At 31.8% G+C, this 62,354-nt stretch overlaps 8 protein-coding genes, 1 long non-coding RNA gene and 1 other non-coding gene across 14 annotated transcripts; 2 read left to right on the top strand and 8 right to left on the bottom strand.

Moving 5' to 3' along the window:
- Positions 1-4,423: 4,423 nt before the first annotated feature.
- Positions 4,424-11,055, bottom strand: LOC107427477 (proline iminopeptidase). The gene is made up of 11 exons (XM_016037849.4): positions 10,552-11,055; positions 10,049-10,251; positions 9,173-9,271; positions 8,972-9,082; positions 8,824-8,886; positions 8,558-8,651; positions 7,982-8,079; positions 7,310-7,411; positions 6,451-6,564; positions 5,783-5,857; positions 4,424-4,818 (listed from the first exon to the last, which is right to left on the bottom strand). The coding sequence occupies exons 1-11, from the start codon at positions 10,679-10,681 to the stop codon at positions 4,708-4,710; spliced, it is 1,200 nt and encodes a 399-aa protein (XP_015893335.3). The 5' UTR covers positions 10,682-11,055; the 3' UTR covers positions 4,424-4,707.
- Positions 11,056-11,924: 869 nt separating this feature from the next.
- On the bottom strand, positions 11,925-15,685 carry LOC107427476 (receptor-like protein kinase 7). The gene is made up of 2 exons (XM_016037846.4): positions 12,930-15,685; positions 11,925-12,561 (listed from the first exon to the last, which is right to left on the bottom strand). Exons 1-2 carry the CDS (start codon positions 15,598-15,600, stop codon positions 12,179-12,181), a joined length of 3,054 nt encoding a protein of 1,017 aa, XP_015893332.3. The 5' UTR covers positions 15,601-15,685; the 3' UTR covers positions 11,925-12,178.
- Positions 15,686-19,074: 3,389 nt separating this feature from the next.
- Positions 19,075-21,694, bottom strand: LOC112492779 (uncharacterized). 2 transcript variants are annotated; one of them, XR_009640804.1, is made up of 3 exons: positions 21,504-21,677; positions 21,077-21,412; positions 19,075-20,934 (listed from the first exon to the last, which is right to left on the bottom strand). It is a non-coding gene; the product is annotated as an uncharacterized LOC112492779 (long non-coding RNA). The 2 variants fall into 2 exon arrangements; XR_009640803.1 differs by having other exon boundaries at positions 19,075-21,412; positions 21,504-21,694.
- A 6,155-nt stretch (positions 21,695-27,849) lies between these two features.
- On the top strand, positions 27,850-31,824 carry LOC107427480 (malate dehydrogenase, glyoxysomal). Its single transcript, XM_016037852.4, has 9 exons — positions 27,850-28,293; positions 28,866-29,081; positions 29,336-29,650; positions 30,565-30,654; positions 30,768-30,851; positions 31,097-31,132; positions 31,222-31,311; positions 31,396-31,490; positions 31,571-31,824. The coding sequence occupies exons 1-9, from the start codon at positions 28,237-28,239 to the stop codon at positions 31,641-31,643; spliced, it is 1,056 nt and encodes a 351-aa protein (XP_015893338.1). The 5' UTR covers positions 27,850-28,236; the 3' UTR covers positions 31,644-31,824.
- A 216-nt stretch (positions 31,825-32,040) lies between these two features.
- LOC107427479 (protein TUNICAMYCIN INDUCED 1) lies at positions 32,041-34,514 on the bottom strand. Its single transcript, XM_016037851.4, has 3 exons — positions 34,187-34,514; positions 33,754-34,104; positions 32,041-33,195 (listed from the first exon to the last, which is right to left on the bottom strand). Exons 1-3 carry the CDS (start codon positions 34,310-34,312, stop codon positions 32,377-32,379), a joined length of 1,296 nt encoding a protein of 431 aa, XP_015893337.3. The 5' UTR covers positions 34,313-34,514; the 3' UTR covers positions 32,041-32,376.
- A 295-nt stretch (positions 34,515-34,809) lies between these two features.
- On the bottom strand, positions 34,810-34,883 carry TRNAV-AAC (transfer RNA valine (anticodon AAC)). Its single transcript has one exon. It is a non-coding gene; the product is annotated as a tRNA-Val (tRNA).
- A 2,109-nt stretch (positions 34,884-36,992) lies between these two features.
- LOC107427461 (uncharacterized) lies at positions 36,993-38,534 on the bottom strand. The gene has a single exon (XM_016037832.4). The coding sequence runs from the start codon at positions 38,412-38,414 to the stop codon at positions 37,158-37,160; it is 1,257 nt and encodes a 418-aa protein (XP_015893318.3). The 5' UTR covers positions 38,415-38,534; the 3' UTR covers positions 36,993-37,157.
- Positions 38,535-43,129: 4,595 nt separating this feature from the next.
- LOC107427420 (transcription factor bHLH25) lies at positions 43,130-46,436 on the bottom strand. 4 transcript variants are annotated; one of them, XM_048481416.2, is made up of 5 exons: positions 46,145-46,436; positions 45,644-45,709; positions 44,835-45,389; positions 44,073-44,447; positions 43,130-43,737 (listed from the first exon to the last, which is right to left on the bottom strand). In XM_048481416.2, exons 2-5 carry the CDS (start codon positions 45,668-45,670, stop codon positions 43,663-43,665), a joined length of 1,032 nt encoding a protein of 343 aa, XP_048337373.1. In that variant the 5' UTR covers positions 45,671-45,709; positions 46,145-46,436; the 3' UTR covers positions 43,130-43,662. The 4 variants fall into 4 exon arrangements, with proteins under 4 accessions (XP_048337373.1, XP_060676123.1, XP_048337372.1 ...); XM_060820140.1 differs by having other exon boundaries at positions 45,644-45,711; positions 46,148-46,436; XM_048481415.2 differs by having other exon boundaries at positions 45,644-45,784; positions 46,145-46,434.
- A 5,036-nt stretch (positions 46,437-51,472) lies between these two features.
- LOC107427462 (L-galactose dehydrogenase) lies at positions 51,473-55,638 on the top strand. The gene is made up of 5 exons (XM_016037833.4): positions 51,473-51,817; positions 52,837-53,065; positions 53,284-53,583; positions 54,085-54,213; positions 55,149-55,638. Exons 1-5 carry the CDS (start codon positions 51,636-51,638, stop codon positions 55,272-55,274), a joined length of 966 nt encoding a protein of 321 aa, XP_015893319.3. The 5' UTR covers positions 51,473-51,635; the 3' UTR covers positions 55,275-55,638.
- A 4,219-nt stretch (positions 55,639-59,857) lies between these two features.
- On the bottom strand, positions 59,858-60,830 carry LOC107427473 (auxin-responsive protein SAUR21-like). The gene has a single exon (XM_016037845.4). It carries the CDS (start codon positions 60,588-60,590, stop codon positions 60,336-60,338), a length of 255 nt encoding a protein of 84 aa, XP_015893331.1. The 5' UTR covers positions 60,591-60,830; the 3' UTR covers positions 59,858-60,335.
- Between the last annotated feature and the right edge of the window lie 1,524 nt (positions 60,831-62,354).

The raw sequence follows: 62,354 nt of genomic DNA, 5'->3' as shown, positions 1-62,354 counted from the left end.
ATGCTTAAAAATAAAAATTAATATTTAAATTGTTCAAGAATGAAAAAAACTTATTTCAGCGGGGAAAAAAAAAAAGAATAGAAAAGCTATAAAAACTAAATGATTTTAAAAGTTTAAGGTTCTTTTTGCATCTATATCTCCTAAACTATAGTTCTCTTTGTATTCGATTTAAATTTTAAATGAGTTTCTACAAATAAAATGATATTCAATTTAAATTTTAATAGATTTTATAAAAGTGAATTAAAATTTTATAGAATTGTTTTGAAATCATTAGATATTCAAAAAGTCATTGATTTTAAAAAAAAAAATTTTAAAAATAATAAATTTTAATGGATTTGAAAAGATTTTAACAGTGAAATTGTAAAGAAAATTACCAATATGAAATCCAGCCTTAATCTCAAGAATTTTGTTGGATTTTTATAAATTTTTTATGAAATCTATAGAATTCTATTACAATTTATCAAATCTTTTCAAATCTATAACTCATTTTAAGTCCATTAAATTTTAGATTGAATACGTCTCAAAGCAATTTACAATTCGTTCATTGAACTTTGTATTTGTCAACTATAACCCCCAAATTATTAAAAATTTTATGATATCGAGGCATAAGTGCAAATTCTGTAAAAGCTTGTGGGTATAGGTAATAAATGCAAAATTCATAAGGTAAAATGCAAATCGATATAAAAAGTTTAGGGGCATAGCTATAAATAAATCAAATTTAAATAAATATTAAAAAGATGGAAGGTAAATGACATGTTTAAGAAAAGTAATAAAACTATAAAGATACTGGTATTGAAAATCTTAATTTAGCCACATAGTTTAGCCCAGGAAAAAAAAAAAAGATGTTACCACATTATTTGCCTCGTTAATATAAAAAAAGTAAATTAAAATATTAACTAAAACTAAAGTTCGAGATTATTAATTGCAATTCTACACTTTTAACACAGATCTTGAATTCTCCTTAGTTGTATATTTGTGTTGTCAAATTACATATATAATTTAAAAAAAAAAATACTAGTCGTTTTAAATACAATATTATCAAACCTTATTAGCAAGAACAAAATCCAATTTTTTTTTTTTTTTGAAATAAACACTAATTAAGTTTTATAGGAAGTCAAAATAGAAGATACTTATTATCAAATAAGATTTATTTATATTTATTTTTAAAAACAACATATATTTACAAAATAATAATATAGTTTAAGTTTTTTTTTTGGGGGGGCAATATTGTATTATGTTTAATATTTCTTTTTCTTTTATATCTGCAATTTGATTTCCTTCCTTGCAGATGTTTTGTTTTTGTCTTTTTTTTTTTTTTTTTTTATGATCCTTGTAGTGGCAATTCGTATCCACGTGTCAGGTTCATGTCGATTCATTTAATAATTGTATAAAAAATGCTCAATGCTAATCCAATCGGTTAATTAATCGTGTTAGGTATTTAAAATACTAACCCAACCTGTTTATAAACAGGTCAACCCGACACGACCCATTTAATTTGATTACTTTAACAAGTCGTATTGACCTGTTAACCTATTAACCTAGATATTTACCTATTAATTTAAAAATTAATTTGTTTATTGAAAATTAATCTATTAATCCAAAATTAATCTATTTATTGAAAATTAACTTATTTATTAATATATCTATGCTACTAACTTGAAAATCAAACTCCCTATTTGAAAATAATTTAAAAATAATAATTAAAAAAATAACATAAAAATAATTTAAGCATTAGAAAATTAAGATACAATATTTAAATTTAATAGTAATATATCCTCAAATTATATTTGCAAATCCTAATCACAATACATAAATCTCAATACATGTGCTTTTATAAAAAAATTACTTTTATAAAGTTTTTAATTTATAATGTTTTTATTTATTAAATAATATATTATGGGTAAAATTATAATTTAAAATTAAATTTAAATTGGTTATAATAAGTATCTAATCGTATCGGATTGAAATTGACACTTTTAATAAATGGATCATAACGGGTTAATTTCGAATTAAACAGATCAATCTGAAAATGACACGATTAATAATCGTGTTAAACGGATCGATCCGATTATGATCCGAACCCATTTATGATAAACTCAAATCCATTTATTCCATGTTATTTTCGAGTTCGCCGTTTCATGATCCAAAGTACCATCCCTACTTGTAGAGGTTTCTTGTACTATTTCCTTATCACTCTCGTATTAGGAACTTTCTTGCTTTCTTTCTTTCTTTCTTTTTTTCTTTTTGGTAAAATTGTATTAGAGACCTTTGTTAATTCAACAAATATGTATACTAAATAATGAGATGTTATTATTATTGTTTTTATTTTTGACCAAAAAAATGTTATTATTTAATTAGTTTATGTTTAAATGTAATCTTTGAAAATTTGTTTATTCATAATTAGGTTAAAAGTAATTTTGGTACTAAAAAATCCACCAAATATGATATGACAAGGAGATTTATATGTTAAAAAATTAATATTAGTTAAGGGATGAATATAATTAAATAAAAGCCAACAATATAATGATTCATCATTAGTTCTTAAATATTTTAATATATTGTTTAGTATTCAAATATACTTAAACGTATATTTTTAATGTTTTTTTTTTAAAGAATAATTTTGTGGCTTGGTTTAAAATATTAATAAAGTTAGAGTTACCATTTAATCGATCAAATTATTTATCAAATACACACATATTATTATTTAATTATTTTTATATATAATTATATTTATACCATTAAGGGTTATAATAATATGTGTATACTTTTGAATAAAATAAATATGTGCATACTTATGAATAAAATAACGTTATCAATTAGCTTGATTTGGCATTTAAATTAAATTTTGGGTTTAACTTCTCCATTCCTTATAAATGGAAAGAAGAGAGATATTTTATTATTCATTTTGAGTGGATGAGAAATCAAAAATTATTTTGTCAGCCACATTTATAGGTTAGTGGTCTAAAAAATTGGAATGCCATCTTAATAAATCTCATATAATTTTTTTCTTTTCCTAACAAACACTTAAAACTATTAAAGAAAAATAAATACAACAAAAATAAATATTATTCATCTAATTGGAATTAGATTATGACAACTACCAAAGGTCTAGTCTAGTCACACTCTTTTATTGGAAAACAACCAACAAGAAATCAATGAGATGTACTAGTTTCACTAGACATTTTAGTGTCTAATAACCAGATAAAATATTTTTAAAGACATGTTTGCATTTTAATTTCATTTAAGTGAGTATAATAACATCATATCTATCTTTTTTTTTATAATTTAACAACAATTAGATATGATTTCAAGATGAATCTCTTCATTCCTTATAAAAGTGAACAATTTTTTAATTTATAACTAATTGATGTATTATCCTAAAAGAATATTCAAAAATATAAAAGTAAAAAATTAAATTAATATATATATATAGAAAAATTTTACGATACGAACGGTTCGCATGTGATTTTAAAAATCTATTTTTTGGATGTGGCAAAAAAAATCTACCAATACATAGAACTATTGGAAATGCTCTAAAAGTGACAATCCTCAACTAATTTGAATCACAACCTAATCTTTTATTTTGCTAAGAAGATTTGATAATTTAGCATTGCAAGAATTTATGATTTTTCTTTATGATAAGAGCACGTATGTTGTTGGGATATCTTTTTAAATGATAATGAGGGTTAAGTTTGCAAAGCACATAAACAAGAGTCTAAAAAAAATACTAAACATTGTTACGTGGTCATCAATCATTATGTAGCAATTTATTCAGAGATTGTTTTGTCAGAGAAATTGTTTCAGCCTCCCACCTTCAAACTAGAACATTTCTTGCTTATATGTGGATTAAGACAGGCAAACTAGCTCTAGTACAAGATCTTAGCAATACATATGCAGTGCCCTCTTAAAGCTACAGCTGCATTTTGTTTCTGGAAATGCGTTGTCAAAAAGTTATTAGTTAAATTTGAAATTTTAGGCTGTGTGCCCTCATCATTTACCATTCAAGGTTAGCAAGTACCACAGGCTCCTTTGTTTTCCGGAACTGCTGGTTGAGATCGGCATAAAAGCTTGTGCTTTCTACAAACATCTACCTGCAATTTATTTATCTATTTATTTATTATTTCTTTTTTTTATCAACAGAATGCATTTTAGTTCTCCGAAAGAAACTATACGATTTCTGAACAAAAGTAGAAAGAATTATGAGCTGCATTCATCTTCATTGCCAATTCCAGCATGCAAATATTGCCATATTGGAGCCAAGGGCAGGGATGTTGTCTAAGAGAGAGGTTGTGAAGAACTTGGACTACTAAAGAAGCATGCCACTACAATAAACCCAGAAACCAAAACAATAAGAATAATAATAAGAAGAAATAAATAAATAAATAAATAAAAGGTGGTAAACTAAAAGCGATAAGACCAGAAAGGTTCAAGAACAACAAAACAGTCATTCATTAAAAACATATCAGCAGTATTAAAGAAAAACAATACAGAGGTCTTGATACAGCAATCCAACATTTTGATATACATCGGCTTCAAAGCTGTTTGTTGCGACCTACAGCTTGTCAATGCCAAATTTGTTATGGAACATGGATTGCAGTTTTATTCTCTTATGAGGCTGCAGTAGGCGGACCCACTTGCATATTTTCTAGCAAGTTCTCGGTTATGAGGCTGCAGTAGGTGGACCCACTTGAATTCCTCCCGCTTTGATCACTTTAAGGTGCATTGTTCTCGGTTATGTATTTTTAGCTTTTCATTGGCAGCCACAAGTTCTGCAGCTACTCCAGGTTCATTTGCAGAGTGACCTGCATCTTGCACAACCTGTTAAGAGTGCGGAGATTCAGTAATTTGTCCAATAGAACATAACAACAAGTCATCAATAGTGAAGAGTGCAAAAAAAGTGAATGCTGAAATGAAACAAGTAACATTTTTTTCTCGATAATATAAGCAGGCTAGCAGTTCTTAACATGAAGTTCAAACCGCACTGATTATTGTGAAAATGCGTGAATCTGAATGGTTTTTCACTGGGTGGATACCATCAGCAAACTAATTTTCAATTCATGAGGACCAGTAAAATGATATAATTCCAAAGCAACCGAACATGAGTAGATCATTTAACAGCTATTTTATATTTCAGGATAATCTAGGACTCTTTTTAACAGTTTCATTACTTTAGGAACTTTGTTTATTTTCAGTTAGAAATATTAGTTGATTTAGTTTCCTTATTAGAATAATTTTATTCTATACATCAGGGTTAATAATAATGCTAGTCGTACATAACAGAATTCACCTAATGACTAACTGATAAATTATTCCCTCACTCTTTCTCTATGGTTTTATCTCCCTTTCTCCTCCCCTTTCCTCTTTCCTTATTTTTCTTTCCTAGGTCCCCCTTGCAAAGAGTATTATACGAAACCCAAATGCCATTTACCAATTACCGATTTCATTTCAACCTGGGCAGTTCAAACTGACATGGTCTAAAACAGTAAACATGGATCTGAAATTGCCATACATGGTTTTTGAGAAATTAGTCCAGCAAACAATAGATGAATTTCAAGTCTGATTATAGGATAATAATGGCAAAATTTAACTTCTCTATGGAAACAGAATTGTTACCACATAAATAGTACGGCATAGATTTCAACTTGCAAAACATTTTCTACCATGATAGAAATGAAATAACATATACACTAGGCATAAAATAATAAAAGTAAAACATTAGAAATTTATAACAAATAAAAATGAAACCAGCACAAAGATAAGTGACCTAGAATAATTCTCTCACCTTTAAGTCTGCCTCTGGCCACACTTTATGAAGATCCCAGGCTGACATCATAGGACAGCACACATCATATCTTCCCTGCAGGTATTACAACAATTCATTGAAATATAGAATATGAAGCAAAGATTCTTACCCAACTATCAAAGGCAAACAAAATATTTTCACAAGGAAAGAACCTTTGTTTTTGCCAGCACACAAGGGAAAACTTACTTTAGTAAATGCTGCTATCTTACATTTATCATATGAATGTAAATTATTTACATGAAAGACTCAATACTAACATAAAACTTCAAACATACTGCCAACACAAAATACAGTTTCTCCATCAAATGTTTCATTTTGTTAAGAAATTTATATTTTACTTTAACAAAATAGGGCTTCATCCTGTATCATAGGGGTATCTACACAACATGTACCAGCAGACATGCTCTTTAAAAGCCAGCAGGGAATAGATGCCTCCTCTCTGTTTTACATATTAAACAATGCCGAGGAAATTCTCTGCTAAATGAATTTTAATTGCTAACTTGGCCAAAAACATCAAGTGACAATATTAGTTGAAACAATCCTTCAGCCTATGAGACATCACTAAGTTATCATGATCTAGAAAGATTAATTTTTTCAATAAATAAGAAAAGCATGTTGACAACGAAAGGTGAAAGGAAAATATGAACCTGTACGATTATAGTGTTTATATGCCTGATCTTATCAACGTTATCCAACAGGAATGAATCTGAAGGAAAGAATCCCCTGTTAGAAAAGTAATGATTTTCAATCCTCGCAAATGCCTGCATACATACAAAAACAAATATTAGCAAATTTCACCTAAAGGTCAAATGATACATAAACATTGCACTAGGTGACAAACATGACAGATACTTTACTAAATTGTTTGTCACAGATATTTTACTAAATTATTCTTCACTTTTAAAATAATGAGAGACTACTACCTAGTCACATACTGACGTCTCACCCACGTTGCTCACATGCTTATTATCTTCTATTAAAATCCCAATATTTTTTATTTATTTATTTTTTTTATTTTCTTATGGGTAATCAGTGTCACCAAATGAAGAAAATAAAATGAGACAAATAAGGGAACAGGATCCCAAATATTAGAGCCTGCCTTAAGACCTCAAATTTGCTAGCAAACAAAAAACTAAATAAAAATCAAAGACTTCAAATATTTTAAAAAGTAAAATAATAACATACATATATCATCAACATTATACTTGCAGTATTTCCATGAAAATACATATGAAATACTTCAATCATTATTAGCCATATACTATGAAAGGATGCAGTTCAAAATTTTCAGAAGCAAGCTACCCAGTATCCAATTGTGTAAAATTAATCCCTATAAATGAAACTGGGATTAACGTGAACTTGGCCACCTATAAAATTCGGAGAGAAAAAAGAAAAAAAGAAAGTTTTCCTCATCCATAGTTTCCAACAAAATAAAAATCCCTTAAACAATTTTCAGTACTCAACTATTATATAAAAACCATGAGACTAATTATTATATCAACTTACCAATGAAAAAATATCATCATCCCCTTTCTTGATGTTTTCTTCATTTGGAATAAGATGAGCAGTCATCATTTCCCATTTGGTCCATGCTCTAGCAGCTGCATACTGAGAAATAGGGATAGATTGATTTAAGAATAATTTGTAGATATAACAGTCAATCCAAAACCACACATCAATGAGAATAAAATAATACATATTATTCCATTACAATAAATGCACTAAACTTTGGAAGAATAGTCTACAAGTAAACTCCATTATAACAAACAAAATCATAACAAGTAGATCTCAAGAAACTTATAAACACCATCCACATATTAAAGTTGAGAAATTGTGTGGTTTCCACATTTAAAGAGCATAAAATGTTATCACACCACATATACAAATATACACAAAAGCAAGAAACTGCAAGACTAGATCTCAGTAGACTTGACAATGCCACAGGCTAGGTTTCAAACAACCTATAAAGTAATTCTATGCCATTTTTTAATTGAAAGCCTGCTTTTCTCTACCAAATTGTCAGTACATAATTCTGAAAATTTAATTCCCAGAAAAGTTTGTACTTCTAAACAAATGAGGTCTGAGACATCAAATCACATTTTGCAGAAATATTAAAAGCATTAAAGACATAACATTTGAAAGAAAAAATGGCTAATGTAAAAACCAGGCAAGTCTTACTTGTGTTTCCAAGTCTTCGGAGTTTAATCGCTTGCTGTAAGCATCAACAAAACATCCCCTTTCATTTTCTGGAATCAGATCTCTAAATGGCTCCCAAGCTGTATATTAAGAAGATAGTAAACCATTTAGTCACTTCTAAAAGGTTTTAGCAATTTAATCATCTCAAGGGCACAGTCAACTAAAAAATAATCAAAGAAGCCACCCCTATCACAGAAAATTGGTTTTTGTATATCAAGTATATCCAAGAAAATCAGAATTATTGTGTATGTTTTGGAAACAATCTCAGCATTATGCATTCAGAAACACAATTCAACCATAACACATTGTCATATAAAATCCTAAAACCATTGAAAACAAATCTGTTAGAAACAATTGTAGTTATGGCTTATTAATGCATTTCATTATAAAAAAGAAACTTGAGTCTTATTTTTATGTTAATAAAGATATATGTTTGTCTCTTTTCTCTTCTCTCTCATTATCTAACCAAAAAAAAACTAAGTAAAAAATTATATAATGAGACAAGAAATCATCAATGAACTATTCACTAAAGCAGAAAAAGAATAATCTGAAACTCACCATCAGGGTATATAGCAGCAGCACCACCTTCATAAAACCAATCAATCTCTTTCTTTCTCAGGAGGAAAATTCCTCTAAGGACCATGCCAGTAACCTTACAACCACATCCACAAGGTTACAGTCAAAAACTATATCATATATGAAAAAATTTTCAAAGCCATGAGAAAGAAAGCAGCCAAAAATATAAAGAAAATAAAGAAAAAGAAAGTGGTTTGGTGCGAGAGAGAGATATGCTACTTTCAAGGGATTCAAACTAAGTTATGCACCTTATCTGGGTGTGTTTGGCTATATGCAAGAGCAAGTGTACTTCCCCAAGAACCGCCAAAGACCTGCATGAGCACACAGAAGAAAATTATTAGTAATTTAATCCATTAAAATTACTTTTTAAATCAATACTTCAACAAAAAATCTGACCTGCCACTCTGGAATTTCCAAGTGTTCCCTAAGCTTTTCAATGTCATCAATGAGATTCCAAGTAGTGTTTTCTACCAAGCAAGCATGGGGTGTACTTTTACCTGCACCTCGCTGGGGAATGGAACCTCTTTTTAGAAGAAACCATAGCGGTAAAATTCAACAAATGCTTAGCACAAAGATCCAAAGAGTTCATATAATAACCTGATCAAATAAAACGATTCGGTAATATTCAGGATCAAAGAATTTTCTATTACTCGGGGATGTTCCTCCTCCTGGACCCCCATGAAGAAAGACCACAGGCTGCAAGGTAAGGTTCACAAGATGATAAAATACAAAAGCACACAACAACCAAAAAACAAAATACAGACGGAGATATTCAGAAATACAACATAGACATTAAATCTATTCCAACCATCTTAAGGGCCGACCATATGTTTGCTTAATTTACTGTATACTCCATTTTGTGAATCATCTTCAAATTGTGTTACCAGCTGACACCAAATATTCCCAAAATCTTTTTTGACTTGCCTATTTAAAGGCAGAAATACTAAGATAGAATCATGGCATTTTTCCTTCGCTTTTTAACCCTAAATGGTATGTGGATCTAAGCCAGCTGGGGAAATACTGCAGAGGTAGACCAGTATTCAAGCTTAAAGAAAACTGAATGTAAACATCACCTACATGCCAGTTAGGATTTAACATACAAATCCATCACTACAATAAAAAGACAGTGCAACGCAATTCCCAGCACAAGAAAATGGTAGAGTGCATTTAAAACATAGAGAATATGACATTGCTAGAGACGGTAATCAATAAAACACATCACAAACACATGTGAAACAGCAATCGGATTTTCACAGCCAAAATTGCCCTTTAATGTTCATGCACAATTCGTAAACTGACAGACCTCCATTTCCACATAAATTATGATCAAATTCCCATGGTATATCTAAATTTCAAACTCACTCATTAAACACGAAACATGAAATAATCAAAAGAAGATAAAGAAACGCCAACAAACAATAATGTAATGAATTGGAGAAAGACCCAGATAGATATTGGTGAATGGTTACTCACATGCCCATTTGGATTCCCTGATTGCTCCCAATAGATTGTATGAATATCAGAAACCTTTAGAAACCCCGTACTGTAAGGCTCTATGTCAGAGTATAGATTTCTATTCAACTCCTGAATTTCCTTTCCTAAATCCATTGAATCGCTTAGTTCTGGCTCGCTCTTGTAACCAAGATTCTGGGCACACAAAGCTGAACTCTTCCTCCCTGCATTTGCAAACGAAAAGCAACACTTTTTCTCAGCAAAACCTATCTCGGATTACAAGTTATAAAACTAAAAACACAAACTTTGAAGAGCTTTCCAGGTTTACACCAAAACCCAACTCAGAAAAAGTTTCAATTTTTTTTTTTTCCCATATGAATCGCCATCATCATAATAGGAATGGATAATACAGTATCAAATTCAAAGAAACAAACATATAGAAATCACCAAACAGAGAATTGCATAAACCCAGAATCCAAAATTATGTAAATCCATAAAGAGAGAGAGAGAGAGAGAGCAATGACCTGAGGCAGTACGGTAGCTGGAGAACAAATGTCGAGTGAGTAACAAAGATGATGAAGAAGGATTCAGAATGGTAGAAATGAAGGGAAGATAAGGCCGAGGAGTGAAACTTATACTAAAACCCAACCTCATTCTTACGCATTATTATGCTTTAATCGTGGTAAAAATTCTTTGTATTAGTGGCCCAATTTCTTATTCACATCCAATTCCTTAAAAATTATATTCTCCGTCCTTCGCATCTTATCTCTTTTCCTTTATTTTTTTCTTTATTAGTCTCTGTAACAGTTTTAACATTTCACATTGATAGACAACACATTTTCTAATATTTAATAAACCATAAAAGATCAAATACCCAACAACATAACCTCAATAAAATGTCTTCCCTACATATTATTTTCAAAATGTAAAACTCGAAGCAAATGGCATTTTGATACAGGAGAACTGCAGATTATTCTCACTTCTTTCATTGGTGCGCGTGGGTGTGAGCGTGAATGGAATAGATACAAAGGCCAAAGCATGAAACAAAAAGGAACTCTTAAGGATAATAAATAAGAGTTTTATATGTCTCAACTTGCCGTCCAATTCTCATTGTTCGTTTCTTCTTTGATTTAATTTTTGGCCACCCCACATGAAAGCCACGAACTATTTACCAAAGTATGTTTTTTTATCATTGCTTTCTGACATCCAGTCCATCATCTCCCATATTTTCAAACCTTAATTACTTTTTCTTAACCAACATGTTTGTCAGCATTTTTACCCCTTTTTTTTTTTTTTTTTGTTTTTTTGTGGGTAATATTGTCAGCATCTTTGTTAATTGATGGCCTTTGTCCCCCTTTTTTTTTCTTTTTTTTTTTTTTTTTTTGGGGTGCCATCAGACCCTGAATTTGTCTGGATGCTTCAAGGATTGATTTTTATTTTTTTGGGGTAATAAGATGCTTCAAGATTTGATAATTTTGAATAAAATGTATATATATCCCATGAGTTCATGGTTATTTGTTTGGAATTCGATATAGAGTTTGAATAAAGTTCTCAATAGTGAGGTGAAGAAAGTGGTGACTGTGGTATTTGACTGTGGTATTTAGAAGCTAACCCAGTAGTAACCTGGAAGTTTGTGGATGAATTCAAATTTTGCCATGAAGTTCATTATGCTTAACCAAAGTGGTGGTCCTAGAGTGGGAATTTGTCCAATTGCTATAAACATTCTAGACTGATCAACTAGTTCTTCAACAATTATATTATAAATGGAGCTGAAAATATTGTATTCACATTGCCAATCATAAGAGATACCCCTATCTATTATAAAATAAGTGAAAATCTTGATATCTCACCCTTTCTAATATGAAGTAACTCACAAGTTTATGCTGACCAATAGGAATATAAAATCATCTTCTTGTCTTCTTTTATTCTCCAACCAAAAATAAACCCCTCTTCATTGAGGTCAAAAAAACCAACTCTCTTGCAAGCAGAGATATTAACATATGGTACATGTCCTTCCAAACCCGTTCCAGGGAAATTTCTTTCCATATTGTTTTGGAAGCCTAAAAGTACTTATGGTACTTAAAACTGGTGCTACAAAGAGTGTCTCTCCCAACCAGAACCAATTTTTTCTATCTATGAATAATACTAGTCTTAACATTTGAATCCCTCCTGGATAGCAATATTTTGACATTCTTTAGTGACGGTTATGGTGATGAGCTGGCAAGGCTCAGCCTCCTCCAGCATCTGGACTACCATTCTCATGGAAGGTCTTTGAACTGGATTATTTGAGGTGCAGTGAATTGCTATTCTCAAAACTTTTATAGCATCTTCTCTTGAAGCAGCTGAGATGCTTGAATCCACCAAATCAATCAAACTCTCTTTGTCTGTTATTTTGCTGCATACCCATTTCACAATGTCTTTGTTCTCTCCAAACTCTGCATCTACTGGCCTTTTCCCTGTAACCAACTCCATTAACACAACTCCAAAGCTGTACACGTCGCTTTTCTCATTTATTTTGTATGTATAGGCATATTCTGAACCCCACCAAAATCAAAGAAGACACAATCAGATTTTCATACCACCAGTTAAACCAAAATATAGCAATTACATAATTGAAAAAAAAAAATTTGTTAATTAAGACAATTCAAAATGGAAAAATGTTATCATATTTCCAACATATTAAATGATAGTTAGATGTTTATTAAAAAACAGTTTAAGTAATAAATATTGTCGTATCATGTATATGTTTTAAAAATTTATCAAAAAAGTGAAAATGTTTATCAAACTCAAAATCAAAATGACCAAAATTAAGGTTTATTATGAACAAATCAACTTAAAATTATTCAGAAATTTGAAAATCCACTTAATCATTTAAAAAAAAAAAAAAAAAAAAAAAAGTTACCAGGAGCAATGTAGCCTAGAGTGCCAGCAATGACATGGGTCCAATCTCCACCGGCCTGGACCATCTTGGCAAGCCCAAAATCAGCAATCCTAGGCTTCCAATTCTCATCCAACAGAATATTACTGGATTTCACATCTCTGTGTATCACAGCCTTACCACATCCATGGTGCAGATACTCCAAACCTTTTGCGGCCCCCACAGCGATCTCATATCTCATCTCCCAACCCATCTCGATCTTCTTACACGTGTGCAGTCGGTCCCACAAACTCCCATTCGGCAAGTACTCGTAAACCAGCAGATTACTATCCTCGCTCGTTATGCTACAGTAAAGCTTCACCACGTTGACGTGTCTCAATGAGCTCAACGTCGCCACCTCTGCATCGTACTCCGGCGACCGGGATTTCCCCCTCTTCAACATCGCTGCACTGCTCCTGCAACTATTCCTGTCCCCGGGATTCGACACCGCCGTCGCCGTCCATATGTGTTTCACGGCGAGTTGTTTGCCGTCGCTTAGCGAGACCTTGTAAACGTTCCCTGAACCTCCTTTTCCGATCAGGTTCTCCGACTTAATCGCGTCGATGATCTCCTCCTCCGTGAAGCTTAGTAGATGGTAGGGTTTCATGTTCCATGAGCTTCGCTTCAATGGGTTTTCGCTTTTGTCGTTCTTTTGTGACTTGAATAGCAAGAAATAGGCAAGCGAGGCTAGCAGAGCCACCATTCCGGCGATGAAACAGGAAATCAAGGTACGGACGTGCCCGGAATTTCCAGAGCTCGGGGACGAAGAGCAGTGACGGACGCTCTTCATGTCGTCGCTGCAGACACCTGGGTTTCCGGCGAAGCTCGAATTGAAAGCTTCGATGGAGAGCGATTCGGGGATCCGACCCGTTAACCGATTGTTTGACAGGTCGAGAAGGCTCAGTCTGAGCGACGAGAAGGAAGAGGGAACTTCACCGGACAATTTGTTGTCCGAGAGATTCAGAGAATTTAGACTACGCAAAGAGCCAAGACTTGAAGGAATTTTCCCGGAAAATGAGTTCTGGGCAAGGTTTATCTGAGAAATTGAAACACAGGAACCTAATGAGTCCGGTATGGAACCGGAAAATTGGTTGCTATCCAAATCAAGCATGCTTAGTTTCTTCAATTTTCCAATGTTTTCTGGGATTTTACCCGAAAATTGATTCGAGGTAAGCTGGATTGAATCCAACAAAGAAGCTTCAGTGATCTCATCGGGCAATTCGCCGGAAAATTTATTATTACCCAAAAGCAATTGAGCTAAAGACTTTGCGTTTCCAATATCGGAAGTCACAGAACCTTCAAACCGATTCGAAGAAAGATCAATATGAGCTATATTGGGCAAACCCCAAATTCCCGATGGTACAATTCCGGAAAGAGAATTATTGGTGACCCTCAATCGGTTCAGAGACTTACAGTCCTCATAACTCGCCGGAAGCTCGCCGGTGAACCTGTTATTAAGCATAAGAAGCTTCATCATCTTGTTGTTCTTGCACATCTCCGGCGGTATTGGACCCGTCAGAAAATTATCCGATACGTCGATATATAGCATCCCTGACCATGACCCAAGTTTCTGAGGAAGCGTTCCTGTGAGCTTGTTCGTGTAAAGAGAGAGATTACTGAGGTTTTTTAGCTCTCCGAATTCCTTTGGAACCTCACCCACAAACTGGTTTTCGAAGAGTTGCAGAGAAGCGAGGTTGGTTAAGAATCTGAGCTCCGAGAGATCACCTTCTAGCTGATTAGTCGAAGCGTCGAAGTTCACGAGGCTAGTCAGATTTCCAAATCCGTTTGGCAATTTTCCTGACAATTTGTTATTGTAAAGCTCGAGTTGATAGAGGTTTTTCAATCTTCCGATACTTTCCGGGATTTCACCGGACAATTTGTTGTCTGAGAGCTCGAGATTTTGAAGCAGAGTGAGATTTCCAATGTCTTTTGGTATTCTGCCATTGATGCTGCAATTTGTGAGATACAACCAATACAATTTCTCGAGCTTCAGTACCTCAGTAGGAAATGGACTTGGATCAAATGGGTTATCTCCGAGACTTATAAAGGCCAAATTGGTAAGATTTTCCACCGATTTCCATGGAAAAGCCCCGGAAATTCCACTGTGGTTCAAATTCAAGTATCTCAATTCACGCAAAGAGGACAAATCGGCCACTTTCCCGGTAAATGAATTCAAACCCAAATCCAAATGCTGCAGACGAACACAGTTTTTCAAATCCTCACCGATGCTGCCGCTCAACGAATTCGAACCGAGGGAAATCTTTTGCAGGGATTGGAGGGAACATATCGCATCGAAAGGAACAGTTCCCGCCAGATTTTGATTAGGAAGGTTGATTTCAGAGACGAGTCCGTTTGAATCGCATTTGATCCCCGCGAAGTTGCATACGGAATTGCCTTCGACCCATGAACTGAAAGTGGTTGGATTTGAATTTTCAAACGCAGCCTTGAATTTCATCAGTTGCTGAAACTCATCGGCGCTTGTGGACAGAGAAACAGAACAGAGAAAGAGAATAAGACAAAGAATCATAGGAGGAGACCATCGCCGGCGAGCATGCATGGCCGACATGCCGTGTGGGTTGGTGAAAGTGGAAGAAGAAGAAGGTGGGGATGGAAGACAATTTAAGCGGCGGTTTGAAATCTTGCGTCCAAACTCCATTATTGATCACGTGTTGAAAAGGTTTTTTTTCTTTCTTCTACCTCTGAGTCGTGACTTGTGGGAAAGAGAATTCAGTCACGGCAATATATTTCAAAATTGAAAACTAAATGTATGGTTTAGGTGTGGAAAAATTAGTCGTTATTTTGATTCAATTCAATGACGTCAGGGTTTTAGTATACATGGTTTTGTGTGGATTTCCAATCATTATTTTATTTTTCGTGGCCACATAATAATATTAATATAAAAGTTGGAAGTCAAGCTTATTCCTAATTTTCTATGGTAAATAGACTTTTTTAAATAATAGTACAAACAATTTATCGTTGAACTTCAAAGTCTATTAGAAAGTGATCACTAATGAAAAGTATATCAATTAATGATTAATTGAAAAATATGTAATGGTGTACTCTTTAGTCCAACAAATACCGCCCCAAGTATATAACATCAACTATATAGCAAAACAAAGACTAAATGACATTTAGTAAAAACAGGCGAGTTAAAATTTTGTTTTTGGATCTACTAAAAGACATAAAATTTATATGATTCAAACAGACTTAGCAAGTGACATAAACAATTAAATATTTTGATGGGTGAAAGGGTGATGTTCATAGTATCTTCTATTAAATTTTTTTTTTTTTTAAATGACTTTTATGATATTGGGAATGAAAATATTTACAAGATTAGAAGAGCTTTGAATGTATAAGAAGTGGGTGGTGTGAATGTGAGATCATTTATTAAAGTTTTCTTTGTTGTTTTTTCAAATGCAATAGGAAGAAGCAGAGCTGACGGTGAGATAAAAGCTTTTTGGTCATGGCAGTGGAATGTCGTGTAGTGAAAGAATCGCAAGCAGTGAAGCATGGAATTTATATGAAAAATACCAATTTGGCCGCCATGGTTGACTTTGCTCCTGATTGTTGCCACGTCTACACCTTGATTCCCACGTCAGCTAAGCATGTGATTTCCTGGAAACTCTGGTTTTGCACTAGTCCCCCAACCATATCAGCTCTCCTTTTAAGTTTTTGCAAACAAAGGTTTTTATTTTTATTTTTATCATTATTTTGGATGAAATGAAAAAGTTTATGTTATCCTTTCATAATTAAATAAAAATAATTTTCATGTGAAAAAACATATACTTAGTTAACACGTGAGACACATGAGTTTACCTTGGTAGGAACCCCCCTGTCGTAGCAACTCTCCAATGTAACACCACAATTAATAATTTTAAATTTAAAAATCCAATTAGATAAATGGTAACTTTTAATATTTATTAAGTTAAAAGGTGGAAAACTAATTCTCACTATATTAAAATTTTATATACATTATAGTGATCCATTGAAGTGATAAGTATTAGTTCGTACCACTTTTTTGAATTAGTATCTTTTAAAAATAAAATTTAATTTTTTACTATTAACTAAATAGTAATCTGAATATTTGTTAAATAATCATATTTCTATTATAATTTAGAAGATTGGTTTCAAAAGATCAAAATTGTATTTGTTATGATTCAATTCATATTAAATCAATCTACATTATCATTCTCTAAATTCTTTTAAAAACCGATTTAAAATTGCATTACTAGTCTCTGTGGATATGATAAACTATTAAAATTCTACATAGACAAAAATGAATTTTATGCATAACCATCCAACCACTAATGCAATTTGAAATCTAACTAATATATTATTCATAGAAGCAAGCAACCTTATTCATCTTAATTTTCTTTTTAAGACTCATATTCCATAATGTTAGCATATTAGGAGTCAACAAAGCACAACAAAACTATCATTAACTAAGCAATACGATTGATTTAAATAATGCCAGTAACAGCAAGAATTTGATTCGTTTTGAGCTTTCACCAACCAGCGTTTCAGCTCAAATGATCACTAATACACAAGTAACCAATTTAGAATCTGTTCAGGGTTAATTATTTTTCAAAAATCATCTAATTGGTAATTTTTCCTATAATCATTAAATAGGTAATTTTTTAATATAAAAGTAATTAACTAGTGTTATCAAGAAGAAAAAAGTGGAGACAAGTCGTAAACTTCTCGTAAGGGAGCTCTTTCTCTTTCTTTTTATTTGGAAGTGAAGACAAACTGATATGTAAAATACATCATTTTCAATCCTAAAAGGAAAAGGAGGGGAATAAATACTCAAATTTAAAGTGAATAAACAAAATTCCACATTCGATCTAATCTTTTAAGTGAGTATGCATGCATCGGACCGCCAATAAATAATAGGCACCCCCACCCAAGGCAAAGTTAGTGAGCCGTGTAATAGACAACCATTTTGCATGGTTCGAGGGGCACTTGAGTCAGCCAACGATGTCTGAAACACCAAACTCTAATGGATCGACAGATGAATTGGGGGCAAAGCTTGAATCGAAGACAATGGGACGAGGTACCACCTTGTCTCAATAAACAAACTCCTAACAAAGAACCTAGCCACATTCTTCGCCTTATCTAAGGTAGCGTTTGGTAGCAGAACAGATTTGGATGAGACAAGTATTGTGTGTTTACAAAAAAAAATATCTTATTTATATTTACGTGGAAAATTTATTTTTTGTTTTTACACCCATAAATTATATTAATATATAAGTTTAGAAATAAATTAAAATTAAATGATAACATAATATTTTATAAATTGCAATTAATTAAAAATAAAAATAATTTAATGATATTTATATGATATTTGTAATTATTTTTTATATCCATAAATTACGTTAATATATTGTTTTGAAAACATATTAAAAATTATATTTGAAAGCTTAAAGTAAAAAGTGGATTATAGATTTATTTATACTCTTCTAACTAAACATATATATATACAATCCGTCTATGGTGCGGACGGTCCTCATTCGGACGATAGTATTGATGACGGTTTTTTAAGTATTAGTGACGATTTTCTAAAAAACCGTCGTTAATACTATAAAAAACCGTTACTAATACTGTGGTCCTCATGCGGACCGTCCTCGCTATAGAATTTCCGTATATATACATATATATATATATATATGTATATATATATGTATATATATATATATATACATATATATATATATATATATATATGTATTTTAACACAAAAAAAAAACATAAGGCAGTTTTCAATTTAAAAAATATGGCACTTCAAACTTAAAAAACAGCCTAATATTATTTAAAAGTGTATATACTTTGACCAACGAAGAAAAAAGAAAATGAATTTATTATACTTGGAAAATCCACTTACACTAACTAGGAGGGAAACGAAACCAAGTTTTTTTACTTTTCTTCACTCCAAAATATTGTTCAATTACAACCTTTGACTTTTTATTTATTTTTATTCTTTTCCCAAACAATTGAGTAGAGGTTCCTCGTTTTTTATTTTGTATTTTGCTAGGAATTTCACTTTGACGATTTGTCTGATGGTTTGAAAAAGATATATTGGGTATGAAAGAGTAGAAGGCAAGTAGAGAATTAAATATTTAAAAGCATGGGATATGATAACTCTTTCTTTAAAGACAATGCAAAATAAATTATTGATTATCCAACAGGTAAGTAGGCAACTAAGATATAAAATTCAGCTTGGCAAATACAGCAATTCAATCCAGGACACTCAATAAAGATCAAAATGTCAATTTTGCATCTTCCTGCAAAATCATGCAACCAAGTCCAAATCCATATGCAAATCCAGCTTTCCCACATTCTTGACATTGCATACTTGATTATTTGCATCCGAGTTTGCCAAAGGACAATCTAGCACTAATCTGACCAACATAACAGTTCTTTTAAAGTGAAGAAAAGCATTTAGAAGCCAAACAAAGAAAGCAAAAGAGCATTAACTTTGCTTAATTAACTTCCCATTTGACTTTACATGCAACGAATAATAAGTTAAGAAATTAAAATATAAACAAATAGAATATGCTCACATACTCAATTACGCATTTTAAAAATTAAAATGTTTCTAATAGCTACAACAAACAGATATTGCAATTATGCATTGTAAAAATTCACATACACAACCTCATGTGACCCAAATATACAACAATTGGATTAGTCCTTCATTAGGAGGAGGGAACCTAAATCCAGGAGGAAGATTTTCTTACATTTTTTATATGATAAAAGAATTAAAAAAAGAAAACAGAGGAAGCAATTTGATTGGGTTTTCGAAGTCTTTCGATGCCAAATGGCTAAGCAAGAACAAAAACTACAAAGAATCACTTAAAAAACTAAGCTTAATATCATCACCGGCAATGAGGTATTAATGGGGTCTACTTTCTGTGAGATAGAGCAAAAAAAACTCAACCTTGACAAAGAAGCAGTCTTTGCTAATAAAAGTCTTCTTTTTATGTTAGTTTTTTTATGTTAGTAATGACAGCTAACACTTTGACAAAGATGTAATTGCATGGGCGAAAATATTGAAAAAAGAAAAAGAGTGTGTGTGTGTGTGTAATCACTAACATGTATCAATAAAATTCATGGTTGAAACAATATTGCTATTATTGGCAAAAAAATGTATTAAACTTACTGTCTAATTTTGATTGGATACGTTTTAATGGCAGCAAATATGTTAAAGAAGTGGAAATATTGCTACTTGTTACCAAAAAAGTTCGACATATGAGCAAACAGTTTGAGAGCACAACTAATTTGGCAGCCTCTGTAATTATTGATTTGCACAATACATTGAAAGATGCTGAAACTGGTTTTGAAAATGCTATTAAAGAAAGGCATATGAAACAAAATAGGATTTCTAAGTTGGATGCTGATGTAAAAGTGTTACAAAATTCGTGTGGTGAGCTGAGGCTTAAGCGAGAGATTTACCCAGCTAAAGATGATAAGCTAAAGGAAAGAGAGAAAGAAGTTTCATCATTTCTCAATTCCATAAGTAGGAAAGAACAAGGTCAGCCTTCATTTCTTATATGTTTTTTAATCTTCCACTTTGTTTATTTGTGTGTAGGGTTCCGATGAGTTTTTTTTTTTTTTTTTCTAAATTTTTGTTGCTTTAGAAGCGGAACATTCTCTCTTATCAGCATCCCAACTCAAAGCCCTCTTTCGCAAGATCAATGGGATTCAGATCTCTAAAGCCCTCTTTCACACCAACGCATGATTATCACCCGACTATCACCATCATCTAATTCTAATTCTTTGCACACAAACATTACCCAAATTAGTTCTAATTCTCCAACCAACATCACGAATAGAATTAATCTACCCAACGCATGATAAGCATCACATCAACGATAGGCAAAAATAGAACACTTACCTTCCACACCTGATGCTTTATCTCTAGTTTAAGCCTCCAAAATCAAGCCTTCTTCCTCTTGAATATCAAATCAAACCCTAACTTTATAGATCGAAGCTTATTTTACAGATCAACAAATGACATTTCCCAAAAAAATTTCATAATTTGTCAGCTAAAAAAATGACGTAAAAAGACAAAAAAGAAAAAGAAGATGATGATGATGGAAGATTGATGAAGCAAAAGAAGAAGAAGAACTCACCGGCTAGAGATGCTTCGAAGGGGATGGTCAGCTTGGAGATGCGAGATCAGAGATGCTTCAAAGGGGGCAACCAAAAATGCTTCGAAGAAAGCTCGTTCGGACAAAAGTGACCCAATCTCTAGATGGGTTAGATCTATCCCGTTCATTTGGGATAAAATGACCAACGGGACAAATCTGTCCCCCTCCTATTTTTGCTTTCCAAAAAACATATTGAAACTATGTCCTGTCTTGACCTGCCCAGTTCTGCGTAACAAACATGGCCTGTAATGTTCATGAGGAAAAATTCTATCTTTCATAAAATAGCACGAACTTGAATTGGTCTTCATTGCTCACTATCTGTTGATAAAATTATGTTAATATATGAATATATATGTGGAATGAAAATATAAATAAAAATACAGGAAATTGATAAAATAAAATTAAGAACCTGTATATTCTTAGCTTTAATCTGCTTGTTGAAAAATAGTCTGAAGTTTGTGTGGTACTACAATTTTCCTAAAACAATTTCCGTCCCATCAGTGCAGATGTTCTCCCGACAGCTGTCTCTTAGGATACAATAGAGTCTTGAAGCTTTCGGATGTAGAACCACCGAAGCTTTCTCTCGTACTTTCTGTACACCTTTGCTTTATTAAACTACTATTCAATATTCAAAATTCTATGATTTTCTCTAGTTTTTTAGTAAAACTCGTGAGGGAGAGAGAGGATAATTCAAAAACTCAAAATTACTATCATTTTCTTCTCTTTTCCTTACAAAAAATCAATCCAATCAAATTCCAAAAATGGAAAAACCAATTAAAGCCCATTAATTCAAAATCATTCAAACCAAATAAATACAAAACGTTACACTATCACCTATTTGGCTTTAAGTGAGTGTATAACCTCTTTTTGTTGAATCCTAATGAGTTACGGACAAAGCTTGCTGTCATTATCAAAAATAACCTTTTTGAGATGTGAGGTGCTGAAGTAATCTTTGTATAATACGCTTAACTGTAGCCAGCCCCCGAACTATGCAAAAGAAAGGAGGCCAGGGAGCGGTTCCCCCCTAATGTGATTGATCAAACAAATAGGCCTAGATCCATGCCTCTTAATGAATCAAATGGTCCTTTAATCTTTTTAAAAATCATCTAATTGGCATTTTTTTTAGAATTATTAAATAGGTGATTTTCTAATATCGAAATCATTAAATAGATAATTTTATAATTTTTAATCAAACATTATATGATACATTTTTGTCTATTTGAAAGTGATTTTAACCTTTTTAAAATCAATCCCGAACGAGCACTTGATACCCTACTTGGTTACAAGCATTCCTACAAGGTTTTGCAATAGAAAGGTTATTTGATTCTCAATCAATGTGGTAATTTTACCTTTATTGAAGAGATTTAAACTTTTCAATCAACTACAAAAAATAAAATATATATATATATATATTAATTTGATTAATATTAGTCTCCATATAGATTTGGTAGGTTGCTCTTTCTATATTTAAGTTTTTTATTTTAAAATATTTAAATGATATGCTAATGTGATAAGTGGGTCGATAAGAGCCTCAAAAATGATTATTCTTTTATTGCTAAATTTTTTTATCACATAAAAAATAAATAGCTACTAGAAAAAATATTTAGTAGATCGGTCTAAACACCCTGTTAAGCTGATATGACAAAAAAAATAGACACTATCAAAGTTATTCTCTATTTTTTGAAGGTCTATTAGACGTTTCGAAATTTCCTAAAAAAAATAATTTTTTTTAAAAGTTAATTCTTTCAAAAAGAGAAAAATACATTAGTAAATATTTAATTAATTAATAGTTATAAATAACTTTCATGTACATTACCACTAAAAAACAAATTACAATTGACTTTGAATTTATGTTACCTAGATTTAGATAGTGTTAATTTCTATATCGTTCTTTAAATAATATACATTTTCTATTAACAATATTCTAAATAAGAGGCATATAACAATCTCTCTCCATAAATCTCATTTTACAAAGTACAAATTATATCAAATCTTTGATCCTTATATGGTGCGAACATTTGCAAAGACGACGGCTTTTTAAAAAATCATCATCAATGTTATCAAACAAAGATGATGGTTTCTTAAAAATCATTGTTTTTTCGAACGTCTGCATGATAAAAAGATGTAGACGTCCCATGAAATCTTATATATATATATATATATATATATATATATGAGGAGTTAGTTCACATTAGATCAACCTACTTTATCATCTCTAACTTGCTTCTAGAGCAAAGATTTATAAATTGCATTGCAATTTTATATGAATTCAAAAAACTATTAAAACTCTATAGACAAAATAAATTTTATATAATCTTAGATAACTACTAATGCAATGTGAAAAATATCAATATTTAAAGTAATTCAAAGACAGATAAAAAAATATAATATTAAAATTATCATACCAATATAATATGAGCCTAACTAATATATCATTTGTGAACCCAATCAAACCTCTTAATCATCTAAATTTTCTTTGTAAGACTGGTATTACAGAAAATTAGCCTAATAGGAGTTATGATTCCATATAATACAAACTTATTTAAATAGTTTGCAATAATACTACTTAATCGGTTTGGATGAATAATTTAAGTGCTTTTGGCCATACATTCTGTTTCATTATATTTGAAAAGGCTCTTCATAAATCCCGAAAATATATGTATATATATATATATATATATGTATTTTGTCACAAACTAACACTTTATAATCATTTATTCACATCTTTGTGATCGAGTAGAATAGTATTTAGAAAGATTATGATTCTTCTTTAAAAGATATTTAGAATTAAAAAAATGTGGAAATAGCTTTATTTAAGTAATGCCACTGGCAGTCCTAATATTCTAATAAATGTATCACCAAATTGAAAATGACACCATAACATAACAAATAGTAAAGATAAAAATAACATATTGGTAACTTTGCTATGGTTTTGATAAAAAAATAAGAAATTTTATATATTTTTTTTTCTCCAAGGATGTAGACCTAATTATATAATTTTGATTTAAAATCACAAACAACATTAGTTACGGTTGAAACGACTGGTGATAGGCCATCGGTGCAACTTAGCTAAAGGATGAACATCAAGTCCAATAGTCAAACTAAGACCACAATGTGGGCCCATAGCCCACCAACCCATGTACACGGCTCGGGCTTATAGATACGTGAAAGAAACAATAGCGAATTAGAAAAATATAAAATATGAAAAATTAAGAAAAAGGAAGATTAAAAAGAGAAAAAGAGAAGGAAAAATAAATAAATAAAAGAAGAGGAAGATTAAAACGAGGTTGTTTGATACAAGCAACCAGTTTAATGGCCCGCTTAGTCATAAGCATTTGCAATAATGTTTGCTCTTGGATTGCTTAATCCAAGTTCTAATAAATATTCAATGTTATTTGATTTTAAGTGATAAGGATTACCTTTTTGAATGACAAATGTGAAAGAGATTTGTTATTTCCATACTTCAGTTTTTTTTTTCTTTTTTTTCTTTTTTAAATAGTATTTAAATGATATGTCATTGTTATGACGAGGATCACATAAGAATTTTTATCTGTAACTCTCTCTCATGAAGTTTAACTTATATAAAATATTATATATGTATATAGAAGGTTTAAAATATTTGATATTTTTTTAAATTTTTTTTGATATTTTTATTTTTTAAATGGATCGAAATAAAATTTAGATTCGAAATAAAAAAAAAAAAAGATAAAACTTCCATAATATTCATTGAAATTTCTAAAATTTCGCCAAAATTTCTATGAAAATTTCCGTAAAATATCCACATCAAATCCTTAACGATTTGCTTAAAAATTCTATAATTTCTTTGGAAATTTCTGAAATTTCAAAAATATTCATGGAATTTTTTAATTTTTTTTAAAAATTCATAAATATTATAGATATTTAGTAATTTTTTTGTATTAAATTAACTCCATTGATAATTTTTCTACCATTTAATTGTTTTTTAGACATTTAGTGATATAAATAAAACTAGTCTATTATTATTATAATATGAAGCTCAAGTTGAGGGACATGGAAGCTGAAGAAGAAAATCATCAAGATTTGGATCCAACAATAATATTTGACACTATAATGGAAGATGATGATGAAGAGGGCAACCAAATGTACAAATGGATTAAAGATGTTCATTTAGATGATCATGAAAGGAATCATGATCCAAAGATTGTTCAACAAGCTGAAAAAGAGGGAATAAATGTTCAAAAAGTGATTGCTGAAAAAGTAAATTCTAGTGGTGGTGATTCATTTTAAAGGCTTATAAGAAAATAAAATAGAACTAATAGTGCTTCAGCTCTATCAGATTGTACACATTCATAATTTGAGACTATTAATAGTCACTCTAGTTTTAGTGATAATGAAGATAATTTCAATAAATTATATGAATTAGAAGTTAGAAAAGGTAGTTGCCAAAGGGAAGCACCAAGGCAAGAAGCTGGATTAAGCCCATTTACTGGTAAACAATATTACACACATGCAATACAAGATGAAGATCATGAGAGTAGAGATACAGGTCAAGGATTCGGTACTGTTGGAAAAGAATATATACGTAAAAAGAAATTTATAATAAAAATGTCACAACAAAAAGAAAATTTGATTTTTATGAATTTTGAATCTAAAAGGGTTGAAAGTTATTTTCATAACCCTTATTCAATGGATATTTATGGAATGTCATCAAGTAGCAACTCATGGATACCATCTCAAACTCAACCATCAGAAAGTAGTAGTTATGCACATAGTCAACCAATAATGCAATATTCATATAGTTGACATATTAATAATTATATGCAAAATTATCAAGAAAATATATCTTTTCATAACTATTTCTCACATTTCACATCTCAAAATTAAAATAAAAAAGAAACCGATGATTTTCAACCACCTAGAAGTTTTATATGATATTAAGATGACATTTATGAACTATAACATAATTGTAATAATTATTTTAGTTAATAAATAATTTTATCATATATGTATTTTTTGATATATTCTTATTAATAATAATTCATCTATTGGTCATTAATGTTTATTATAAATCAATTCACGAAGAAGAATATAACATCTATTCAATATTTTAGCAAGTTATATAATTATTTGATAAATGATGGATTAACTAAGCTAATTCCAAAGTTTCAATAAAAATTTCTATTTTTTAAAACAAATTTCCATTATTTTTTATAACTTTTTATCGATATTCGATATTTTCCAATATTTCCATAGAAATTTTCATATTTTAAACTTTTAATATTTCTATCGATATCGATATATTATAAGTTAGTTCACATTAAATTGATCTATTTTATCATTTTTTTAAATTGCTTCTAAATAAATATTTAAAATTGTATTAATTAATCTGTATGTCTTTTTTTTTTTTTTTTTTTTTTAGTAGAGTCTATGTGAATCTAGTAAACAACCAAAATTCTACAAGGGACAAAATAAATTTTATATAAACCTATTTAGCCACTAATGCAATTAGAAATCTCAATATTTTAAAGTAATTGAAGGACCAATAAAAGAAACAAGTAACGATATTGTTCTAATATTAACCTAACTAATATAATTTATAAAACCAATAATCAAACTCTAATCATCTAATTTTTCTTTGTAAGACTGGACTTTCATAATATTAGCCTGTTAGGAGTAAACAAAGAACAGCAAAATCATTATCAACCAAGCAATATGATTCCATATAACACAAACCTATTTAAATTGTTTGCAGTAGAACTAAATCTGTTTGGATAAATATTTTTTAAGTGCATGCTTTGGCTCAATATGTAGATTCTGTTTTATGTTATGTTTGTGGAAAAGCTCTATATAAAGCAAAACAAGATGAATTAGCATTGCTGTCACAAACTGACACTTTTTAATCGTTTATTCACATCTTTGTGATCAAGTATGTATTCTTCTTCTTCCTCTTCTTTTTTTTTCTTTTTTTCTTTTTTTCTTTAAAAGGTACATAGAATTAAATTATATAGAAATAGCTTTATTTATGTAATGCCACTAACAGCCGTATAGCAATACCAAAAACCATTTTTGTTCATTTATTAATATTCTAATGAACATATCACCAAACTAAAAGACACCATGGCAAATGGTACAGATAAAAATAAAAAGTTGGTAACTTGCTATTTTTTTCATAAAAAAAAAAAAAAATAATTCTATATATATATACGATGCCAATGTTTTTTTAAAGAAAATATCGATTTTCCTGTTACACATACACAATAAAACTAATATTTTTTCTTAAAAATTCTTGGTTATGATACTGGTTCATATGCAGACTGTGTGCACAGTCATCTCATCCCAGATATATATATATATATATATATATTTTTTTTTTTTCCCCAGGATGCAGACCTAATTAAATATTTTTGAGACTTAAAATGACAAACCACAAACGACAAGTGCTAGGCCATCGGTGCAGCTTGAAGGAACATCAAGCCCAATGGTGAAACAAAGACCACTAGGACCATAGCCCAGCAAAACAAAATAAAATAAAAAGAGATTGTATGTGTAGTGATCGGGCCTCACCCAAATTCAGAATATTGGAGAATTTGTTACGGCTTTCCATCCATGGTGGACGGAGGGGACCCATTGATCACCAACACAAGCAACCTATTTAGCGCTCTGCTTTGTGCTAGTGGTCTCAGCTGCTAGAGCGACTGAAGTAAGAATAAATAAACACTCTGGTATTTTTACTTTGACGAAGAGTATCATACAAAGCAAAAGTGTGTAGAAAATGAAAAATAATAATTTACAAGATGAATAAGAGAGAGAGACAGAGAGAGAGAGATGGAAGTTGGAAGCTGAAATGTTGAGAACCACAACTGAGAAATTGGATAGGATAAGCATTTTGAACCATTTTGCAGTTTCCACACAAAATTTTAAAAGAAAAAAAAAAAAATTTGTTGAAAAAAATTCCAAACTTTAACGTCAACTTCTATCTTCCTACTCCTCACGTATCATTCTTCCCCCTTTATCTCTTTGTTTCCTACCTGGGACAACCTTCAAATTTGTTTTATTTATTCATAACCTGTAGTTTGCGCTTTATCTCCTCCCTTTGCTCTCTCTCTCTCTGTTTCCTCTTTTCCCTCTATCTTTCTCTGAGTAAAAAAAAAAACGCCGGGACAATGGAGAATCAACGCATTGCAAAGATCTCAGCTCATCTTTACCCTTCAAATTCTCAGGTTTGCTCATCTTTGTTACTGTTAATACTCTCAATTCCAGACCCTTTTGCGGTTTTCTTTGAGTGAACTTATCATGAATGGTGATTGCTTACATTGTTGCATTCTGTCCAATTCTTGGATTATAAATTTGATATTTCTTTTGGGTAAATTTTATTTTGCAGTCATGATTATTTATGTACTTCCACTGTTGAATTAATACCAAATTGTCAAATCTTAACTACTAGAATCAGTAAAACAAATTATTGTAAATACCAATTAGCTCTATTTTATAGGCTATATAGTCATATCGCTTCTATTACATTATCGGATAATTTTCTTCATATCTGACCCACGTTCTTTTTGGTTTTGTGTTACCAACTTCTTTCCCAATTCATGCTCTTCTGCTTCCTCATGTTCTGTTTATTTGGTGCTTTTTGCCTCTAGCTTCATATGAGATATGAATGCATTTCAAGTTCTTCTGTACTTTTCTTGGTGTAATTTACGTACCTTTGAGATTCATAATTTTAACTTCCAATCACATAACTTTGATGCTGTTAATGATATTGTTTTGATTTTTGTGGTGCAAAAAAAAGGTGGAAGACAATTCTGGTCTGAGAAAGGAAAATTGCAGAGCCAAAGGTGGAGCACCGGGTTTCAAAGTTGCAATCTTGGGTGCTGCTGGAGGCATTGGCCAGCCTCTTGCGTTGCTAATGAAAATTAATCCGCTAGTATCAGTTCTTCATCTTTATGATGTTGTTAATACTCCGGGAGTCACAGCTGATATCGGTCACATGGATACTGGCGCCGTGGTAATTTCTCTTCCCTGAGCCCTTTATCTCTTTGCTGAAATTGTCTATGACGTTGGTTCCATTGGTAAATTGGCTGTTATCTTGAAATTTGTGATTTCCCAATTGTTGTGAATGAGTAGGTTCATTCTTCAGAGTATGGATTCTTACTGTTTTCTTGTAATCATTTTTCTACTTGAATTACAGTTTCTCAGAAATCAAAATTTCTAGTGGATCTTTCTGATATCTAAGGTAACTTTAAGTTTGGAATTTTTTAGGTTCGCGGTTTCCTAGGGCAGGCACAGCTTGAGAGTGCTCTCTCAGGCATGGACCTTGTAATCATACCTGCTGGTGTGCCTAGGAAACCTGGAATGACGAGGGATGATCTTTTCAACATCAATGCTGGAATTGTTAGGACTCTCTGTGAAGGAATTGCAAGGTCATGTCCTAGAGCAATTGTTAACTTGATCAGCAATCCTGTGAATTCTACAGTTCCAATTGCAGCAGAGGTTTTCAAGAAAGCTGGCACATATGATCCAAAGCGACTACTGGGAGTTACAACACTTGATGTTGTGAGAGCTAACACTTTTGTTGTAAGTATCAATCAAAAAGGGCCAATTAGTTTGGATTCTCCTTTCAAAGAATTATGGTTTTTAATCCCTTTAGTCTTTATGGTTTATAGTAAGAGATAATTAGTCTGTCATGCTTTTTGCTATATTTAGTTAGAACAAATCAGTTGCCAGCAATAATACCTGTGGATTATATAACTACTGAAAGGTAGGTTATGGGTAGTTCGCGAAGTACCTAGAGGAAGATAAAACTCAGGCATAATAAAATGTATTATGTATCAACCATTATTATTCTAAACATTATATCACAGCTACTACTTCAGAAGAAACAACCATGAAATGATAGATGTTCATAGATCCTCTTTTTTCCTTCAGCAATCTACTGTAGAGATTTACACAGTGTTTGCGAGGAGGGATAGGTAAGAGGAAAGAAAGAAGTGGTCCAAAAGAAAGGAGAAAGGAGAGTCGATCATTTGTTTGATCGTAGGTATGAAGGGCGATAAGTGTCAGTTATTATTCCATATCCTCTCCATCATTTTTATGTTCTTTCCTTCCTACCAAACATAGGTTGATTTATATTCTCATTTTACTCTAAAATAATAGTAATGGAAGCCCAGTTGAATTGTTATTGTGGATTGTGTCAGGAACAAGACAAACCAGTTGAAATATGATTTTTCTTTTCCAAACTGTGATTCAATAAACTTTTTCTTGTTTCTCTTTTCTTCTCTAAATAACTTTTCTGATGATTCACATTCCTTAGTTTTCAAGGTGCTAACCTCCAGTAGATCACCTTTCAAATATTCTTTAGGAACTTAACAATGGATTGCAGGATAACAAGTTAGTATGTGGAACCATGTAATATTAGCTGTGTCATGACTTCAATCTAATATCATTATCGTCCATGGTTTTCATCTTCTGTATTCATGTTTTCCTTGCAGGCAGAAGTTCTAGGACTTGATCCAAGGGAAGTTAATGTTCCAGTTGTTGGAGGTCATTCAGGAGTGACAATCTTGCCACTTCTGTCTCAGGTCCTTTAAAAAGCATTATATAAGTTTCAACATTTTCAAAATGTTTCTGGTTTTGCTCTGTAAAATGTTGAGTGCTCTCAGACAAGTTGTCAACAAGCTATCCCTTCATGCAGGTTAAGCCACCCTCCTCTTTCACCCAACAAGAAATAGAATACCTGACTGATCGCATCCAAAATGGTGGAACAGAAGTTGTTGAGGTAATGCTACTCAACTTTTATTGTTGAGTGCATCCATAGTTTGTTATCCCAGCCTATGAAAAAATCAACTTTAATAGTATTTGTACTGTAGTTGTAAATAGCTACTGCAGCTTTTTACCCCAATCTCTGAGATTAAACTTTTATTTTTTCTGTGTTTGATCCACAACCGTCTATGATTTCGTTTGTGACATGAATATAAATCAATTACTCAGATAAAGAGTTAAATATATATTGCTTCTTTGCAGGCAAAAGCTGGGGCTGGCTCTGCAACATTGTCAATGGTTAGCAATCCCATGTTCATCTTTATCCGAACTACAATTATTAAGTTCTTTACATATTGCACAGCATTATATATATAAAATATCTGTAGGCATATGCGGCTGTTAAATTTGCGGATGCATGCCTTCGTGGATTGAGAGGAGATGCTGGTGTTGTAGAATGTGCTTTTGTAGATTCCAAGGTACTGTATTAAGTTTCCAATTCATGTAAACATTTATGTGATATCCAGTTCTGATCTAATGACCAAGAAAACTGATTTTAACAGGTGACAGAACTTCCTTTCTTTGCAAGTAAAGTACAGCTAGGTCGTAATGGAGCTGAGGAAGTATACCAACTTGGGCCACTGAATGAGTATGAGAGGTATAAGACAAATCTGTTCTTCTTAGACAGAGAATTATGACATATTTTCTAATGATCCATCAAATGTCTATTATTAACAGGGTTGGATTAGAGAAAGCGAAAAAAGAGTTGGCTGCAAGCATCCAAAAGGGAATTTCCTTTGTCAGGAAATAATGATTCCAGCAGGAAAGCTTGTTTTGTAATATATTGATAGTTTTTTTTATCACTAAGCCTTGTAGTAAGTGGTTGACTGTGTTTTGTATCACTAAACCAGCTGGAGGAAATGGATTCTTATGTGTTAGCTTATCTCCAAACCAGGAAATATGGTATAAATTGTCACTATAATCATTGGTCACTTGGCTTGAGGGGAAGTTCTATAACGTAACGGTCCCTAGACATTCCTTAAAGATTAAAAATTGAGTTTCTTCAACTTAAAGAATTGCGAGTCTAATTTTAGGGAGATGAAGAATATGGCCACTTTAGTAGGACGAAAGAAACACAATTTACTCAACTCATAATCAATGTTTCAGAAAAAGCATCTTCGTTCTCTACAAAGAAAAGCATAGTGATATCGTTGAATCATTCAATTGTTTTATATAAAATTTCCATGGGACAGTTTAATGCTTTAGGTACAAGAGACGCGGTAAGGAAAGAAATGACCCGATACCTACCATTTCATCCTTTTTTCGAAGCTTCCAACTTTTCTTTTCCCTATAAGAGAATCACATAATAGAGAAATGTACTGGCATTTTCTCGTTAGGTTGAATTATTATATTTTAACAACATTTTACAAACTTACCACATTAAACCCTACAAAAAAAAAAAAAAAAAAAAAAAAAAAAAACAAAAGCTATCTTTACACTTTGATTCCTGCAACGCACTAAAACCATGAAACCTCTCAAACAATTTACAAGGCAAAGGGGTCCGGAGGAGGGTGAACGATAGGAACCCTTGACATGCTAACATTCCCCAAAAGCTCATTAGATGCAACAGTATCCTCAATAAGGAGAGGTTTAACGGGCGTTATTCTCTCAGGCACAAACTTGTTACCATCCACCTTAGCCAGCACCTCAAAATGCATCTTTACATTCTCAGGCATTGTTCTCCACTCAGGAAATCCTTCCCAAACACCATCTCCCTTTTTCAACTTCTTCTCCACCGCAAAGCCAATCTTCATAAATGTCTGTGATGATACATCCGCTTTCAACAACTTAAAGGAACCTTTCTTGTTAGCTTTGGGACCAAGCACAGATGCGAGCAGCGTCTCGAAACCAATCAGGTTTGAGTTTGAGCCATTGATAGAAGCAAGAGGCCACATTGTGGTGAAATGACTGGGAGTCAACAGGGCAGTAGCTTCTTGGCCATCAAAAGATGAAAGGGTCTCAATGGCTTTGGTTTTAGACCATGAGGATAACTCCACAAGACCTGGGGCGAGGCGCTTAAGCTTAAGCTTGTTAGTAGAGGAAGGAGATGATGTTGAAGGAGATGTAAGAGAGGTTGGACCAACAATGCGGAGTGACAGTAATGGAGTTTCTTGACTGCGGGAAGCTTGGCGCAACCATTCAGCCAACCTGAACAGTCCTGAGGCAAAACCATTATCAGACCTATTCAAAGGCAATGGCAGATCAAGTGGGTGGCGCAAGCTAACTGATCTTGCACCCTTGACAGTGACCACAGCACCATCTGCTAAGATCACTTTCTTTAAGACACCAGCATCCACATCATGCTACAGAATTGAAGCGACATAGAGTTAATATTAATTAAATTTCCAAAACATAAACCCAGAGTTATAATCAAATTGCATGATGAAGCGTATTCAATAGCCTGTAATTGCAATGCATTATGTAAACAATATTGAAATCATGTCCAAAAATGTAAAATGCTAGCTATCTTATCTTTTAATATTTAATATCAAAATCCCCATCGTTTAAGATCTATGTTTTAAGACGAACAATTCTTTTTTACATATTTTAGACTTTCGGAGTTCCGCAGCTATCTGAGAATTTTATGGGAATTCAAACACAAACCTAAGGACGCTATTTCAATCATTATATTTATATTCTGGGGCTGGATTATAAATCACCTTTCTCCCAAATCGGAAATCCAAACACTACCTTACGGGAAAACTGACCACAAAACCAAAACAAAACTGACCGAATCCCCAATATAAACAATATAATCGAAGAACCTCGAGGGGGTCCAAAACCAATGGCCAAAATATAGAACGCCAAAATATGCGAGTGCATTCATAACAGATGAACAATTCATCATCAAAGGTACTTACGGGAAGGGAGATTCTCATATCCTTAGCGTCCTGAATCCAAAGCTCCATTGGCCCAGCGAGCTGAAAGGGAGCCAAAACAGGGGATAACCCAGTATCCGATTTGCTCTTCTGAACCAGGGCTTTCTCATCACCAGGTCTACCGGGTTCCTCGAACTGAAATATAGGCAAATCCACGTAGTCCCATCTGTTAACGTCCTCCAAAAGCTTGAAAGGAAGGACCTTGTTGTCAACCTCCACATCGAACTCGTATGCCACCGAATGACCCACCTTCGCATCTCTCACATCGAACCCAGAAATCTTAAAATCATCAGCTTGAATCCCCAAGAACTTCACCGTAGCCTCCTTCAAATCCTAGAAACCAATAAAAAAAATAAATTAAAACTTTGATTTTAAAATATACAAAATGTAAAAGGAATTGCAATGGGTTACTCACAGAAATTGCTTTGGGATATGGGGGATTGAAATTAGGGGATGAAATCAGAGCCCAAGACGAAGATGGACACAGCGTCAGCAGGAGAAGCAATAACACCGTGTGGAAATAAAACGACGAGACCGCCATTGTTGCGTTGCAGAGACAATCGTAAAGAGAGAGAGAGAGAGAGAGAGAGAGAGAGAGAGAGAGAGAGATGTAAAGAAGATTGGGATTTGTTAATGTTGGTGGTGATGCGGAGGAAGGGAATTAGATAATTTAGGGTTTTCTCCTCAGGATTTGGGAAATATTTTGGGAAAGACGGTTGGGGAAGAAGGTTCTGGGTTTTGGTGGAAGAGTGATAAAGGGGTATATTGGGTGGTGACGTGGAAATTTAGACCAATAGGGAGAGAGTAAATGATGTGAATCGTTAATGTGATTGGCTGGGATTTGTTGGAGGCTTCTGAAGGAATTTTCAGGAAGGAGTTCGTTATTCAGACTTTACGGTGGAGCCCACTTTTTGCGCGTTTGTCGGCTTCAATTATGCTGGGAAAAAACATGTCCACCAAAAATTTCACCAAACGTCATCGTTTAACTCTTTGGGAAGAATAAATAAATAAATAAAAATCTGTAATTGCGTTTAAAATTGGCGTCGCCCGGACTCGAACCGGAGACCTTCAGTGTGTTAGACTGACGTGATAACCAACTACACCACGACACCTCAATGTAGGCTTTAGTTTTACAAAGTTAAATTAATTAATACTTTTTGCCTCGTTGTATCTAAAATCGTTTTGTTTTGCATTTTTTCTTTTGTTGGAAAATCGTTTGTATTATCCATCCTTTTTATGGAAAATTGTTGATGTCGTTGTATATCTAATCCACAAAAATATAAATAAAGAAATACAAATCTTTAGCATTTAAATGAAAACGGACATTTCCCCCTATTGTTCTCACACACCAAAAAAATAAATAAATAAATAAATCATTGAGGAAGAAGAAGAAGAAGAATTTCCCTCTATTGATTGCTCAATCTTTTACATTCAATGTAATGCCTAACAATTGAACTTTTATGACAATAATAAAGCAAATGAACTTTATGTACAAACGACACTTAAAATTACAAAATCTAACATCTTAGCTATTGTTAATGAAATCTTAATTAATGTTCTATTTTCCTCATAAGTTACAAAATCTTTAGGCTAACGAAGACAACATTGTTTAGAAAACAAATCCATGTATTTAACCACTTAAAGAGCACTACTGCTGCAACCAACAATGTTCAAAAAAAAAAAAAAAATGAAAAAAAAAAACCAACAACAACAACAGATCTTAGATTCATTTGAAATGCAAATTCGAGATTATCTTAAATTTAGTCTAGGTGAAATTTAAAATAATTTAAATCTAAATGGACTAGATTTAAAATAATCCAGTTAAATTCATATCAACAACTACAAGTTCGATGACTACCAACAAAATCGAGCAAACAATTGTATTCTTGGTCACTGTCTATTAATATTTTTCATTTTGGTTGGTGAACATCTTTATGTTGCATCATTTCTCTAATAATATTCCTACATTTCTTGTTTAATTCATTCAAAAACCTGGTCGCTGTTCCTTTCAACTAATGTCTGGAGTCTATTTTGCTGAGTTCCTTAGGGAGCATTCTCGCATCTATCATAAGGCCCATCAAAACAAAGCTCTTTCCCTTTCTTTTCGTTGTAGAGGTGGAAATTATATCTTCAACTCTGCTTACGAGGTAGGCAAAGCAAGTTTAAAAGATGGAAAATTTGATTGAATGTCTGGTTAGAAAGATGGAAAACTAAGCTCTTTCCATCTATTGGAACAACTTTTTTGCAGGAAGAAAATGGGGATTTCATTGGAAACTAAATTATCAAAATGACAAACTGAGAAAGGTTGAACAAAACTAAATTCATCATAATGTATGATTTTTTTAGATATCTTAGAAATGTTAGTTGATATACTACTATTTAATTACATCTCACTTCACTCTCCATTTCCAAGATACATCATGTCATCTGCCTAACACTTGCACTGAAATTTGACTTTAGGGAAATTAAAATCTAGCGAAACTTAAAAACCACGATATCTCCTTTTGACAGGGCTTTATATAATCATCCCAGAATTTTGTGAAGGAAAGAAAGAACCAAAACAAATTTGAAGGAATTTTATTTACATTTTGTTGAAAAAAAAAAAAAAAAAAAAACACAGAGAGAGAAAAGACAGTCATATATCTATGAACATGTGCCACCAATACTCAATAATGACATATTTCAATCTCTCAATATGTTGGTCAACTCCAGTTGGTTGATGGAGGACCTGATAAATAGAAGATTTGATTAAATGAATAACAAAACTCTTATTGGAAAATGACAAGAAACCAAAACAGAAGACCACAAACCTTAGCTCAAAACCTAAGACACACAGGTTAACTAGGCTACGGTTCCATAAACAGAGCATTTAGCAATCCAAATTTTTTAGTCCTTTCCCAGTTCAAATTTCTTGTGAAAGCAGGTGACAATAGACAACCAAAAGTATACACAATTCAAATCTCACATCACTTTTCTCCACATTTTTCGGCAAACAAACATACCAGTAATTCTAAAAGTCAAAAAAATTTATTTTTCTAAACAACCATATGACTCCAAGTAATAGAATTCCACAACGTAAATCCAAGTTTACTTGTTTCCTTTGTTAGAACTATAATTTAGTTTCTTACCATACCCTCTCATTGCTAACCTCCTAACAAGAAATTCATCAAACAACAGCATAAAAGACATACTAATTCAAGCAGAATTATGTAAATGTAGAATACCAACAACGATAAGTAACCATTCCATTTTAAAATGATTAAGCGATTTCAATCAGCTGAATTTTCATAATCTCATAACAAGTCAAAACTTTTAACAAACAAACTCAAATCAAAATGTGATAAGACCTAACATCTCAGGCCTGGTATGCTGAGTCACTCTAATCCTTACTTGCTTTTCTTAGCTTTCAATTTCCCAACTAGACTCTCCTTCTTCTCCTTCTTTCTATCAGATTCAGTACCTTTGATGATTTTCTTAACTTTCTTAGATGAATCATCTGTCTCCTTCTTGATACTATTTTCCTTTTTCCCTTTAGCAGACAACCCATCTTTGTCCTTCAGCTTCACCGACTTCAATTGTTTTTTGCCATTCAACTCAGCAAGAACACCACCATCACTCATTGCATTTCGCTTGTTCCTCTTCCTCTTCTTCTCCACTTTCTCATCAGCATTTATTTCATCATTCTCACTATCGTCACCTTCTTCACCCGCATTCCAATCACCATCACTGCCCAGTTCGTCACCGCCGACATTAACATCCATATACCGAACCGCATGAATCCTTCCCTTCTTTTTCTTCTTCCCCACTTTCTCATCGTCCTCATCGGCACTCTTGGTCTCTTCCTCTTTCACATTCTTCTCCTTTTCCTCCTCCTCTTCCTTAATTCCCTCTATCTTCAACTTCAAATCAGGTACAGCCTGATAAATGGGTAGAGCAAGGGACTCCAAAAGCTTCAAATGCAAAGACCTCACATTCCCCCACTTCCTCGGAACAACCTCAACAACCCCATTAATGGCAGCCACCACATTCTCAATAATCTCCTCCATATCCATCGAAACTTTCGCAACTCTCACCACGCAACACGTTCCAGTCCTCAAGTACAACAGGGCCGACCCGCGTACCTTCTCGACCTGCTCTTTCCAGTTCTTGTGCTTCAGATCCACCGGCACCGGAATCTTCCTCTTCTTGAAGAAGTGCTTCCCCAAAAGCCGCGGCAAGAGAGGTATTACCCGCTTGTCGGCCAAGAACATGTCGTAGGAATCGCAGAGCTTCCGCTTGGCCTCGAAAGGTCGGTAATCGGATTTGAGCTTGGAGAATTTGAGGATCTTCGAGATCGGGATATCTTCGGATTTGATTTTTTTGGCGGCGTCGTCTTTGGTGAGACCAGATTTGGGCCTGTCGTCGACGATGAGGCAGAGATCGGAGAATTGGGAATGGAGGGAGTGGGGGAGAGGGATTTTGTATGCGTTAATGCGGTCCTTGGATGGGATTTTCTTGAGGGTAAGGATGAGGTAGACGAATTCGTCGTCGTTGTCTATGAGCTGGGGTTTCTTGGTCTGCGCTTTGGAATTCCTCCATTTGAGGAGTGCGTTTACGGCCTTCTGGACCATCTGGTTACTCACTCTCGGAGCTGGTTCCGCCATTGCCTTGGCGGCAGAGAAGGAGACGAAGGGTTTTTAAGAGAGGAGGCTTCTTCGGGGTTTTGGGATTAGGGTTTTAGACCTCGCTTGCAGACTCTATTAACATAGAGAATGAATCAAAACGATAGTGTACTGAAAAACAGCAAAAAAAAAAATTCATAAAAAATATATCTGAAAAAAAAAAATCCATAAAAACGTATAAATAAAATTATATTTATTAGGGTTTTGAAAGATTTTTTTATTTATTAACAAAATAGATAATTTTAGTGATTAAACTTATTTATTTGTGTCCATAAAAATATAAATTTTAAATAATTTATATATTAGGGAAAAAAAAAAGCATTTTTACACAAATTGTATATATATATATATATATTATATATCTATATATTTTAATTTAAAAAGTAAAATTTTGTAAATGGATACTAAAATAAATAAAGACTTAAATTGTAAAAATGCATATTGAGTTATATTCTTAATTCTAATCATCCAATAACCAAAATAAAATTATTTTATCAAATTATTAAACCTTTTCCTTTAAATAAGCATTATGTAGTATGAATTTTGATACAATAAAAACGAGGATTTTATGATAAAAGACATCATATATGATTAGTCATATTATTCTTGTTGGTTGCCATATAATAAAAATAAATTATAAATCAAATTTTAAAAAAATTAAATAACTATTTGTTACTTTTTTAAAAAAATTAAAAATATATATTTAAATGATTTTAGTATTAAACGATCTAGTTTGTCACATAGATTATCATTACAGTAAAATCATTATGGCATCCTTATTATATCAGAATTATATGCTGTAAATAATATTATTTTAAATTGTTCATATGTTTTAAATATCTAGTTATAAAGTTATTTAAGATAAAAAAAATATATATATATACAAAGTAAAAAGAAATTTTAAATAATATGGTAAATTCTGTAATTAACTAGAAAAATAACATTAATAATATGATTAATAAGGATCACGAGGCTATAAAATTCAATATTTTGTTAAAAAAATCATAAAATAATAAATCCATAAACTTTCCTTCATTTTCAATTTGCTCCCCAAACCTTTCTTTATTAAAGAATTGATAATTCTTTAAATTTTTTTAAAGAGAAATTGAATAAGTTATGAAATTAAATAAATTCGGAGAAATTAATTAGTACTTCTCAATTTACATTGATTTTCTAACTTAATAATTTATCTAGTATAAAATTAGGGAAAACAAATAAAAAAGAAGAATAATATGAATGTAAGTCCAAGCGATTTATCCTTTTTAGATTTTTTTATTTTTATTTTTATTTATTTTTATTTATTTTTTGTAGTAATAAGAGATTATTCACGTATGCTTTAGGGTTTTGTATATTTTCCCTAAAAAATAATGACGACGCACCAAAATCTCGTTACCACGCTTTTCAGCTTCCAAATCAAAAGATAAATGGGCTTGCTGGGAAGAAAGATGGACTGCGGCCTATATAGCACATGTAACTTACAGTTGGGCTGCTCACGCAGCAGATCTCTCTCTCTCTCTCTCTCTCTCTCTCTCTCTCTCTCTCTCTCTCTCTCTCTCTCTAGATATTTGTAGCTAGAGAGAGATGTGAGAGTAACATAGTAAAAAATAACATTAATATGTTGTGTACATAAGAATTTTTTTAAAAAAAAGTGATTTAAAAATATAATAAAAAATAATGTATCGAAACATTAGCTTTTTCTTAATAAAATAATAAAATAAATTTTTAAGATTTATTTTATTGTATTATTATATTTATTACCATAACTACCCGTGTTTTAATTTTTTATAATAGACTTATATTAAACATGAAATTGGTTTAAATAATAGGATTGTTTCATTCTTTCAAATAATATAATAAGACTAATATGAAAAGAGCATGAATATTCTATTTTCCCTTGCAAGAAAACAATGTTTTGAAAAAATAATTACACTACAAGTTATTAGAATAATACTTTATTCTTTTTAGAGACAAAAACACTAGTCTTTGTCTGTTATATATATCTATATATATATATATATATATATTGCCTCATGTATTTCTCCTAACCAAACCATGGAAGATAGAATATTTGTTTGGTAACGTTTATATTTTCGGTTTATTAGAATAAAAATGATTCTCATTTTATAAATAGATTTTCAATTTTCAAAGTATACCCAATTTAAGATTTAATGAATTTAAAATTAATGAATTTAAAATCTATGTAAACTTTGTAGGAATTCTAGACAAATCTAGTTATAAGAATTCTAGATAAATCTAAGTAAAATCAGTGATATAGAGAATGGATTTGATAAATATTATTATCTTATTCATTTAAAAAAAAACAATTGAATTAAATATATTAAATTCTTAAGTTTTAAAAATCCTTCAAAATCAATGACTATTTGAGTATTTTAAATTTTTATGGAATTCATTAAAATTCTAATTGAATATCTTTAAATTTTAATAAATTTTTAAAATATATATTGAAATTTGAATTGAATATGCTTAGGTTTATATATATTTTATTAAAATTTTAATTAAATACAAACTTTTAAAGTATTTTAAAATTTATTAAATTCTGAATTGAATATTGTTTTTTTTTTTTTCTTTCGTTTGTATAACTACTTCTTTTATGTTTATAGGTAGGTGACAAGTTTAATTATCATTTTAAAGCATAGATTAAAAAAAAATATTATTATTTGTTATTATTGGTGTCACTCATGTTACTACGCTGACCTGTCAAATATTTAATTAGAGTTATGTAAATCATTTTTGAATTTTCAATGCTAAAAATCCATATAAGAAAGTGATACATATATATATATATATATCTATATATATATATATATATATATTATGAATAGTAGTAAGATGTTGTTGATACAAAATCATAAATAATTAACCTGTGACTATGAGTTCCATTGTGAACATCACCTGGTGGGTGATAAATAAAATTTTCCTAAATCAATTAAGTACACAAATAAAATAACAGCATGTTTGGTATGTAAAATTAGAAAAAATTTGATAGAATAACTATTTCATAGGATCAAATAAATTTATGTTTGGTTAGTTTTTATATCAAAAAATACATATTTTTTGAAAATAAACTATTCTCCCATGTTAAGAAATATCTATTCCTTAATCAAAACTTAAGGAATAATGACTTAAATATGGTAAGACAAATATGTTAAACATAAAATTAATAATTCTTAAAAATTTTAAATTTGGTGTATTATCTATTTAAAATATATAAATATAAAGTATTTTAAGAAATCACATAAAATTACAAATATATAATATAAATTAAATTTAAAAATAATAAATTATATATTTAATTAAACATAAACAAGATTTTTAAATAAAATATGTAAAACATAAACATAAATATAAATAGATATTAAAAATTAAATTAATTTTTTTGTCCTAGTCATTAAATCTAATTCATGAACATTAACCAACCAAACAAAAAGGATTGATGATTTCTTTTTCTTATATTTTATTCTTTAGAAAAATAACTATTTTTATTCTATTAAGAATTGTTATTCCCAATACCAAATACAATCTAAAATCTTTCTACAAAACTGATATCTTATCATCACCAAACGAACACTTAAATTTTTCTATTTTCTTTCCCTTGAAATTTCTAAACACCAAGCACAGCTCATGAGGCTAATTACCCTTTCTTTTATTTGGAAAAAGATTAAAAAAAAAAAAAATCGTAGTTGTGCTTTAAATTCATATACTACATCTCTCCCTCACACACACAAGGATATAATATTTAAATCATTTGCTAGGTATTGTTTTCTAATTTATGCTGTACGTTCAATATTCTATTATAAGCAATTCATAGATTATATTGCTGGAATTATACATATAATAGGATGTTAATGTCAAATTTATAATATATAAAATATATGATAAAATATAATCAAGTAGACAATAATTTGATTTTGAATATTCTTAGGGAAAGAGACAAATTAATTTGGTTTGATACCGATAATTTTCAACAATGATAGAAAGAGTTCAATAAGTTATCCGAATTGAAATTATAAAGAGAAAGAGGTTGAGAGTTCGGATAGGAAGCTGTTGCAAAATATCAAAATCTTAAATCCAAACTTTAACAATAGTATTAAAACCCTTCAATAATTGATCTTAAACAGATGTGTAAAAATAAATAAATAAAAATGTCCAATTCTAGATAAGACAAAATGATAAGAGGAATTCCAAATTTTTTTTTTTTTAATACCGTTCACAGGGTCCATGGTATAGGTGGACTGTCAGTTCTTCAAGTCACACTCAATTACAGGTTGATATTTAATGCAAAAAATAATTCCCAAATCGTCAATTTATTTTTGATAAGATGTGAATTATATGTGAGTTTGTTAAGAGTTCAAAAGAAATGTATACAAAAAATAAATTTAGGGATTACTTGGAAATGGAATATCTTTAAGCCAAAGATGGTTTTTACCATCAAAATGGAAGAAGGCATTTAAGAGTTCAACCATTTCACAACTAAAGGCTAAAATTTCCATCAAAGTCTACAAAATAGTTGACTTTGATTAAGTGCAAGTAGTTAAATTCAGGCACAGCTTCAATTGTTGAATTTCTCTGCCTAAAAAGAAGAAATCATGTCCCTGAGAGAATAGGGCAGTGACAAATCTACTGATTCCTTGAACAATGATAAAGATAAGAACTCAAGGTTATGCAACAACAACAAAGAATAGAATATTGCATTTATTCATACTGATATTGGCAACAAACCTACATAAGAAAAAACACTGACCAAACAAAGTGCTGAAACAAAGGCCTGCCTCTTCTACTTACCCAAAAAACCATTTTCCCTTTTTCAACTCACTTTAGAGATAAGAAAGGGACAAAAAGCAGGTTTAACTGCATAATTTACAAAATCCCCTTCAGAAAAAAAAAAAAAAAAAAGGACACCAACAAGCTTTGAATCTGTGAGATTTACTGATTCTTTAAAACAAGAGGGCTACTGAACATGGCCAACGACTTAACCATGCAAAAAAAAAATAAAAATTAGAAAAAAGGATCCCTCCTGCAAAAACAATCTAACAGAAACCAAGCTTGAAGTTAATGGTAGAATTTGGCAGAGAATAACAGGCCTTGCAAACAAGAATACTGAAAAAGATAGCATTCGACTGGTTTTGTAGTCGTGGATTATTCTCGGTCATTGAAAGCTAGAGCTGCAGTAAAAAACTTAATAGATATATATATATATATATATATATTTTCACATGAACGAGTTGAAAGCAGAGCGTAGATCCTTGATAAGATCCTGCACCGTAAGAGAGAACTCCTCATTCATCTGCCAAAGATTAAGATGAGTTAAAACGACAATGAAACAAAAGTTAAGAAACTAGGAAAGATGTTATTTATGTTGCTTCTTCTTGTGCAATGCATGCAAGTTTGTTCCTTAACTAGGGGGTAAATGTAACAAAGGTCAAATGCTTTTACATGAAGCAACAGTCGAGACTTTAAGCTCCATTTGGAAGCCAAGAAGATGTGCTGATTGAAAATCTGTTGTCTCAGCAAGCATTTATGTATGAAAGATTCTAAATTTTGCATAATTTCCATACTTGGCACACATTAAACAGCAAAATTCAGTTTCCAAGACACTTATGAAAGGTTTTGAAAATATACCTTAGCAATAATAGTCACATCAAGAACAGAACTCCCAAATGTCAAGCAACTACTATTTGTAACTGTTAGATGGAGCTTCTCCATCTCAGCTATTGTTTTCTCTAGGATTCCCTTCCTTTTCTCACAATGAATTCTTATAAGTACATTTTTGTCACAAAATCTCGCTTCAATTTCTGGTAGTGGTTCATTGAAGGGGCCACTGCAGAAATTCTTATCCAAGGAAGAGTTGTCACCATCTGCAAAGAGTTGCGTTTTCTTCACAAAGACCACTGATTCCATGTTCTCTTTTCTGGTTTGTTCCTCGAGTGTCTTGACTTTCTCTTGTAGGTGTTTCATATACTTGATGGCATCTCCAAGAACAGAAGCCTTGTCCATCTATCAACAACATAGGGTTATCATTTTGGATTTGAGAATTACTTAGCAAAACAGATCCAAATTCATAAGTTGCATGAGATTATCTGGAAGAAAACACACATGAAGAAGTTGACAAGCTGTCAGCCTGTGTCAACATTCAAAAACAGTTGACAGTATATATGTACCACTTTATTTGCTTGAATACAAGCAATACAACTAAAATCATCTTGATTATAAAAGAGAACTAAGCAAATAATCAATAGAAACACAGAGTTCTGTCTCATTTATTTTGGATACATCTCAATTTCGGCCAAGCAAAGACATGTGTCAGATTCAGTGAAACTCTAGAAACATAAAACAAAGGAATCTGGAAGCAGTAAGACAGGACAAGGAGTGATTATTTTGTACCTTCTTTAGGCCAGGAACTATTGCAGATAAAGCTATGAACCTTTGGCTCAGCTTCTCTCTCCGTTTCCTTTCTGCTACAATATGATCTTGAGTTTGAGGAAGCCTAGTGCTAGAACAGACCCTCTTGGCTCCTTGATTAGCCTTCAATGCTGAATCTTGGTTGGCATAGGAACCTTGGGAAAGCAATCCATCAGATGGAGGATTCTTGCTGCCCTTCAAACATACTGCCTCCTCCTTGGGCTTCATAAGACCCATTTGGTTTGTATAATTAGAACTGACAAAGGATAGAAAGTTGGGGGAGTATGCAACTAGTGGGTTTGATATAGGATCAACTTTGGTTGAATTCCAGCTGTTGGGTTTGTGATGTTTCACCGGTCTATCAATGACAGTGCCTATGTGAGAACCATCCATAGAAGCTTTAAGGTTGAAATTTGAGTATAAATGAGAGTGAGACTGCTGCAAATTCTCTCCAAGTGCGGCTGCTAGTGGTAGCATACTGATCTCATCAAGAGAGTTCATATACCACGGATTAATGAAACTCGGATCCTCCATTCCCTGCAAATTCAAAATTTTCTTTGTCATGTTATGCATAATCACTTTCTAGAGGAGACATCAATCTGTAAACTACAAGCATTTTAGTGAAACTGCTTCAAACAAGTTTAATTTTGCTCTCAATTTTCATAACCATAAGCCATATATCACATCTTAGAATGCCCCAGATAATCTTAAACTTCTAAGCAAAAAACTAATCAGACATTTTCTTATCTTTGGCAGAATTTAGTATAAATATAGGTTAAGAATTATCTTACCATTTCAGGTAAACCTCTTATATCCATTGAATAAGGCTCTCTTTGATGCAAAAGTGCTCAGGAAGGCTGTTTAAGGAGAGGTAAACCAACAGGTTACTCAAGTCTTCAACTTAAACAAACTGATAAATTTTTTCTTAAAGCCTGCATTCAGAAGTCTGAAAATAATCAATCCAACTCCGACATAAACACTCAAAGAGCCATAAAACAGAAATTCTTCAATTTAAGTGAATTGAATCGCCTTCTTTCACTTATTACTTAAGAGCCCACTAGACAAAAGCCAGAAATCTGTTCATTAACTGATGAGAAAACCTTTTTTTTTTTTTTTTTTTTTTTTTTAATTTTCTCATGCATAAAAGTACCCAATAACATTTTAAATCAGTTGTAAAGTGAATTATCAAGAACCTCAAGATATTGAGAAAAAGCTGGAAATCAAGAAAAGACAAAATTGCAATAAATTGGAAAATTAAAGCAATGATAGCTAAGACTAATGAGAGAGCTCACCCTTGAGTATAGATGAAAACCCTTGTCTAGTTCCAAGTCCCCCACTAGAGGATTTGTGACCTCAGAGCTCTTCAATATTCATAGCTTTTACCTATTTATAAAGACCCTAAACAAAAAGTAGCTCTGTTTCAATCACCACCAGCAAATGTGTAACTGGTAAGGACAATTTTGATCACCTTTTCCATTTTTCTCTCAGTAATAACCATATTTATGGTTTTATCTTCTTTATCATAGTCAAAGAAACACAGAAAATTTAAAAAAAGTTTTTTTAGTGTCCTTTTTTTTTTTTTTTTTTTTGGGTTAAATGTTTTTTAATGTCTCAAGCTGACAAAACATACCATTAGCAAATCATCTCTCTTATGCACCCAAAAAAAAAATATATATGTCATCTCTGTTTTCTTGTGGACTTTTTGAGAGGATCTTCACCAACTAGATGTTGAAATTGCATTCGAGGTTTGATATTGAAAATACTGAAACAAACACCATTGTTAAACATAGTGGGACCCACATTGGAGTCTCTGTCTTGAAACCCTTAATTATTATTATATAAAATATAATGTACATATTTTTTTCTATTCTCACGTCCAAAATTCAAAGCTAATGACCTTCAAAAAGATGAGCTGGTTTTGGTTTGGAGAAAAGGTGATTAAACATTAAACACAGTTTTATGACCATGTGAGTTTAGACGTGTAACCAAAGAATGATTGATTAGAAACAAATTATTAATACATAATCACTTTGTTTTGTTTTTTCAAATCTTTGTTTTGACTTTCTGAGTTTGTCACCCAATAAACTAGTGAAACGTGGAGGAGGAGGATGATGATGATGATACCAAGTGTGTACGTTTTTGGGCCGCCATGACCCTTCAAACCGACCCATAAATGGGTGGGCTGATGACTCAATTGGATGATCCGTGAATCAATGAAAGTAATAATATAAAAAAGAAAACGAGTTGGACTTGAATTCAAAAATATAGCTTATATTATGAAAAGCACTTTTCGTTTTCTTTTTTTTAAAACAATTGCTTCTTGATATTCTTAACACTTATTTATTCACATCCAATAAAGAATACATAAAAACTAGGTATCAAAATCTTTTATTGTCAACAGTCATCACTAATGTATCAAAATACACCACCGAATCTAGTTTTTTATTTTTTATTTTTATTTATATTTATATTTTTTAATATATGATAAATTGGGGAAGGGAGATTCTTTTAGCTTGAATGATGGAACAAGGATTTAGATGTGGGTTAACACAAATGATCATAGTGCAGATTGGAGGATTGCCTAGGATAAAGATATAATCAGGATTTGCCTTGTGTGTTTAAATCTGTAATGGGAATTGGAACCAGATAAATAGTGGAATTTAGTTTTGGGACCATTTTTAAAAGTATATTTAGTTGAACAAGATGAAGTGGTTAGAGAGTTAGGAATCCAATCTTAGATAAGGAGATGAATACCAATGTTGGGTACAGTTTAGCGTGTGCTTCCTGGAACCAGCTTAGTAACTACAAAAATAGATATGTAATGATATCTTTCACAATTTTTTTTTAATATGTTTTTTTTATTATTATTAATTTTCTATGCTTCAAAGACTCACCATGACAGGGTGATTCTTGATGTCAGGCACTTCAAACTATTCCTGGAATTTTGGAATTTGGCTGCCACCTAAATCTAGCTACAAAGGCTATAAAGGCATGATGCATTATGCAATGGAAGATTCTTCATCATATATATATATATATATATATATATATTATAATATATATGTGTGTATGAATATTTTACTATGCAACTAGGAGCATTCTGCTAAAATGTGAATATTGTGTATTTATTTTCGGATTATAATCACAAGTTCTGATATTTCACAGGTACGATATCTTTATATTAGAAGAACTATATACATACGTTGAGGAAACTTGTTAAAGATAAAATAATAATTAAAAAAATTAAAGCTTCTCTTAAAAAATAAAAAAAATAAAAAAATAAAAAAAAGAAAGAAGAAAGATTAGGGCGGTGCATGGAGGAGAGTCTTATTATTATTACAATTTTATATATAGGGGAATACTCCAATAAACACAGTGTTTTCTATAACAATCTTGTTTTATTGTTTTATAATTGTCCTTAATGGAACCACCAGCTTAATAATCAGAAGAGGGAAATATTGTCAAAATATGTCTGACAACATTTTTTGTTTTTTCCTGTAGCAAGCCAATTAGACTTATCCTCTAAGATGCATCTTGATGATCAGGTCAAGCACTCTAATGGAAAAGTAATTATCTTTGTTTATAGCCCAGCTGTTAGCTTTGTTCGGTAGGGAGGACAATTAAAGAGAAAAAAAAATAGAGAAGAAATATAAGTTCATTCCTTGTTTGGTGGAGGAAAAAGAAAGGAAGAAAAAAGAAGAGGATGTAAAAATCCATGTAGAACAACACTTTTAAGTACATATGGAGATTATTTGAAAACACGGTGACAAATATAATATGTGAAACTATCATTAACCCCTTTTAAAATTTTAATTATGATTATTTATAACTAATAGAGATAGTTTTTGCTTAAAAAAAAAAAAAAGTTAATAGTGATAGTTAAAATAGTCAATTAAGATTTCACTTTATTATTATATTCCCTTTCATTTTTTCCGTCCATATCAATGAAGATAAAACTAGGACAAGACTTTTTCCTATCCCTTTAGTTTTTATGCGTGCTTTATTTTTTGTAATTCCTACCAAACAAGAGCTTAATCTAACAATTAGCTAGATAGCCAAATTAATTGAAGACTCATCATGCAAAATTATAAGGCTATGGATTAGATTTCTACCACCCCCCCCCCCCCCCCCCCCACAAAAAAAAAACAAAAGGAACCACAAAAAAAAAAAAGAAGAAAAAAAAAAGAAAAAAAGAAGAAGATTAGATGGAAATGGAAATATCATGTAGATGAATATATTTCTTTCTCTGAAACAACCATATATTTATTGGGGCAATTAATTGGTTTTAATAGCGTGCATGCATAGAAGCAAGTTGCATGTTATTCGGATCACACATAATAGAGGCAGGATCCAAAACATTGTACATGCATGGTCTGATGAACCATTAATTTAATTTGTTTTTCGGGTATGTTTGATTTAATGGACATCATAATGGTTCTTGGTGCAGAAAAGATTTGACAAAGAAGCCTTGACAAATCGTTTTACCTATTGAATAAGTACATCCAACATTGTATATTTATATTCTATATATTAGCACATATAGAATTGGATATAACCTTTGACCCAAATAATATTTGTAAAATTTCTTGACATATGGAACCGCTCTCATTTATACATATGGAAAAATAAAACACATTTTCTTCTTCCTAGTTATGCTGCCCTAGTTCAACTCTATAATGCTGGATAGAAGCAAATGCAAATATTATTGTCATTGACCAGACCCTTGACTTGCTTTACCATGTTAGCTGCAGCCCAAACCTCTCCCAACGCATTCGTCAAAGATACAGGCCCATAATGGGACAAAGAGAACAAAGCCCACTGAAAAAGGCCCAAGCCCACAACAGAAAAAAAAATGCAAATATGATTCATTATTATTTTTTTTTTCTTTTGTTCGTAATAATGGAAATATTATTGTGTGGCATCATTTTTCTAATGATGAAAATATCATTTGTTTGGATAATGATGTCAAATTGATATAATATAAACATATATAAAATGAATAAAATAAATAATTTTAATAGTTTCTTTTTATTTGAAATAATTTTAATAGTTAAGTATTTATATTCATGCGTGTTAATTTATTATTTATTTGAATCACAAACACAGGAGATTTGGATGGCTAGAATTAGGTGTTGTGACAAAGGTCAAAAAACAAAGAAAAGAAAAACATATACAAAACGACAAAAACATCCATTTTTTCAATTCTTACTCATCTATATCAATAATAATATATATTAATTGAATAAAGTCCTTACTCATCTATATTAGTAATAATATATATTAATTAAATAAAATCTGTGTGACTGCACGTTAAGCATTATCCCTATCATCAAAGAAGTACTTGCATAAGCTATCGTAAAGAGGAAATCTGCAAGGAAAAGGAAAGAAGAAGGAAGTTTCTAGGAAATTGGTCAACAATTGTCTCTTCGAACAACCTCGTTCAGGTATGTAATTCAGCGACGTACTCATATATATGTTGATTTGATTTTTCTAATTCATTTAATTAGACGATCAAGTTAATAAATATATAATTTATGTAAGTCTTACACTCATAATTCGTGATGTAGAAGTTGGAGTTTGAGACATATTCCCATTCCTTTGAAATAAGAATTTGTTATAATAATAATAATAATAATAATAATTTTTTCTTTTTGGTGAATTAAAAAATAAATTTTCTGTGGATATCATTGATCCAAAAGATTTGGGGATCTACTTCAAAATATAAACAGGTGTGATGGAAAGTTAGCTCATACCAATTGTTGGGATGTTTTTTAATAAGACAAATAGAATAAAAATTAGTTTTATTATGGTATAAAATTGTAAAAAAATTAAATAAAATATAGAATTATAAAATGTTTGTGAATTTTGACCTTAATGAACAATTTATGAATTTTTTTTTTTACCATTTTTAGTGTATGAGCTGGACTCGAAATTTAGAAATTTAGTCCTTAAGAAATATAATCGAAAAAAAATTATTACAGTAGCCTTGTATTTCCTTAAATTTTTTCATAAGAAACAATTATATAATATTTATATAGAAACTTAAAAATAGACTATATATTTATACTTACAAAGTTTTACCTTTCTTATTAGTACTACCAATGAAGGTAATTTCTTTAGAAATAAATGGCATGCAACCTTCTCTTCCGATGGAAAAAAAAGTGAAATCATTTTCCTTTAAAATAATTCAGACTTAAACATAACAATAATATTCTCTGTATTCACTTTATTTAGATTATTTATAAAAAAAGAGTATACTTTCTGTTCTTAAAAAGAAAATACAATGATTTTGTATTAAAAATTTTATATTCTTATATAAATGCACACAAGAATTTCAATTTCTCTTTTATATTTCTATATTTATCAGTAAATTTCAAACTTCAAAAATTATAAAATTTCATTAGAGAATATAAGTTGAAAATATAAAATAAAATGCAAGCATACATCACCCCAAGAATCTAAATTACGGCATGAACCATAAGACATGTAAAATATTGATGGTAATAATAAAATATAATTAAAACTATAAATAAATAGAAAATGAATCTACAGCATGGGCCATGGTGCTCTCATTCCAAGTACACGTCAGAAAGACGCTGATTCGCAAGTGTCATAATTAATCCGGGTCGCACTTCTAAGGATCCCCACACAGTTTCTTTTTCATTTTCTTTCTCTCCATTGCATTTTCCCGGAAAATTCTTTCTCTCATTCGTTTCCTTTAATTCCCAAAAGAATTCATTCTTTCATTTCGCTATTCAAAACCCACTGTAGCTCTGCAAAACAATGGCTTTACCACACTCAAAACTTGAGCTTCGACCGCTCGGCAACACGGGTCTCAAGCTAAGCTCAGTGGGCTTTGGTGCCTCTCCCCTCGGCAATGTCTTTGGGGCCGTGTCTGAAGAAGAAGCTAATGCCTCTGTTCGCCAAGCTTTTCATCTGGGCATCAACTTCTTCGACACCTCCCCGTATGTTAATTTACATCTATTGCGAGTATCAAAACGTTTAGTGTAAAGCGAATTTAGCATTAAAGCATAAAAAAAAGCGCAATTTTTGATTGTTGATAATTTTTTTGGTTGATATTTCGGCTAAGAGATAAAATGGTTTATATTTTTTTATATTTCCCAATTTTTTGGAACACTTTTCAATAATGAAATGTCGAATCCAAACCTTGTCTGTTTCTACCCAAGAAGTTTTAAAGCATGTTTGGTTGATGTTAAAGTGAGTGGAATTTAATTTCTTTGTAAAAATAATAACTGTTTTTTATTTGTATATTTATTATGAGGTGAAAATGTATGGATCAAATAATTAGGTTATCACTGATATATAGAAAAGTTATTCCACCTATAAAAGTAACGTTTTGATAATATCAGATAAAATAGTTTTAAATTTTTTTAAAATACATATTTACTTTTAATTTATTATTAATTAGTTACAAATCTCAATTTTGTAATAAAACGTTGAATCCGAACCTTGCCTGTTTCTACCCAAGAAGTTTTTTAGTTCCCAGGTTCTGTGGGAGATAAAAAGAGTTACCATTTTTAGTTATAATTAGTAGATTGCATAATCTGGGGGCTTAAAAATGTATTTGTGGTCGTAGTTTGTCCTAATCTTCGTTATATTGCTAAAGAAGGGTTCACCGGACGAAGTAACATTTTGAATCTTTTTGACTTCTATTCCTGTTTGGTTGCTGGGAAAGTGTTGAAAATAGAAACTAAAAACTAAAATGAAGTGTATGATGTATAAATAGGTGGTCATGTAATAGATGAAAGAAAAAATCATCACTTGAGTAGTCTGGGACATGCTTTGAAGTTTGAACTCGCTTTCGAGCTATCTACTACCTATCTTAACTTTTTCATTTTTATTTGATTTATTTATTTACTTATTTTGATTTCTTGATATAGACACCTAATTGTGTATATGTTTAATTATGCATTATCTTAGTTTGACTTTGCATTCTCTTTCTATCTTGTTTTCCTATTTTAAGGTATTATGGAGGAACTTTGTCAGAGAAGGTTCTTGGTAAGGCACTGAAAGCACTAGGTGTTCCAAGAAATGAGTATGTTGTGTCAACAAAGTGTGGACGTTATGTTGAGGGTTTTGATTTCAGTGCTGATAGAGTGACTAGGAGTATTGATGAGAGCTTGGCAAGGTTACAGCTAGATTACGTGGATATACTGCAATGTCATGACATTGAATTTGGCAATCTAGATCAGGTACTTTAAATATTTTTTTTTATTGTTTTCTTTCTCTTATCTAGGCATCTTTAATTGTATATGTAAGTGTGCCCTGTAGATTACATTCTGTAGTGTCGTTTGATGTTTATCATAACAAATTTTAATTCAATTTTGTGTGATGCTCTCAGCTTGGTTTCTGTGTATTTGTTTTTTGCTTTTTGTCTTTATTTTTATCCTTTTCTCTTCTTTGTATACAGATTGTCAATGAGACTCTCCCTGCTCTTCAAAAGTTGAAGGACGCTGGGAAGATACGTTTCATTGGTATTACTGGGCTTCCATTGGGAATTTTTACATATGTTCTTGATCGGGTGCCACCTGGGACAGTGGATGTAATTCTCTCATATTGCCACTACAGTATTAATGATTCAACGTTGGAGGATCTACTACCTTACCTAAAGAGCAAAGGTGTAGGTGTAATCAGTGCTTCTCCACTTGCAATGGGGCTTCTTACCGAGAGCGGTCCTCCAGCATGGCACCCAGCTTCACCTGAACTCAAGGTACATCTTCTTCACCTCTCAGTCAATGGATTTTTCTTTTCTCTCTGTCTCTGTCTCTCTCTCTCTCTCCCCCCCCCCCCCCCCCCCCTCTCAAAAAGTTGTAATATCTCTTGTGGATAGTGCTGAAAAATAGAGACCATTAGATCTGTGCTTTTTCTTGTATGGTTGAACTCTTTCAGATTTCCATAATGGAAGAATCTTTGTTAAATAATGATTTGCGATGTCAATGGCTTGCAAATTATACCCAAATGATTTGCCTGTTGACAGTTGATTGTGCTGATCTTTTCTGGATTTTGACCTTAAAAGGAGGCCAACTTTCTTTACCTTTTTTTTTTTAAATCTTTTTGGAAAGAAGTAGTAATGTCATGGTATAACTCTCTTGAATTGTGTATCACTCGGTCAAGTTGAAGATGGTTTACATGCTTTTCTGAAATTAGCTTAACTTTGATTCATCTGATGCCATTTATTTTATTATTGCTTTTGTGTGTTTCATTTATCTAGTCCGCATGCCAAGCTGCTGCTGCCTACTGTAAAGCGAAGGGGAAGAATATCTCAAAGTTAGCCATGCAATACAGCTTGTCAAATAAGGATATTTCATCAGTGCTGGTTGGCATGAATTCTGTTAGACAGGTTTGAATTTTTCACTTGCTTGCATGCCATGATGTCAATACACATTGTTCAGTTTTAACGTTACACGTGTCATATTTCTGTTTAGCTTTATCTTAACACGGACAGGGCCATCTAAAGTAAAATACTCGACACATTGTGTAATGGTCACCTAATTTTTGTTCCCATAGTCATTTGTAAAATTTGACATTATAAGCTGCATATGATCCTTAAGATTATTGCCTTTCTTTTTGGCTACCCATCCATGTTTCATGGATGGAAAGTGATTGCTTTATATCAAAAGTTAATTTGCACGTAAGTAAGTTCATTATCTTGTCAATGTGTCAGATGACCATTTTCATAACTTAATCTTATTCTGTACACATGCTGTTGGAGAAAATCATGTTGTAGATGAAATACAAGATGATAGAAATTGAAGTGGTATGCCTCATCTTGAAGATTTGTAGCTCAAGATGGGTATATGCAGATAATCATTTGATTTTGGTCTATGTGAAGTCTTGCTATAAACATTTTCATAAAATGTGTAACAGTTTATCATTTCTTTTCAACATGATCCTTTTTATGGGTTTTGGAACACCGTGTTGGTATATCTCATGTAATGTTTAGCATCCTTTAAGACCATTTTTGAAGTCTTGGAAGCTTGATACTACTTTGTTATTTAGTTATCTCATATACAATCAAATCACCTGCTTTCTGGTGAAATTATACTAAATGAGATGCTTTATTATTTTCAACCGCCGTTTTGATACTAAACTATTAATTTATACCAGGTATTCACATTTCAAACAAAATTCCATTGAATCTTTTGAGTTTACACAACATTGTCCAGAAAGGACAGATTGATTACAAGTTAGATGAACAGGGTCGTATCGTATCTAGTAAATAATTTTGTTAGCAACAGGGCTTTATATTCACATATTTAGCAATTTGATAACCAGGTGGAGGAGAATGTTGCTGCTGCATTGGAACTTGAAAATGCTGGGAAGGATAATGAAGCTCTAGCTGAGGTTGAAGCTATTTTAAAACCGGTGAAGAATCAGACATGGCCTAGTGGAAACCAATAGAGTTGACATCTTTGCTTGCTGCTGTGTGTATCCATTTTCCTCTTGTAACATTTCACTTGATGTTTATTAGTTGCATGCAATTGGGCCATTGGCAATAAAATAATTCCAAAGGGAGGCCTATTCTATCATGAATTCAGAAGGTTAACATGGTGCTAATGCCTGCCTTCCTAAGCATGGTTTAGATAGCCTCGTGAGGGTCCTCTGTTTTCGATAAGCTGGGGGTTTTTGTGGCTTTTTGAGACCTCTAAGTTCAAAAACTCGAATTGGCAATTTAGTTCCAAAGCATTGTATATTGTCTGAACCAATTTATTATATGTATATCATTGTGCTTTGGTGAATAAAGTTGCCATGGTGAGTTATATAATTTTACTTCTTATTCAGTAATTTCCAAATGCTTCATTTGTGATGCAATGCTGTTTAAATTCATGGTAATTATCCATTAATTATGAAAAAAAGGAAAAAAATAATAATATTTTGGCATCGCCAGTGATGATCTACATAATGATGGGTTGGTTCCAAACAAGTACTATGGAATACTCTTTATCATAATTTTGCATTATTTTCAAAAAATTAACAATAAAAGTTATTGTTTTTTTGTCTGCTTCAAAAAATAAAAATTAGCTTATACAAATGTTAAATGTCAGACAGTATAATAAATTTCCTCCCAAAAAAAAAAAAAAAATGAAAAAAGAAGAAGAAAAAAATAAAGCCACATAATGGAGATGGATTATGTCAAAGCAAATAAAAAGTGGAATTAAAAAAGAATGCGTATGTTTTGGGGAATGCATATGTTTTGGGGAATGGTCCATGAGATAAACATAATTTCATCACTATCCCTGAAGATTTTAATTTTTTTTTATCCCATTTTATCATATCATGATCTATGAAAACTGTAGTTTTACTTTTACACCAAATCAATTATATCTAGTTTTATTTGAAATTTTAATTTAAATAAATTGAAAACTTTTGTTATCAAGAAGATAAAAGTAATCTTATCATTAAAGTGAAAACAATAGCTTTCCAACAAACAAATTATCAATTTACCAAAAAAACAAACAAATTATCATGATAATTGATTAATTACAAACAAAAACAAACAAATTATTTAGTTTATTTGAAACTTTAATTAATAGAATTAAAAAGTTATTTTATCCGATAAATTTGAAATGCAAAAGAGAGATTAATTAAAAGTTAATTAAAAGTTATTCTTGCTTCGAACTAAGGGCTTTTTTTTATTTTATTTATTTTTTATTTTTATTTTTTAAATACTAATTTTAAGCGTGAACAAAATTAGGTTAGATACCTAGTAGTTTTATGTATAATCAAATTTCTTTGTATGTGGGTAGTTCGTCAAACAGGGGATTCAGACAGTTCTTATTAATTTGTGTCTGTGGTTTGGCCGTTTTACATATCATGTGTTGTTTCTTACTATTTTTTGATTATACTATAATTTTGGGGGGTAAATTGGGTATCTTTTGCTTCATGTGTAATTAATACAATTTGCATGCATATATGTATATACTGATTTGGTGTTGAATAAGCTGATGCATAAAAACATTTTCTACTTTAGAGAAATTGATGCAGGGCATGCAACATGTTCATTTCAGACTCTCATTTCTGGTATAGCTGCACCTGCATTACTATGGTTATTAAAATTTACTCTTTTTCAGGGAAAAAGGAAAAAAAAAAAAAATGGATGGATTTATTACACATTCATAGGCAAGTTAATGCTTTTAGAGTTTAAACATCTTTTGTTTTTGGTTCATTTACTTTTTTGAGGATTGTAGTGCATTTATTTATGTTTCATGCACATCATCGTATGGGAATGAGAGCAAGGTTTTTCTGTTCTTAGTCTTTGAGAATAGGCATTTCACCTAACTTGCACAATTGCATTTCAAATTGGGCCCGTGGTGACTCAGACCATGGGTTTGCTCGGTGTTGGCTGATGCCATTGTGGGGTGCCTTTGCTTGACTTGGATGATCTCAAGGAAGCCACTATATCATAGTGTATATGTTTTATTTAGACTTATAACTCTTTGGTATGGAGGCTTTTGTTGAAGCTTGATCTGAATGGTTTCTTTGATTGGGTTTCTTTCTCCAATATTATTTAAGCATATTTTTATCAAATGTCCTTTGTTAGAATGAAAGTGAGTCTCACTATTGGAGCTGCATGAAAATGTGCCTAAAAATTCATCAGATCTAAACAAATATATAACATGAAAAAACCCTTCTTATCAATTGCAGCTGAATCAACAGTTTGTGTAATAAGTTTTGCATAAACTTCACAAAGAGGCTGTAACTTTTTAACAAAGAGCAACACTTTCTTACATGTTTCTTTCTGACATGGTTCAGTGCTCAATCATCTACTACACAAAAGGCAAGAAGGCATAGAGAAGTGTAGCCAAGTGGCGATAAATTGATTCGAAAGGGAGGCATGATCTGTTGCATAAGAAAGTGTGGAAACATCTGTGTTGGGATGAATCTTTGATTGTTTAAGTATATTTCCTCGACAAGAATGGAATCAGACATTATGTAATCTGATTTTCCTAGTCAGAGTGACTTTGTTTCAATTTTCAACAATATGATGCTGTGGCTAGACTTCATGTGTGTCTTCCACAATCATGGCCCAAATAGATAGGCTAGAGGTCTTCTGCTTGGAATAGGCTGGATTTGGTTGACTTTTGAGGCTAATACAGACATGAAGGAAATAAGATCATGCGTTCTATTGACTTCAATCAACACTTTTGTTCCAATTATGATGTTACAGATAAATCTATATTCATTCTCTGTCGAAAAGACAAAATAGCAAAGTGGTTCAACTAATCACTGACTAATGCATGCGCTCTATGGCTAATGCATGTCATACCTTGTTTACATGCGGATGAACACGTTTAGATTGTACAATTTCTGTAGCTATTTTTCTCCACTAACTAGCCTGTTGTCGAGTTAAAATGAGATGTTTGATTGGATATCCCAGGGTCTACAAAACTTGCAATATTTTTAGAATTTGTTATGCTAGCACTATAACGCCTCTATGATTGAGGACTTTACTAGAGATATATAGCTGTCAATGGGTTAATTAGCTGCCAAAAAAGTTTCCGTCTTCCATACCAAAAGTTTGAATGGCTGGATTTTGGGTGTTGGTATCAAGTGCACTGCCCCAGCCATTGCTGTACAAAATGATGTGGCCATTGATTCTGTGGCCTACTTTAAGGATGTCTTGGAATAAGACATCCAAAAAACTTGTCACAGAAGTAAGCAGATTATATCAATAACATCTGTGCTTTCTGATGTTAGAATTCAGTATTTACCCATCCAAGGATGTGAGAAATCAAGTAAAGGAAACTGTGATACCACCCTTGGGATGATCATAACCAAACTGTTCTTCAGCTTGACATAGCAAGCCCCTAAAAGAAGGCTGGCTCAAGAATGATAACGGAATGACGAACGGCCTTTTGTTGCTTCCCCCAACATAGACTGCAAAATAGCTGTTTGGAACATCAGATCGAGACTGTCGAAGAATTTGCTTAGCATGAACAACTCCAGGGAAATGGAAACCCATGACTTTCTGTACTTGTAGAATAAGAAGAGGAAGAAAATTTTGATATGGAGTTGAGTGAAAATGGTTTAGAATACAAAGACTTGTTGCAAGCACAGTCAATCAAATTATTGAGTTTATAGAGATAAAAGGATAAGTGGGGGATCATTTCATTTTGAAGCATAGTGGAAGGCTTGTTAGAGGATGGTCAAACCTTCAAAGACATCAGGTTCATGAGGATTCACATGGATATGTCTCCCTACTCACCATTTAAGAGATTATAAGCTTTTGCTCGGAACTAATCCTTTGCAGAGAAATATCTGGTCCTACATCTTTTAGATAACAGCTTACAGAGAACCCAATCTTATTCAAACCTTAATAAGACTAAAATATATTAGTCCTCTTGTAGATAGCCGACATGTTTGGTTCATATTGATTAGAAAGCTAACAAAAGCACAAAATGGTGATTTAGTAGTATCTTTGAGATAATTAAAGATGAACCTCATCTGCAGTTTTATTTGTAAAATTCATTGTCGGGGTTCTATGAAATCTGAGCTAAAAGTTCGAGCTTTAATGAATCGGATAAGTCTGAAATTTATGCAATCAGCACCAGTACCAGAAGAATGTAAGCAAAAGGGTTAAACAATGACAATTGAACGGATTACTAGAGTGTTGATCTCACTTCTTTCAGCATTTTATGCGCAAAAATCTTACCATTTATTGCTTGAATGCTTTGACTCGTTTGTCCTGCAAAATTGGTATTCTCCATAGCCCCTCTGTTTATTTTTTCAAAAAAATTTCTCCGATGACATTGGTGTGCAAAATGAAAATAATGGGACTAATCAGTAGTTGCAATGTGAAAGTCAAAGATGATTGACCATTGTCATACCTGCAACCATTGTATTTGTATCCTGATGCAAATTCCTAGTAGTCTATGGGAATCAAGATTACAGGAATAATTAGGAAATGGTAATAAACATGGTTATAACACTTACATAATATATATATATATATATATATTTATATATTGTATTACAAAAGACTCTGAATTCCTAATGTGCAACTGGCTTAGCTTCAAATAAATTTGCAACTAAATTGTAAAACACCTTATAAAGGTGGTTCATAAACAAGCTGTTCATACAAATCAAGAAATGGAGACTTAGAGAGTCTCAAATGAATACATTGGTCAGACTAAAAACAATCCAATTCCTAAAGCTAAATTGAAATAATTGTATTTGAACGGTTATCTAAATTTCATCCATCGTGTATTGATGTTTACATCTTTCTCCCTAGTTCAAGCTTCTGATCTTTCCAAGAAGGCTTCATTTCTGCCTTGGTGATCTACTTAATTCGATCATTCAATGGATCAGAGCCATACTCTTTTTTGGTCCAGAAACAGTCTTTGTTGGCTTAGCAAGTTGGCTCTATTCAAATAAATAATTAGAGCAAAACCCACTAATCTAAAAGTCATGAACAAGAACAGAAAAAACCCAACCCACATTTTAGTGGCCTGGTCATTGGAGTCAAAGTTGTGGTACTAAGCCAATGAGATTGATGAAGATTTCTTCTCTGCAGGGAATAGTAAGACCACCCATAGGATGTTCAAATCCAAATTCTTCTTCAGCTAGACTTAGAAAATTTTTGAAAAAAGGCTGGTTCAAGTATGATACAGGAATCACAAACCTCTTCTTCCTTTGGCTTTCTCCAACATAAACTGCACAATAGCCCTTTGGTACGCCTACTGCAGAAGACCTTCTAAATAGTTGCCTAATATCCATTCTTTTTAGGAAAAAAAGAAGAAAATTAAACAAAACAAATTCCAACGACTTCAAAAAGAAGAAGACTTTGAAGTTTTTGAAGTACTTGACGTTGAGGGTGTGAAGAATAATTTGTGAACGCTCATGAACTCAAATTCTGTATATATGTATATATATATATATATATATATACACATAAATAGATGTATATATAGGTGGGGGCCTTGTGTGGAACATACTTGCCAGATCTCGCATCACATGGAGTTGTTTTCTGAGTCATTATGGTAGTATGAAAGAATACATGAAGAAGATAAGCATTATTGTCACCCTTTCTTTGGGACAATAGCCTAGCTGGTAACAATTAAATTAAGGACCCTACATTTCGATAAGAGTTTTTGGGTTAGCAAAAATCTCATATCCTTTAAGCAAAGAAATATCTGGAGTGTCCCTCTAGTTTTGAGATATGCTTGGAGCATCTAAAACATTAGAGTACTTTATGTCATGAACGGGCCAAGTCTATAATGATATTCTTGGCATAGATGGTGGAATTCGAATCTATGCAAATAATACCAAATAGTTAATGTACTTTTGTCTTGGCCTTGGATACGCAAAAGTACTTAAATTTGGGGTAGATACATCTTCAAATATTGTTCATGAATGATAATTTTATGATGGTGACTTTAGAAGTACCTTTTAAGACTAAGTAAATTAAAGTCTTGTTTGGTCTATGGTAAAGTTTTGATGAGTTTTGTTTTGTGATAATGTTTCTTTAGAATCAATCCTACTGTGTGATCAATATTAACATTTTTGGTAAAAGAAGCCAGTAAATTTGGTTATGTGTCACTCTGCAGAATTATTGGATTGACAAAGATAAATAAGGTTATGGTTTGGAAAACAAGAGCAGCTTTGGCAGTGTGTTGGCTGTCCTTGGTATGACTGTATAGAGGGAAAGGGAGCATAAGCATTATGGTGCATAACCAACCACAAATGGAGAGACAGTACCAAATGGGGGTGGGTTAAATAAAAAAGTTAATAACATGCATAAACCACATGGTTTTGCCAGTCATTTTGGCTACCAACATGGAACTTGAAAATCTTGGGTTGTGCTTTGCTTTGTTGTCCCAATTTATATCATGGCCTACCATCAACTCGTGAAAAACACATTGTTTATGCTTGCTGACTGTAACCCCAACTTACACACCATTTGGACCAGAACTTTTGCACGAAACAAACCATGGAATGGAAATTCTTTCTGTGATGGTCATCGTCTAATTGCGTTTTTTGTAAAGAAAAAAAAAAAGCAGGTAATTAGCCCATTGGATGATGTTTTTGTGACAAAAACAAGTTAGGAGTTGTGATGATAAGGACGTAAATGGATATGATAGGTTGATGGGAAGCAGAGGACCAACCTAACAGATACATAAGCTTAACTTATTATACTTTTTCTATGAACAAGGGAAATAAAGTTGACTTGGTTTTGGTAGATGGGATTTTAAATTTTCTTCAAAAAGAATTTTGTTAATTTTGACATTCATAATTCGAAGGTTGACAAAATTGCCGATTTCCATTAAGAATGAATTATACTTTTAGTCTTAGCGAGGAAGATTGTTATTATTTGACCCAAATACAAGAATGGGCTAAGGCACTGTTAGGTGTAAACATTAATATTGGGTTGACCACAAAAACTTCAAGGAATCAGTCTGAAGAAAGAATCATGTGGCTTCCAGTAAGGTTCCTTCTTCACTATCATTTATATTTTCCATCTCTATGCATAACTCATAAACT

Source organism: Ziziphus jujuba, chromosome 9, assembly GCF_031755915.1.
Source record: "Ziziphus jujuba cultivar Dongzao chromosome 9, ASM3175591v1".
NCBI lineage: Eukaryota > Viridiplantae > Streptophyta > Magnoliopsida > Rosales > Rhamnaceae > Ziziphus > Ziziphus jujuba.
This window is presented reverse-complemented; position numbering and strand designations above follow the sequence as displayed.

Excerpts from the sequence above, each read along its gene's own strand:
- LOC107427420 (XM_048481416.2), bottom strand. The coding sequence starts at position 45,670 with ATGGATATAAGAGGTTTACCTGAAATG. Across the intron at positions 45,390-45,643 it reads TAAGAGGTTTACCTGAAATG|GGAATGGAGGATCCGAGTTT; the intron begins GTAAGATAATTC and ends TTGAATTTGCAG. Across the intron at positions 43,738-44,072 it reads ATGTGACTATTATTGCTAAG|ATGAATGAGGAGTTCTCTCT; the intron begins GTATATTTTCAA and ends AATCTTTGGCAG.
- LOC107427476 (XM_016037846.4), bottom strand. The coding sequence starts at position 15,600 with ATGGAGTTTGGACGCAAGATTTCAAACCGCCGCTTAAATTGTCTTCCA. Across the intron at positions 12,562-12,929 it reads TCTAGGCTACATTGCTCCTG|AATATGCCTATACATACAAA; the intron begins GTAACTTTTTTT and ends GGTGGGGTTCAG.
- LOC107427462 (XM_016037833.4), top strand. The coding sequence starts at position 51,636 with ATGGCTTTACCACACTCAAAACTTGAGCTTCGACCGCTCGGCAACACG. Across the intron at positions 53,584-54,084 it reads CAGCTTCACCTGAACTCAAG|TCCGCATGCCAAGCTGCTGC; the intron begins GTACATCTTCTT and ends TCATTTATCTAG. Across the intron at positions 54,214-55,148 it reads GCATGAATTCTGTTAGACAG|GTGGAGGAGAATGTTGCTGC; the intron begins GTTTGAATTTTT and ends TTTGATAACCAG.
- LOC107427461 (XM_016037832.4), bottom strand. The coding sequence starts at position 38,414 with ATGGCGGAACCAGCTCCGAGAGTGAGTAACCAGATGGTCCAGAAGGCC.
- LOC107427480 (XM_016037852.4), top strand. The coding sequence starts at position 28,237 with ATGGAGAATCAACGCATTGCAAAGATCTCAGCTCATCTTTACCCTTCA. Across the intron at positions 29,651-30,564 it reads TGAGAGCTAACACTTTTGTT|GCAGAAGTTCTAGGACTTGA; the intron begins GTAAGTATCAAT and ends TTTTCCTTGCAG. Across the intron at positions 30,655-30,767 it reads TCTTGCCACTTCTGTCTCAG|GTTAAGCCACCCTCCTCTTT; the intron begins GTCCTTTAAAAA and ends CCCTTCATGCAG.
- LOC107427477 (XM_016037849.4), bottom strand. The coding sequence starts at position 10,681 with ATGAGGTTGGGTTTTAGTATAAGTTTCACTCCTCGGCCTTATCTTCCC. Across the intron at positions 8,652-8,823 it reads GCCAAACACACCCAGATAAG|GTTACTGGCATGGTCCTTAG; the intron begins GTGCATAACTTA and ends TGTGGTTGTAAG. Across the intron at positions 6,565-7,309 it reads ATGATGATATTTTTTCATTG|GCATTTGCGAGGATTGAAAA; the intron begins GTAAGTTGATAT and ends GTATGTATGCAG.
- LOC107427473 (XM_016037845.4), bottom strand. The coding sequence starts at position 60,590 with ATGGATATTAGGCAACTATTTAGAAGGTCTTCTGCAGTAGGCGTACCA.
- LOC107427479 (XM_016037851.4), bottom strand. The coding sequence starts at position 34,312 with ATGGCGGTCTCGTCGTTTTATTTCCACACGGTGTTATTGCTTCTCCTG. Across the intron at positions 34,105-34,186 it reads CATATCCCAAAGCAATTTCT|GATTTGAAGGAGGCTACGGT; the intron begins GTGAGTAACCCA and ends ATTGGTTTCTAG. Across the intron at positions 33,196-33,753 it reads ATATGAGAATCTCCCTTCCC|CATGATGTGGATGCTGGTGT; the intron begins GTAAGTACCTTT and ends TCAATTCTGTAG.